Here is a 72,089-nt window from a genome sequence, read left to right as displayed (position 1 = left end):
GGGAGATGAAGGTGCCGTCCTTGAGTTGCTTCACTTGGAACCCAAGGAAGTAGTTCAACTCGCCCATCATCGACATCTCGAATTTCTGCGTCATCACCCTGCTAAACTCTTCACAAGACTTTTGGTTAGTAGAACCAAATATTATGTCATCAACATAAATTTGGCACACAAACAAATCACCATCACATGTCTTAGTGAAAAGAGTTGGATCGGCCTTCCCAACCTTGAAAGCATTAGCAAGTAAAAAGTCTCTAAGGCATTCATACCATGCTCTTGGGGCTTGCTTAAGTCCATAGAGCGCCTTAGAGAGCTTACACACATGGTCGGGGTACCGTTCATCCTCGAAGCCAGGGGGTTGCTCCACGTACACCTCCTCCTTGATTGGCCCGTTGAGGAAAGCGCTCTTCACATCCATTTGGAACAACCTGAAAGAATGGTGAGCGGCATATGCTAGCAAGATTCGAATTGACTCTAGCCTAGCCACAGGAGCAAAAGTCTCCTCAAAATCCAAACCTGCGACTTGGGCATAACCTTTTGCCACAAGTCGAGCCTTGTTTCTCGTCACAACCCCGTGCTCGTCCTGTTTGTTGCGGAACACCCACTTGGTTCCCACAACATTTTGCTTCGGACGAGGCACCAGTGTCCAAACTTCATTGCGCTTGAAATTGTTTAACTCCTCTTGCATGGCCAACACCCAGTCCGGATCTAGCAAGGCCTCTTCTACCCTGAAAGGCTCAATAGAAGAGACAAAGGAGTAATGCTCACAAAAATTAACTAATCGAGATCGAGTAGTTACTCCCTTGCTAATGTCACCCAGAATTTGGTCGACGGGATGATCCCTTTGAATCATCGCTCGAACTTGGGTTGGAGGTGCCGGTTGCACTTCTTCCTCCATCACTTGATTATCTTGTGCTCCCCCTTGATCAAGCGCCTCCACTTGAGGTACCTGTTCGTCATCTTTGGTTGGGGGATGCACCATAGTTGAGGAAGAAGGTTGATCTCGTTCATCTTGTTCCTGTGGCCGTACTTCTCCAATCGCCATGGTCCGTATAGCGGCCGTCGGAACATCTTCTTCATCTACATCATCACAATCAACAACTTGCTCTCTTGGAGAGCCATTAGTCTCATCAAATACAACGTCGCTAGAGACTTCAACCAAACCCGATGATTTGTTGAAGACTCTATACGCCTTTGTATTTGAGTCATAACCTAACAAAAACCCTTCTACAGCTTTGGGAGCAAACTTAGAATTTCTACCTTTCTTCACTAGAATGTAGCACTTGCTCCCAAATACACGAAAGTAAGATACATTGGGTTTGTTACCGGTTAGAAGCTCATACGACGTCTTCTTGAGGAGGCGATGAAGGTAGACCCTGTTGATGGCATGGCAAGCAGTGTTCACGGCTTCCGTCCAAAAGCACTCGGGGGTCTTGAACTCTCCTAGCATCGTCCTCGCCATGTCAATGAGAGTCCTGTTCTTCCTCTCTACCACACCATTTTGCTGTGGTGTGTAGGGAGCGGAGAACTCGTGCTTGATCCCTTCTTCTTCAAGGAACTCCTCCACTTGAAGGTTCTTGAATTCGGACCCGTTGTCGCTCCTTATCTTCTTCACTTTGAGCTCAAACTCATTTTGAGCCCTCCTGAGGAAGCGCTTGAGGGTCCCTTGGGTTTCAGACTTATCCTGCAAAAAGAACACCCAAGTGAAGCGGGAAAAGTCATCAACAATAACTAGACCATACTTACTTCCCCCTATGCTTAGATAGGCGACGGGTCCGAAGAGGTCCATATGCAGCAGCTCCAGGGGTCTTGAAGTGGTCATCACATTCTTGCTGTGATGCGCTCCTCCCACCTGTTTCCCTGCTTGACAAGCTGCACAAGGTCTATCTTTTTCGAATTGAACATTGGTTAGACCTATCACGTGTTCTCCCTTTAGAAGCTTGTGAAGGTTCTTCATCCCCACATGTGCTAAGCGGCGATGCCACAGCCAGCCCATGCAAGTCTTAGCCATTAAGCATGCATCTAGACCGGCCTCTTCTTTTGCAAAATCAACTAAATAAAGTTTGCCGTCTAATACACCCTTAAAAGCTAGTGAACCATCACTTCTTCTAAAGACAGACACATCTATATTTGTAAACAGACAGTTATATCCCATATTGCACAATTGACTAACAGATAGTAAATTATATCCTAGTGACTCTACTAAAAACACATTAGAGATAGAGTGCTCATTAGAAATTGCAATTTTACCTAACCCTTTTACCTTGCCTTGATTCCCATCACCGAATATGATTGAATCTTGGGAATCCTTATTCTTGACGTAGGAGGTGAACATCTTCTTCTCCCCCGTCATATGGTTTGTGCATCCGCTATCAATAATCCAGCTTGAACCCCCGGATGCATAAACCTGCAAGGCAAATTTAGGCTTGGGTCTTAGGTACCCAACTCATGTTGGGTCCTACAAGGTTAGTGCAAATATCCTTAGGGACCCAAATGCAAGTTTTGTCTCCCTTGCATTTTGCCCCTAACTTCCTAGCAACAATTTTCTTATCCTTTCTACAAATAGCAAAGGAAGCATTTAAAGCATAATAAATTGTGGAAGGTTCATTCACTACTTTCCTAGGAGCATGAATAGCATTCTTTCTAGACACATGATGAATAGTATTTCTCTTAGGAACAACATTTCTCCTAGTAACATTTCTATCATACACATAAGAGGAACTAGGAGCAAACATGGCATGAGAGTCAAAATCATCAAAAGCATTATAACTCCTATAAGCATTTCTAGTTTGTCTCCTATCATAATACATAAAAGCATGGTTCTTTTGCACATTACTAGCCATAGGGGCCTTCCCTTTCTCCTTGGCGGGAATGGGAGCCTTATGGCTTGTTAAGTCCTTAGCTTCTCTCTTGAAGCCAAGTCCATCCTTAATTGAGGGGTGTCTACCAATTGTATAGGCATCCCTTGCAAATTTTAGCTTATCGAAATCATTCTTGCTAGTCTTAAGTTGAGCATTAAGACTAGCCAGTTCATCATTAAGCTTGGAAATTGAAACTAGGTGTTCACTACAAGCATTAATGTCAAAATCTTTACACCTAGTACAAATTTCAACATGTTCTACACAAGAATTGGATTTATTTGCTACTTCTAATTTAGCATTTAAATCATTGTTGACACCTTTCAAAGTAGAAATGGTTTCATGACAAGTAGATAGTTCAAAAGAAAGCATTTCATTTCTTTTAACTTCTAAAGCATAGGATTTTTGTGCCTCAACAAATTTATCATGCTCTTCATACAACAAATCCTCTTGCTTTTCTAAAAGTATATTCTTTTCATTCAAGGCATCAATTAACTCATTAATTTTGTCTATCTTAGATCTATCTAAGCCCTTGAACAAACATGAATAATCTACTTCATCCTCATCACTAGATTCTTCCTCACTTGAAGAAGCATAGGTAGAGTTGCGAGTACATACCTTCTTCTCCCTTGCCATAAGGCATGTGTGACGCTCGTTGGGGAAGAGGGTTGATTTGTTGAAGGCGGTGGCGGCGAGTCCCTCATTGTCGGAGTCGGACGAGGAGCAATCCGAGTCCCACTCTTTGCCTAGATGCGCCTCGCCCTTTGCCTTCTTATAATGCTTCTTCTTTTCCCTCTTGTTTCCCTTTTCCTGGTCACTTTCATTATCAGGACAGTTAGCAATAAAATGACCAAGCTTACCGCATTTGAAGCATGATCGCTTCCCCTTGGTCTTAGTCTTGCTTGGCTGTCCATTGCGACCCTTTAGCACCGTCTTGAAGCGCTTAATGATGAGAGCCATTTCTTCATCATTAAGCCCGGCCGCCTCAATTTGCACCACCTTGCTTGGTAGTGCCTCCTTGCTCCTCGATGCCTTGAGAGCAATGGGTTGAGGCTCGTGGATTGGACCGTTCAACGCGTCATCGACGTACCTTGCCTCCTTGATCATCATCCGCCCGCTTACAAATTTTCCAAGAATTTCTTCGGGCGACATTTTGGTGTACCTGGGATTCTCACGAATATTATTCACCAAATGAGGATCAAGAACAGTAAAGGACCTTAGCATTAGGCGGACGACGTCGTGGTCCGTCCATCGCGTGCTTCCATAGCTCCTTATCTTGTTGACAAGGGTCTTGAGCCGGTTGTATGTTTGAGTTGGCTCCTCGCCCCTTATCATCGCGAACCGTCCAAGCTCGCCCTCCACCAACTCCATTTTGGTGAGCAAGGTAGCGTCATTTCCCTCATGAGAGATCTTGAGGGTATCCCAGATTTGCTTGGCGTTATCCAAGCCACTCACTTTATTATATTCATCCCTGCACAATGAGGCTAGAAGAACAGTAGTAGCTTGTGCATTCTTATGGATTTGCTCATTAATGAATATAGGACTATCCGAACTATTAAAGTGCATTCCACTATCTACAATCTCCCATATGCTAGGATGGAGAGAGAATAGGTGACTACGCATTTTGTGGCTCCAAAATCCGTAGTCCTCCCCATCAAAGTGTGGGGGCTTGCCGAGTGGAATAGAAAGCAAATGTGAATTTGAACTTTGCGGAATACGAGAGTAGTCAAAAGAAAAGTTAGAATTAACCGGTTTCCTTTGTCTGTCGTGGTCGTCGTCCTTTTGGGAAGAAGAGGACTCATCGCTGTCATAGTAGACGATCTCCTTGATGCGTCTTGTCTTCTTCTTCCCATCTCTTCGCTTGTGGCCCGAGCCCGAGTCATTGGACTTGTCATCCCTTGGCTCGTTGACGAAGGACTCCTTCTCCTTGTCGTTGATCACAATTCCCTTCCCCTTAGGATCCATCTCTTCGGGCGGTTAGTCCCTTTCTTGAAGAGAACGACTCTGATACCAATTGAGAGCACCTAGAGGGGGGGGGGTGAATAGGTGATCCTGTAAAAGTTCAAAACTTAGGCCACAAAAACTTGTTAAGGGTTAGCACAAGTATGACCAAGTGGCTAGAGAGAACTCAAAACAAGATAACCACAAGAAAGCAATTACAGAGTTGACACGGTGGTTATCCCGTGGTTCGGCCAAGTACAAAACTTGCCTACTCCACGTTGTGGCGTCCCAACGGACGAGAGTTGCACTCAACTCCTCTCAAGTGATCCAATGATCAACTTGAATACCACGGTGTTTTTCTTTCCTTTGATCTTTTCCCGTTTGCGAGGAATCTCCACAACTTGGAGTCTCTCGCCCTTACAATTGAGTTCACAAAGAAATACGGAGTAAGGTGGGAATGAGCAACGCACACAAGACTCGAAAATCAGAGCAACAACACGCACACAAGTCGCAACAAGAGCTCGCAACGCAACACAAAGAGTTCACAACTCCACAAGAGCTCTATATGCTATCACAATGAAACGAATGCGTGAGATTGATGTCTTGGTGCTTAGAAGAGTTGTAGGAATGCTTGGTATATTCCTCCATGCGCCAAGGGGTCCCTTTTATAGCCCCAAGGCAGCTAGGAGCCGTTGGGAACAAATCTGGAAGGCCATCTTTGCCTTCTGTCTCGTGGCGCACCGGACAGTCCGGTGCACACCGGACACTGTCCGGTGCCCGATTTCTTTCCTTAACAGGCGCAGCCGACCGTTGCCGACCACTGCAGATCTGGCGCACCGGACAGTCCGGTGCACACCGGACAGTCCGGTGCACACCGGACAGTCCGGTGCTTTCTTCCGACCGTTGGCTCAGCCACGTGTCGCGCGGCGATCGCGCGGCCGACCGTTGGCCCGGCCGACCGTTGGCTCACCGGACAGTCCGGTGCACACCGGACAGTCCGGTGAATTTTAGCCGAAGTTGCCAGAGAAAAACCCGAGAGCGGCCTCTTCGGTCGAGGCAGCCTGGCGCACCGGACACTGTCCGGTGCACCACCGGACACTGTCCGGTGCACCACCGGACACTGTCCGGTGCACCACCGGACAGTCCGGTGCCCCAGACCGAAACAGCCCCTTGGCTGCACACAACCAAGTCTTCTCTTCTCTTCTTCTTTCTGTTTCTAACACTTAGACAAATATATTAGTACACAAAACTAATGTACTAAGGCTTAGAAACATACCTTTACTTGTGATTTACACTTTGTTCATCCATGAGCATATTTTCACATTTAGGCCCTTGTGTTTGCACTCAATCACCAAAATACTTAGAAATGGCCCAAGGGCACATTTCCCTTTCAACAGTGTGGGCGCCCGGAGATGAGGAAGAACCTTGGCACGGTGAATACGTGTCCAGTGGCATGGCAGTAACTCCGGTGGTCGACAGGAAGTTAGAGGGAGTCACGGCGATGCGATGGAAAGTGAGAGCCACGCGGCGGACAACGGCGACGGCACGACGGCGGTGAAAACCTTATCCCCGGGCGGTGAGCAAGGGGAGGAGTACCGCGACTGACCGGGGTGGCTTCCAGCTCGACGGCGACGAAGATCTTTCTACCCCGAAGCGTTATCCGATTACCAGCGAGCGTGAATCCTAACGGCGGCAGCGCGAATCTTCGCGCAGGGAGGTCACCGGCGGTGAGGTCTTCACGCTGGCGATCTGATCTATAACATATCACTGTACCATCAGAGGCTTATTCAGTGTGTCTGACAGAGCATTTTCAAAGCAACTTTCCTCTCAAATCTTCATGGCAACAGGTCCAAATCTCTGCAGCAATATTGTAGTGCTATAAACCAGCTACAACTTTGCTATATGGTGTTGTCACAAAAAGGTAGCAGATCATGCATGAACTTGGTCTTGAAGTTGCTGTCAGTCCACTATCAGTCTGATTTTCAGACTTAATCAGCCTGACAGCCAGAGTTTGAGCATGATTATCTCCAAATTTCTCACAAGAACATGGCTTGCACTCTTAAGCAAACTTGTAATCCATTAATAGGTCTATAAGTTTGATGTGGTGCCCCAGGGCAAAAACCCTATATTTTAAAAGTTGCAAGGCTCCAAAGTTGAGCTCATCAATCTGAAATTCAGACTTAGCATGAAATCACAACTAGGGGCCTTTTTGCAAATGAATCCAAATCTTAGGGTTTGGCTTCCAAATTCATACCTAAGTGAACCAAGTGACTTAAGATACTTTATTAATTTTGTTTTTGCACTTTAGTCCAAATGTGCATCAATTTTGCACATAAGCCCCTAGGTTTTAGTTTTAGGGTTTTCCAGGGTTCCAATTAGGGTTTTTGGTACCTTAGGGGTATAAAGGTGATTCAAGTTTATTCTTGGGGTCATTATATGACTATTTCCCTAAAGCCTTTAGGTTTTCTCAACTTGGGTTATGTTTTACCCCTTTAATCCCTATTTAGGGTTAAGTTCCCTATCCAGGGTTCTATTTGCAAAACACTAAAACAATACAACTTGTTTGAAATTTTTACCTAGTGAATGCACTCTAAGTGTGTCAGACATATGCAATGCCAATGCTTATGATGCCATGCTCAAGTTTTAGTAGCAGTAACACCAGGGGTGTTATATCCTTCCCCCCATAAAAGAATCTCGTCCCGAGATTAAAAGTCCTAGGGTAAGTAATGGAAAAGGAAACGCGACATACTTTTATTTCCTTACTTCTGGTACAAGGCAGGGGTGGTTTGGGAATCACTCCTTTATTACAACAGCTATACAGGCTTTACAATTAACAAGAGGCTAAAAATCCTGGGAAATTCTTATCTAAAAAGTCTTGAGTTTCCCATGTAGCCTCATCTTCGGAATGCTGGTTCCACTGTATCTTATAAAACTTGAGAGTTTTTCTCCGGGTAACCCTGTCCTTTTGATCCAAGACTCGAATAGGATGCTCAGAATATGTCAAGTCCGGTTCAAGGACAACATTTGTTACTTCAACAGTTCGATCAGGAATCCGAAGACACTTTTTCAATTGTGACACGTGGAACACATTATGCACAATAGACAATGTCTCGGGTAGTTGGAGTCGATATGCCACTGGTCCACATTGCTCAAGTATAGAGAATGGACCAATGTACCTGGGTGCAAGCTTCCCTTTAATCCCGAAACGCGATACACCCTTCATTGGTGAAACTTTCAAGTAGACATAATCTCCTACGAGAAAGCATAAGGGTTGTCGTCGCCGGTCTGCATAACTCTTCTGACGAGCTTGGGCTTTCTTCATATTATGAATTATTTTCTGAACTTTGTCTTCAGTTTCTTTCACCAGGTTAGGCCTAAAGAAGTACCTTTCACCTGGTTCAGACCAATTTAGCGGAGTACGACATCGTCGTCCATATAAAGCTTTGAAGGATGCCATCTTGATACTTTCTTGATAGCTATTATTATATGAAAACTCCGCTAAGGGCAAACATTCATCCCATTTTTGTGAGAAGTCCAGAACACATGCCCGCAGCATATCTTCAAGTATTTGATTTACCCTCTCAGTCTGTCCACTTGTTTGTGGATGATAAGCCGAACTGTGGAGCAATTTGGTACCCAAAGATTTATGAAGTTCTTCCCAGAATTTGGATACGAATTGGGGTCCACGATCCGACACTATAGTCTTCGGAATACCATGCAAACTGAGAATACGGGCAATGTATAATGCTGCATAGGTGGCCACTGTATACTTTACCATGACAGGTAAGAAGTGGGCATTCTTTGTGAGTCGATCAATGATAACCCAGAATCATACCCCTTGGCAGTCCTGGGCAGTCCCACAATAAAGTCCATACTTATGTCTTCCCATTTCCATGTCGGTATTGGTAGTGACTGTAATGGACCAGCAGCTTTCAAATGTATGGCTTTGACACGTCTGCAGGTGTCACATCTCACCACATAGCGTGCAATTTCGATCTTCATCTTTGTCCACCAGTAATGTTGCTTCAAGTCTTGGTACATCTTAGTGCTTCCGGGATGAATAGAATAGCGGCTAAGATGTGCTTCATCAAGAATTTGCTGGCGGATCTCTTCATTCTTCAGCACCACTATGCGGTTATTAAACCATACAATGCCTTGATCATCTTCTTTGAAACATTTGGCTTTTCCAGCCCTTAACTTCTCACGAATGTGTTTCATACCCTCATTATCCTTTTGGGCATCAATTATCTTTTGTAAGAGAACTGACTCAAGTTTTAACTGATTCAGAGTTCCTTGTTGGACCATTCCCAGGTTTAGCTTCTCCATCTCTTGACATAAAGTGTTGTCAAAGGTCTTCACCGTAAGACAGTGACAGGAAACCTTACGGCTTAGTGCATCTGCTACAACATTGACTTTGCCTGGGTGATAATGAATTTCTAGTTCATAGTCCTTAATAAGCTCAAGCCATCGCCTCTGCCTCATATTCAATTCTGACTGGGTGAAGATATACTTCAAGCTTTTATGATCTATATAAATGTGACAGATATTTCCCAGCAGATAGTGACGCCAAATTTTCAGGGCATGAACCACAGCAGCTAGCTCCAGATCATGAGTTGGGTAATGCTCCTCATGTCGGCGCAACTGCCTTGAAGCATATGCAATTACTCGGCCCTCTTGCATTAGCACACAGCCGAGTCCACTGCCTGATGCATCACAATATACATCAAAGGGCTTGGTTATGTCCGGTTGAGCCAATACCGGAGCAGTGGTTAATAATGTCTTCAATTGTTCAAAAGCTTCATCACACTTTGAAGACCAATTGAACTTAATATCATTCTTCAATAAACTTGTGATTGGCTTCACAAGCTTCAAAAAATCTGGTATGAATCTGCGGTAATATCCAGCCAGTCCAAGGAAACTTCGGACTTGATGAACAGTGGTTGGGGGTTTCCACTCCAAAATGTCCTTGACTTTGCTGGGGTCTATCGCAATCCCTCTGGCAGATAGAACATGTCCCAGAAACTGAATTTCCTCCAGCCAAAACGCGCATTTGCTGAACTTGGCATAAAACTGATGTTCCCTCAGGCGCGTTAACACGATCCGTAAATGTTGGGCGTGCTCCTCTTCATTCTTGGAATATATCAAAATATCGTCTATGAAGACCACTACGAACTTATCCAACTCGGGCATGAATACCGCGTTCATCAAATATGTGAAGTGGGCCGGAGCATTTGTTAACCCAAAAGACATTACCAGATATTCAAACAACCCATACCGCGTAGTGAAGGCGGTCTTTGGTATATCTTCGGGCCGAATACGGATCTGGTGATAGCCCGATCTGAGATCAATCTTTGAAAATACCCTTGCTCCAGTCAGTTGATCAAATAGAATATCAATCCTTGGAAGAGGGTACTTGTTTTTGATGCTGACCTCATTCAGGGGTTGATAATCCACACACATTCGTAAAGTTTGATCCTTCTTCTTGACGAATATGGCTGGACAACCCCACTGTGATGAGCTTGGCCGGATGAATCCTTTTTCTAGGAGGTCTTGTAATTGAATCTTCAATTCTGCCAACTCATTTGGAGGCATACGGTACGATCTTCGAGAAATGGGAGCCGTACCGGGCTTTAACTCAATTACAAACTCTACATCCCTTTCAGGTGGCAATCCCGACAAATCCTCGGGAAAGACATCAGGAAACTCGCATACTACCGGAATATCCTTGATTTCCGGTACCATAACTTCATAAACTCTGCCATTAATTTTGTTTGGAATAGGGATGGGCAAAAGAATTTCTTCTTGATTATGACTCAACCTGATGGTTCTTTGATCAGTATTGAGTGTTGCTTTATGCTTGGCCAACCAATTCATACCCAAAACAACATCTATGTCTTGGCCTTTCAGGACGATCATATTGGTAGAAAAGTCCCGTCCGGCCAATGATACAGGCACTTGATAGGCCACTTCTCTAGTAAATATTTGTCCCCCAGGTGAGTGTATTTTAAATCCCTCTTTTGATTCATGGCATGCAATGTGATGTTGCTCCACAAATTTCTTGCTAATGAACGTATGCGAAGCACCAGAATCAAAAAGAATGACTGCAGGGTGATTGGCCACGAGGAACATACCCATCATTACTGGCTCTCCGTCCGGTGTAGTGGCCACTTGTGTATAGTATACGCGTCCCGTCTTCTTGAAATTTTTGCCCTTAACATTTCCCTTGCTTTGAGATGAATTCCCCGATCCTTGCTGATTATTCGACTGATTCTGCTTGGGATAGGGGCAATCTTTGATGAATTGCCCAGACTTGCCACAATTGAAACATCCGGTTGAAGAGCTGGGCAAAGCAGGGAATCGAGTGCCTGGGGCACCCGGCTGACTTGGGGCAGTGGGGGCATTATTGGGACAAATAATTATTGGCTGCTTGAAAGGGAAGGATGGTGCATGTGAACGATTTGGGTTAGAAGGCCGGAGAATAAACCGTTGCCTCTTTACCGGGCCCTGACTAGGCCTGTTTTCTCCACTCCCCTTGATCTTTCCAGAACTTGCATATTTCGCTTCTACTGCCAGTGCTGTACTGACAGCTCTTCCATAAGTCAAGTCAATGCAAGTAGCCATTTTTCTCTGCATTCGATCATTTAATCCTCTCATAAAGCAATTCTTCTTCTTCAGATCAGTGTTTACTTGATCGATTGCATATTGTGACAAATGATTGAACTTATTGAGATACTGGTTAACAGTATCCCCTCCTTGTTTCAGCTTCATAAACTCTTCTTGCTTCATATGAAGAACACCTTCTGGTATATAATGCTCGCGGAAGGCCACTTTGAATTCTTCCCAGGTTATTTGATGATTGGCCGGTTGAACGGCCACAAAATTACCCCACCAAGTGCTGGCAGGTCCGCGCAGTTGCTGGGTTGCGAATAAAGGCTTCTGAGTTTCTGAACATCGCAGCATTCCAAATTTTTGTTCAATCACTCGAAGCCATTCATCGGCTTCCAGCGGATCTTCAGCTTTAACAAACAAGGGCGGACGTGTCTCCGAGAAGTCCAGATAAGAAGTTTCGCGGGGGCCCTGTTGATAGCCCCGCCCACCTTGCTGCTGGAACTGTTGGCCCGCCATTTCTCTCAGAAAGCGGGTGTTGTCCGCGGTTGCATTTACTAAGGCGGCAATCGCCTCAGCCAGTGTGGGAGGAACAAGAGGTGGATTTGGTGTAGATTCCGTCCCCCGGGAGGTACCAGCTCCGTCCTGAGCTCGAGTCTTGGAAGGCATCTGTGGCAACAACATTTGAAAACAATATGATATGCCAAAGAAAAAGCCATCCATTTTACATTACCAAAAGTAATGTTACAGACTCAGACTCTTGCAATAGGATACATTACCTATTATACAATAGCACTACCTATTATACATTAGTACAACCTACAATACACTACTTCTACTTCTACAATACCATTAGTCCTGCTTCCCGTTGCTTTTGGCGGCCTCATCGTCGGGTGTGGGAGACCATTCGTCGACCAGCCTCATGGAAGGAGGGGGCTGAAAAAGGTCTAACTCACCACCAAGCGCGTATCCCGCAACATGCGAGGGTCCGGCTTCCGATTCAACAGGGTGCGTAGGTGCACTAGGGTGCAATTGCGAATACAGTACATGGACTTCCTCATGTAAAGTATTGCAATAGACCTGCAGGTTGTCGATAGCTGAGCTAAGTTCCTTGACTCGGGCTTGAGCCCTTGCCTCCTTAGCACAAGCCAACAAATGGGACTGAACTGCCCAGTCGAGCGCCAAGTCCCGATCAGCAAGCTGATCCCGCAGGTGGCGGATGTCGCTTCTTAATTCATTTATTCTATCTCCATCCGCAACCCATATGTTGGTCCTGTGTTGCAATTCCGCTTGAAGTTGATTTACTCGTGCTTCAAGATCCCCTATTGGATCATTGCTCCCGCTGCTACTATCCTCATGTCGAGGGGCAAGTTGATGCCGGGGCACACCGATTGGGCCAGTTGACTTGCGCGCCGTTTTCCTTGTGCGCGGCGGCATCTTTCTAAGGGGAACAATTTTATTAGTATAATTCTTAGCATGATGCATGTGTAAGTACAGAATCAACCTTAGTTGATTCAACCTTCTATACATTGCACTCTTCCTATCTGGTCTTTAAGATAAAATCTTCAGAATACTTAGGTAAGAAAGGAAGAGAGTTTCTAGATAAGACTTTTAGAAAATCCTTTTGAAGATGCCTCATAATATCTGCAAAGAAGGGCTACGCTCCGATACCAGCTGTGACGGAACCTCCCAAGTAATTAGGCCCACCTACAGTTGTCCTTGTCTAACAGACATCAGACACCCTGTAGATGTTCCTGAACCACTTGACAAGTTCGGTATCTTCTTTCTTACCTTTCCAGGAACGTTTCACCCGTCTTGCAGACATTACAGAACATCGGAGATATAGAAATGCGGAAGTGATTACATAAACTTACATTTATTAAAAAGTAAGCTCAAGTGGTTTATTACAGACCAGAAATATAAACGAGTGCAGAGTAGTATTATTACATAATTGAGGGAGGCAAAAACTCCTTCCGATAAGTTTTTCATAAAAGTTTTCTTATGGAGGACCATGTCCTCCCGCATCTTCACTCTTGCTTTTCCTCATGGGGAACCACCTTGGTACAGAAGCAACAGAAATCTGCTACTTCCTCACCTAAAAACAACGAAGGGATAAACCCTGAGTATGGGATTACTCAGCAAGTCTTACCCGACTAAGGAAAAGACTCTCAAGGGTATGCTGGATAAATAGGAATCAAGGAGAGGCTTTAGCAAAAATCAACTTATATACTTTTGCAGAAATAGCTTACTAAAGTGAGTCCTTACTTTCAACATTTTAACGCCAGATTAAATATTAATAGACTCTGTTTGCCTCTAGTCTAATTTCACCATCTCATAAATACCACATCATTTTTATCCATAGTGTTTACATCCTGACTTAGGTTGTAGGGAAGTGACCAAGTCTTCATAACCGCGAAGGTACGGCGATCCGAATCGATTATACTCAGCTGAGGATCTCCAATCACACGACATATGTAGCACTTAACCCTTGCATATGTCAACCCGCCACCGGGGTTCTTAAGACCAGATCAGGTTCACGCAAACCGAGAGCACAGATACACCACTGTCCAGCCTCTTGCCATGGAGGGTACACACTACTCTCTCCACCGCTCCACGCCCATTTCGTGTTATCTTATTCTGGCCTTAGTATGCCCGAGGCAAGGCTTACCCATGACGAGGCATGTGACCAGTTAAAGGGTCCTCGATCAGCACGCCTACATACGCATTCAATCCTTAATCAACCTGGGTAGAACATCACCTGTTCCTAACCCAAGTCTCAATTTAAGTATTTCCATCCTTAGGATTGTTTCTGTTCCTTAGGATGAAAAGAGCATCACAGGGAACTTTGCAGTAAGATCCCACCATTGCTCCAAATGAAAATATTCTTGAAGGTAGAAGCCATCCTTTCTCGAGCTAGGCTAAGGACAACCTCTATCCACAAGATCTAAGCAACGCTAAGCATTTTTGTAAATCATATTTTGATACTTCATAGAAGTATCTATAAAGGTATGGATATCAAGGAAAGCAATGCATCAAAGGGTTCCAAGCAATTCCTATAAACCTAATGCACATTTCACTAGACTTAAAGTGTGCGAAAATTATTTAAAAACACAAGGAAAGGGTTGCATGCATCGGGGCTTGCCTTCGTTCATAGGTGAGTCTGGCTCGGATCCACAAATATCAAAGTAGAAGCAGTTTCCTGCCTGAGAATCCGAGGGTGGTGATGTCTTCTCTTCAGTGACTTCCACTTCTTCTTCGCGTTCTAATATAACCATATATATATATGTATAAGAATGAATGCCATGTAATGCTCATGAGAGTGCGAAGATAATAAAGATTTATTATCTAAGTCTTGAATACAACTTTCCTTCACGGAACTCCGAGAACTTAGGGTTTCCGGAGTTAGTAAAGGAGTTCAAAGGGCAGGGGTGGGGGTTTTGGGGTTTAGTGATCAAAGAGGGTCCAAATCAATTCATACTCTACCCAAGGCTTCTAAATAATGTGGGGAGTTCATATAAAAATTTTGAACATTTTTGGCATTACTATTAATTCTCTAAAATTCTAGAACTATTTCTTTAAGCTATTTTAAATGCCTTAAAATTCCCTGTTTAAACTAAAAATCATGAAACTATTTTTATTAAATTCTAGGGAAAATAATAAGCCTAGGAAAATTGGTTTCACAATTTTACGAATTTTCTGTAATTTTCTACGTATTTCTAAAGTTTCTCTAAAAAAGAAAATGAAAAAGCTTGAATAGTACTGGGCCAGAAGCAGCCCATATGGCCCAGCCACTCAGAGAAACGGGGCGCGCCCGCACCCGCGTTGGCAATCTTGCAGAAGGGCCCTCGGGGTTTTGGCTAATCTTAACTGGATTCTATTACTATTCACTATGTCGCTGACGGATTACAGAAACACCCTCAGGTTTCTAATCCTTCACAGGGGAAGGTCCTCGACGGCGTCGCGCGGAGGATGAACTCCGGCGAGCACGCAGATCGGCTGAATTGCTCCAAGACTGGCACCTATACTAAGACTAAACCAAATCCATGACCAGGGGAGTATTTCCCCCAACATAATTGCACTAATGATCAAGGGGTGTGCTCTGGCCACGATGGCCGTGAACATCACGGCAATACCATTGTGTTCCTAGCGATTGGTGGGCTCCTAGTTCAATTCAGTGGCTCGGCAAGCATCGTAGACTTAAGGGAAAGCTTGAACGAGGGAGAGAAGGAGATGAACTGACCGGAATAAGGCTGGTTGCGGTGAGGTTGGGTTTCGGGTGGCGGAGAATGGATTTGGGGCGAATTCAAAATTCGCGAGCTCGGGCGAACAATTGCTAGCAATACGTGGTGGCTGGGTGGGTGATGATGTTGTGAATACGTGTCCAGTGGCGTGGCAGTAACTCCGGTGGCGCTTAGGGTTTATAGATCCCCGGGGCGGTGGCGCTTAATTTGAGCGGACAGTGTGGGCGGCCGGAGATGAGGAAGAACCTTGGCGCAGTGAATACGTGTCCAGTGGCGTGGCAGTAACTCCGGTGGTCGACGGGAAGTTAGAGGGAGTCACGGCGATGCGGTGGAAAGTGAGAGCCACGCGGCGGACAACGGCGACGGCACGACGGCGGTGAAAACCTTATCCCCGGGCGGTGAGCAAGGGGAGGAGTATCGTGGCTGACCGGGGTGGCTTCCAGCTCGACGGCGACGAAGATCTTTCTACCCCGAAGCGTTATCCGGTTACCAGCGAGCGTGAATCCTAACGGCGGCGGCGCGAATCTTCGCGCAGGGAGGTCACCGGCGGTGAGGTCGTCGCGCTGGCGATCTGATCTATAACAGATCACTGTACCATCGGAGGCTTATTCAGTGTGTCTGACAGAGCATTTTCAAAGCAACTTTTCTCTCAAATCTTCATGGCAACAAGTCCAAATCTCTGCAGCAATATTGTAGTGCTATAAACCAGCTACAACTTTGCTATATGGTGTTGTCACAAAAAGGTAGCAGATCATGCATGAACTTGGTCTTGAAGTTGCTGTCAGTCCACTGTCAGTCTGATTTTCAGACTTAATCAGCCTGACAGCCAGAGTTTGAGCATGATTATCTCCAAATTTCTCACAAGAACATGGCTTGCACTCTTAAGCAAACTTGTAATCCATTAATAGGTCTATAAATTTGATGTGGTGCCCCAGGGCAAAAACCCTATATTTTAAAAGTTGCAAGGCTCCAAAGTTGAGCTCATCAATTTGAAATTCAGACTTAGCATGAAATCACAACTAGGGGCCTTTTTGCAAATGAATCCAAATCTTAGGGTTTGGCTTCCAAATTCACACCTAAGTGAACCAAGTGACTTAAGGTACTTTATTAACTTGGTTTTTGCACTTTAGTCCAAATGTGCATCAATTTTGCACATAAGCCCCTAGGTTTTAGTTTTAGGGTTTTCCAGGGTTCCAATTAGGGTTTTTGGTACCTTAGGGGTATAAAGGTGATTCAAGTTTATTCTTGGGGTCATTATATGACTATTTCCCTAAAGCCTTTAGGTTTTCTCAACTTGGGTTATGTTTTACCCCTTTAATCCCTATTTAGGGTTAAGTTCCCTATCCAGGGTTCTATTTGCAAAACACTAAAACAATACAACTTGTTTGAAATTTTTACCTAGTGAATGCACTCTAAGTGTGTCAGACATATGCAATGCCAATGCTTATGATGCCATGCTCAAGTTTTAGTAGCAGTAACACCAGGGGTGTTACATCTAGGGTCTCCATGGATTAGTTGCACTTGAGTGGGATTACGAAAAACAAGTGATCTAAGAATAATCTTGACCATTTCATGGTCATCCCACTTGGTGCTTGAAAGTCGCCTAGAAGGGGGTTGGATAGGCGAAACCTAAAAATTATGACTTTACACCCCAACTAGATCCCTTGATTAGTGGTTAGAACAAGATACACAATTATCGGAGTATAAAAACTAAGTCCTTTGCTTGTAAAGAGTATTGCCTTCAAATAATGCGGAATTGATAAATCAATACAACTAATAGGTCAATGGAGAATAAAGCAAGAGGGCTTAGATAAGAAGAGCAATAACACAAGTTCTTTCTTGCAAGGCGTTGCTTCACTAGATGAGAATTTAACTTGAAGCAATACCAAATAATATTAGCAAAAAATAGTGCAAGAGAACTTAGAATGAGGGAACAAACAAATCACAAGCAATAAACACAAGAGACACGTGTGATTTGTTTTACCGAGGTTCGGTCCTCGAAGGCCTAGTCCCCGTTGAGGAGTCCACTAAGGATGGGTCTCTTTCAACCCTTTCCCTCTCTCTACCGATCCCCAAGACCGGAGAGCTCTTCCTCTTCTCAAGGATCACTTAAGACCCCGCAAGGATCACCACACACTTAGGTGTCTCTTGCTAGCTTTACAAGCCTCCAAAACTTTGGAGGAAGTTCAATGGGAGTCAAAACTCCATGCACAAATGAATGCAAGATGTAGCACACACTCTCTCTCAATGAATCTCACAAGGCACTAGTGCTAAACTCACACGAGAAGCTTTCTTTTGCTTGCTCTCTCTTTTGTGGCACTTGTGTGGGTTGTAGTGGTCTAAATCTTGTGTATAGGATGGATCAATGAATAGAGGTGGTTGAGAGGGCTTGGATATGTCAACTATATGACTTGGAATGTTGCTTGGGCTCCCACACCTTGAAGTGGTCGGTTGGGGTGGTATTTATAACCACCAACCAAATTGTAGCCGTTGGAGAAGGCTGCTGGCGATGGGAGCACCTGACAGTCCGGTGCGCCACCGGACAGTGTTCGGTGCGCCGCCACATCACCCTGTCGTTAGGGCTTGGAGCTAGTCGACCATTGGAGGCTTTGTCCTCATGCGGCACCGGACAGTCTGGTGCAACACCGAACAGTACGGTGCCCCTCTGACCTTCTGCTCTGACTTCTGCCGTGTTACTGTGCTGAACTGTTCACCCATCAGAGTTGACCGTTACCCGCAGATATCCGTTGCTCCGCTGGTGCACCGGACAGTCCGGTGGCACACCGGACAATCCAGTGAATTATAGCGGAGCTGCTCCTGGGAAACCCGAAGCTGAGGAGTTTGAGTTGATTCACCCTGGTGCACCAGACACTGTCCGGTGCGCCAGACCAGGACACACTTCGGTTTCCTTTTTGCTCCTTTCTTTTGAAGCCTAACTTGTTCTTTTTGCTGGTTTGTGTTGAACCTTTGGCACCTGTAGAATGCATAATCTAGAGCAAACTAGTTAGTCCAATTGTTTGTGTTGGGCAATTCATCCACCAAAATCATTTAGGAAAAGGTGTGACCCTATTTCCCTTTCAATCTCCCCCTTTTTGGTGATTGATGCCAACACAAACCAAAGCAAATATATAAGTGCATAATTGAACTAGTTTGCATAAGGTAAGTATAAAGGTTGCTTGGAGTTAAACCAATTTACATTTACATAAGATATGCATGGATTGCTTTCTTTCTTTTACCATTTTGGACCACACTTACACCACTTGTTTTGTTTTTGCAAAGTCTTTTGGAAATTCTTTTCAAAGTCTTTTTGCAAATAGTCAAAGATAAATGAATAAGATTTCGAGAGGCATTTTTAAGATTTGAAATTTTCTCCCCCTGTTTCAAATGCTTTTCCTTTGACTAAACAAAAACTCCCCCTTAATGAAATTCTCCTCTTAGTGTTCAAGAGGGTTTTAGATATTAACTAGGTATATGCCCGTGCCGCCGTGCGTTGCAACGGGTAATACTTATGCAGGCATATGTCATTGTTTAGTGAGGTAATCAACCAGCAGGGTGACACTTTTGTATGTATAGATCACTGTTTAGTGATGTTATTAACCAAACTTCACGCATCGGGTCGATATGCGAGAGAGGTGACATTGGGAGGCAGGCTCGGGGGGCGGGGCGTCGGGTGTGTGGGACCGTGAATTGCATCGGGAGGTAGATTGGAGGGCGTTAGGTGGATGGAGGCCGCGACATGTGGAACGTGGCGCGGTTAGAGTAAGAGGCGGGAAGAGGTGGAGGAGGTCGGATGCGGACAGTTCTGCCAAAGTGGCCTTAGGCGAGTCATGACTGCGCCTGCTACCCGGGCTTGGCCTCGGATGAGTCGTGACTGCGTCTTTGCCCGGGCTTGGCCTTGGATGAGTTGTGACTGCCTGTCCCGCCCGGGCTTAGCCTCAGACGAGTCGTTATTATGTCTCCCGCTCGAGGGTGTCCTCGGGCGAGTCGTGACTACGTCTCTCGTCGGGCTTGGCCTTGGGTGATTCTTGACAGCCTCTCTCGCCCGAGAGTGGTCTCGAGCGAGTCATGACTGTGTATCTCACCGTACAGGAGGATGGCCTCGGGTGAGTCGTGACTGCATGTCTTGCCGGAGGTTGGCCTCGGGCCAGTCTTGACTGTCTATCCCGCCCGCGGATGGCCCCGGGCGAGTCATTACTGCCTGTCCCGCCCGCGGATGGCCTCAGGCGAGTTGTGACTGCCTGCCCCACCTGAGGATGGCCACGGGCGAGTCGTGACTATGTCTCCCGCCCGGGGTTGCCCTCGGGCGAGTCATGACTGCCTGTCCCACCTGAGGGTGGCCTTAGGCGAGTCGTGACTGACTGTCTAGCTAGGGCTTGGCCTCGGTTCAGTCGTGACTGCGTCTCCCACTGGGGGTTGGCCTCGGGCGAGTCGTGACTGACTGTCTCGCCCGAGAATGGCCTCAGATGATTCATGATTGTGTCTCCCGCCTGAGGGTGGCCTCGGGCGAGTCATGACTGCCTCTCCCACCCAAGGATGGCCTTGGGCGAGTCGTGACTGCCTCTCCCCCGAGGATGGCCTCGAGCGAATCGTGACTGCCTCTCCCACCCAGGGTTGCCCTCGGGCGAATCATTGCTGCATTTCTCGCTTGGGGTTGCCTCGGGCGAGTCGTTACTGCTAGTACCACCCGAGGTTGTCCTCGGGTGAGTCGTGTCTGCTTGTCCTGCCTGAGGGTGGCCACGGGAGAGTCGTGGCTGCTTGTCCCACCTAGGCATGGCCTCAGGTGAGTCGTTCCTGTGTCTCCTGCCTAAGAGTGTCCTAGGACAAGTCGTGACTGTTTGTCCCGTGTAGGCTTGGCCTCAAGCGAGTCGTCACTGCCTCTCCCACCCGAGAGTGGCCTCGAGCAAGTCATGATTGTGTCTCTCGCCTAGGCTTGGCCTCGGGCGACTCGTGATTGCCTGTCCCATCTGGGCATTGCCTCGAGCGAATCAGGACTGCGTCTCACGCCCAAAGGTGGCCTCGGGCGAGTCATGACTGCGTCTCCTGCCTGGGCTTGGCCTCGGACGAGTCATGATTGTGTCTCCCGCCTGAGGTTGGCCTCGGGCGAGTTGTGACTGTATCTCCTGCCCGGGCTTGGCCTTGGGCGATTCTTGACAGCCTCTCCCACCCGAGAATAGCCTCGAGCGAGTCGTGACTATGTATCCCACTGGGGGTTGGCCTCGGGCGAGTGGTGACTACCTATCCTGCTTGAGTATGGACACGGGCGAGTCGTGACTACTCCCACCTGGAGTTGTCCTCAGGCGAGTCGTGACTGCCTATCCCACCCGAGGATGGCCTCAAGCGAGTCGTGACTGACTGTCCAGCCAGGGCTTGGTCTCGGGTGAGTCGTGACTGTGTCTCCCATTGGGGGTTGGCTTCTAGCGAGTCGTGACTGCTTGTCTCGCTAGAGGATGGCCTCGGGCTAGTCGTGGCTGTCTGTCCTGCCTGGGCTTGGCCTAGGGCGAGTCATGACTGCCTCTCCGACCCAAGGGTTGCCTCGGGCAGACTGCCTATTCTGTCTTGGCTTGGCCTCGGGCGAGTTGTAACTTTGTATCCCACTAATGTTGGCCTTGGGCGAGTCATAACTGTGTATCCCACCTGGTGGGTTGGCCTCGGGCGAGTAGTGACTGTCTGTCCCGCCCGCGGATGACATCAAGCGAGTCGTTACTGCCTGTCCCACCTGGGCTTGGCCTCGGACGAGTCATGACTGTGTCTCCCGCCCGAGAGTGGCCTAGGAAGAGTTGTGGCTGCCTGTCCCATTTTGGCTTTGCCTTGGGTGTGGCGGAACCGCCCGAATTATTCCAGCTTAAGTGCCCAAGTTGCACCCTTAAGGGCAGCAACACACTTAAACAGGAATAACCAGTCAGTCCCTCGGATCTAGTCCGATAAAGCCACTTACCAGGATCGAATACCACTAGCTCACTCGAAGGTGAGGCACAGAGAAATACAATAAAACATAATACCACAAATTTATTAAGTATCAATAGTGATTACATTATAGGAGTTTCAGAAATAATAACCATAAATTTTAATACAGCGGAAATAACTAACGGAGAAGAACGAGTAACATGGCGAAGCCTGGCCACACTACTCCTCCTGGTCCTCCCCTACGGAAGCAGTAACCCACTCGACCATCTGTCCCGGTGGCAGGGACGAAGGCCAAGTCACACCATCAACCAAATCAAGGAGGTACCTGCAAAAATTATGCCACAAGCAAGGCTGAGTATACTAATACTCAGCTAGACTTACCTATGCCACAAGCAAGGCTGAGTATACTAATACTCAGCTAGACTTACCCGGTGTGAGGAGTCTACTCCTCTACCTCTAGACATGCAGCTGTTTAGCTGAGGGGTTTGGTTTGCCAAAAGCACTAGCTGAGTCTAAAATCATGTTTTAGCTTTTCAAGTTTTAGTATGATCCTTTTTAACTAGATGTGTACCTAGCTAATCATACATGGTATCAAACATTTTTATCAACCAACATCTTTTGCCAGTCACCACATTTCCACTTATTACTCAATGTAGCAGCATGGATCAAGCAGTCTCATTAGCTACGAGAAGCAGACGATTCGAATCGAGTTTTTAAACCTTGCAATGTAAACCTAAACACACGACGTGGCGAGGCACTCCGTCCCCACACACATCAACCGTCCCCGTCGATTCCCTGCCAACAGATCAGGGCTCACCGCCTTGGCGTACAATGCCTCACTGACCCCGACTGCCGTCGTGCAGTGACCGCACTTGTACCCACCATAACCGGATTGGGAGACCACGTCTTAGGTCGCGTGAGGGGATATGTCTGCGGGCAGGTTCACTCAGGTACTAGGCTTACCGATTTACCATATTTTTCGGCATGTGTTTAGTACGTTCAAACGCTTGACACACGGTACCACACCTTAATCCTTATTCCAATTTCCGTCTCGTAGACAACGCATCCCCATGGACCGTTGTCCACAGACCACCATCATTATGATATCAAAATAGATACAACCAATTCCTGACCTCACGCGAGTGCTAGAAAAATCACTCGACTTCTACAGAGATCCCTAATTAATAAAGCGGCTACTCGACCTAGCATACTAGTATCCATCACAAAAGGATTCCTGAGATCATGCAACTAGGGTTTCAAACAACTACTACACTTAAGTGCACATTCAATCCTACAATCATTAAGTGTAGTAAAATAGCATAATAAATAGGTTATGCATAAAACCGGGGCTTGCCTTTAATTTAACACTTAGATAGTGTTTGCTGGGGGGTACTCGCTTGGCAAGCATCCACTGGTTAAGTCCATTCTTCAGGTCGTCCACCAACTGCATTTGGTGGTTGGCACCACATAACTTGCTCGATCATCATCTCTCGGTCCTAAATGAGATGCAAGATGCATATGTATGAATATAATGAAAGTAACACAAGATATACAACGACACAGTGGCAAACTAAACGTTAAATGAGAAGACACCGTAAACAACCATACGCTAGCATTAGTTATCTACACGTTACCGACGTCCAACATTAACACCTTTAAAAAGACCACAACATTTTATTTATTTACGCAACACAACTATGACATTATAAGTACGCGCACTTTATTTGTTTGGATACGACTTTTCATTAGTTCTCCTATTGATCGCGCACAAGCATCACCGACAACACAAATTCACTAGAGGATATAAGCGTCAATATCTATGGAACTCCTATATCGCAATCACTAGAGAAAGGAACATATAAAACAAGACACACATGTCATCTCTAGCTTAACCATGGCAAGTCTACATTACTTAAGAGCAAACCAAACATTTTTAGCGAGAAGGGCGAACTAAACAATCAAAAGCGCGCTAGCAGAATTTTTGGACAGTAATACAGCAGTCACTTGTTTCAGTCATAACTCACAAGATATTTTACCAAAAATAGTAAACTAGGACTTTCTAGAAAGCTTGAAAAGTGCTTTACAACTTTGGTATTGTCATCACAGCATGATTAAACACTTAGCAAGGTCAAAAGGTGTTAACACAACAGCGCTGTCCAGATTTGACAGATTCATACTTGTGACTTTAAAAATTCATAACTGAGATTCAGACATCCAAACAAATTGATCCTAGACTTTCGGGAAGGCTAATTAAATGTTCTACAATTTATTTATAAACATCCCAAGGTGATTCAATATTTAACTAAGGATAAAATACACTAGAAGACTTTGTTGTCCAGAACTGGACAGATTCTGTCTTCTCACTTTAAACATTCATAACTTAATCTTCAGATCACCAAAAAGAGTGATCCAAGACTTTTTGGAAAGCTCACCAAAAGCACTACATAACTTTTATAATCACCAAGAATTGATTCTAAGTTGAACTGAATCAAACAATTCAGTTTTCGAAATCTGTTCTGTCAGTGGACAGAACACAGCAACCAAGTTGTAAAATTCATAACTCTTAAACCGTCAGGTCTTTGGTTATGAAATTTTAACACAAGCAAGATAATAAAATCACCTACAACTTTATTATAATGACCATGCACTTATTGTAACATTAAATTAGATAAACAATGCATTTTCTGAAATCTGTATAGAAAGTGGACAGATTCAGTTACTGAATTTGTAAAAAGCATAACTCCTAAACTGTCAGACCTATGACTGTCAAATTTTAACACAAGTAAGATAATAGAGTTATCTACAACTTTCTTGTGACCACCAATAACTTATTTCATCATTAACTTAAGCAACCACTTGAAGTACTGGAAACACCTACATATAACAATTACTTAACGCAATTGAATTCCTCTATTTAACAAGAGTTGGTTAACACAGCATGAAAAATAGTAATTCATACACAAGTTCATATTTTTCTCAATCATAACACCATGAGACCAACAAAACTAGTTTCACCATTTTAGACATTTTAACTTAAGATATAGCTAAAAGTAATTCGATTAGTTTTCTTAACTACTTTTCTATATTAGGTCACTTAGCTCCCAATTAATCAACACACCATATTTCCTTTGACGCAATAGGTAGAGCACGACTACTTGTTTCTAACAATCTTTGGGTATCAACAATTAATTGCCTATGGTATTTATCTGACTCGAGAACATAGAGAAGGCGACGACTACTACGGCATGTCGTCACCTCATCTTAATCGCATAATCAACTTTAGCGTTACTGATCGAGTCTGCCGACTAACCGTTTAAAATAGTAAAACTTATCCTTCGCATCAAACAACACATCGCACATCTTCCTATCGAAACGTAAAAATATCCGAGTTCTTTTCTACTTCTTTTTCTTTCGCCACAAACTTCAATCCATACCAATACAACTTTTAAACACGCACCACATCGACCAATTTATACGAATCGACAACCACAATTCTCTAACTCGAAATCATGAGCACGACCATATTACGACCTACCGCCAAAACATTTCAACCACATCTATATAATTTATTAATCAAGTCAATCGAGAGCGACATGCATCGACTCACCATAAACAAACCCAATCGGTGTTTGTAAGAACGTTGGCGATTCGATTTGTGCATAGCTCCGCACGTCGACGAGCGTTGAGCGGCTTGCCTTCTCCTCGCAAAACACGGGGTGCCTCTCCTCCACAAAACAAAAACAAAACAACACACATACACAATTAATCATATGAAAATAACGCCGATGCAGAATCGAACAAGGAGCGTCGCGGTCTCACCGGGGTGAACGACGTCGATGTTTGGGGCTGCGCAAAAACAACGAACACACGGCGGCCATCATGGCGTGCTGCAACAACACATCTCCCTCGACATTTTGCCGAACACTTGGCATGCCCGTAGCGGTGGCAGCGAGACAAAACAAGATCGGCATAGGGTCTGTTGTTTTGTGGGGAAAAGAGGCGGAGGTTGGGGCTGTCCGTGGGAGAGGGGCTCGGCCTACAGCCACCATGGCTGGGCGCTGCGGCGTCGAGCAGATCCTGCGTGCTCGCGCCCTTGGAGCAGGGAGGGCGCTGCTTGGGGGCTCGGATGGGGGAGAGAAGAGCTCCTGTTCCTGCCCTGCGGCAAGGAACACAGGGAGGAAGAAGGCCGACGTCGAGCACCTCGCTGGTTTGCTGCGTCGAGGGGGCGAGTGGGGAGAGACGCTGGAGAAAAGATAGCTGGTTGGGGGAGCTCGGCTGGAAGAGAGGGCGTCGTGGAGGGAGAGCAGAGGCAACGTGCCATGGACGTCGGCGAGCTCACTGCTCGAGCTCGGACCAGAGGAGGTGTCACGCCCTGACTGGAGCAGAGGGGCTCGCGTCTGGTCCTGGCAGGTCGAGCTCGGCCAGGGGGGAAGAAGACTGGGAGGGCGCCATTGGAGAAGGGGGCGCTGGCCTTGGTGCTCCCTGCGCAGGGGGACAGCAGGGGAGAGAAGAAGCTCGACCATGGCTGCTGGAGGTGCTCGGCTAGAGAAGGAGCATGGAGAGGGAGCCGACTTCCATGGGGAAGAAGGGGAGGATGCCATGTGTCGGCGTTTCGAGACCGGGGGGTCCCTAAGCCGACGAGTGAGTGTGCCGCGTGCCCCAGCCCAGATGGGTCGAGCGTGTGGGCGAGCGCGAAGGGGGGAATGGTGAGGTGGCCGGAGACGGGCGTGAGAGAGGTGGAGATCCCGCGGCCTTCGTGTTCGTCCCGCGCCCAGGTCGGGTGCGCTTGCAGTAGGGGGGTTACAAGCGTCCACGCGGGTGAGGGAAGCGAGCGGCCCCAAGAGAGCGCCTGTCCCGTCCTCGGTCCCGCGCGGCCAACCTTCTCTAAGAAGGCCCTGGTCCTTCCTTTTATAGTCGTAAGGAGAGGATCCAGGTGTACAATGGGGGGTGTAGCAGAGTGCTACGTGTCTAGCGGAGGGAGAGCTAGCGCCCTAAGTACATGCCAATGTGGCAGCCGGAGAGATCTTGGCACCCTGCTGGTGTGATGTCGTGGCTATCGGAGGAGCAACGGAGCCCGGCGGAGGGATAGCTGTAGGAGCGGTCGAGTCTTTGCTGACGTCCCCCTGCTTCCGTAAGGGAGCTGAGAGCCGCCGTCGTCACAGGGCACGCGGGGCGCCATCATTGCCTATCTGGCGGAGCTGGCCAGATGGGACACCGGTCTTGTTCTCTGCGGCCCGAGTCGGCTCGGGGTAGGGTGATGATGGCGCTCCCTGTTGACGTGGCGGGCCTGCGCCCGAGGCCGGGCGACGTGGGGGCTCCTCCGAAGCTGGGGTCGAATCTGTCTTCCGTCGCCGAGGCCGAGCCCGAGCCCCCGGGGTCGGGCGAGGCGGAGGTCGTTCGGCAGAGGCCAGGGCGGAGTCCGAGCCCTGGGGTCGGGCGAAGCGGAGTTCGTCGTCTTCAGGGTCTTAGCCCGAGTCAGAGCCCTGGGGTCGGGCGGAGCGGAGTTCGCCGTCTTCCGGGTCTTAGCCCGAGTCCGAGCCCTGGGGTCGGGCGGAGCGGAGTTCGCCGTCTTCCGGGTCTTAGCCCGAGTCCGAGCCCTGGGGTCGGGCGGAGCGGAGTTCGCCGTCTTCCGGGTCTTAGCCCGAGTCCGAGCCCTGGGGTCGGGCGGAGCGGAGTTCACCGTCTTCCGGGTCTTAGCCCGAGTCCGAGCCCTAGGGTCGGGCAGAGCGGAGTTCGGCGTCTTCCGGGTCTTAGCCCGAGTCCGAGCCCTGGGGTCGGGCGGAGCGGAGTTCGCCGTCTTCCGGGTCTTAGCCCGAGTCCGAGCCCTGGGGTCGGGCGGAGCGGAGCTTCCTATGGCGCCCTTGGCAAGACCTGACTGCCTGTCAGACTCACTCTGTCGAGTGGCACTGCAGTCGGAGTGGCGCAGGCGGCGCTGTCCTTCTGTCAGACCGGTCAGTGGAGCGGCGGAGTGACGGCGGTCACTTCGGCTCTGCCGGGGGGCGCGCGTCAGGATAGGGGTGTCAGGCCACCTTTGCGTTAAATGCTCCTGCAACTCGGTCAGTCGGTGCGGCGATTTAGTTAGGGTTTCTTCTTAGCGAAGCCAAGGCCTCGGGCGAGCCGGAGATGTGTCCGCCGTTAAAAAGGGGGGCCTCGGGCGAGACGGAAGTCCCTCGAGGTCGGCTGCCCTTGTCTGAGGCTAGGCTCGGGCGAAGCGTGATCGAGTCACTCGTATGGACTGATCCCTGACTTAATCGCAACCATCAGGCCTCTGCAGCTTTATGCTGATGGGGGTTACCAGCTGAGAATTAGGCGTCTTGAGGGTACCCCTAATTATGGTCCCCGACACCATGGCTGCTGGCCGAGCTCCCTGCTGGCCACCGTGAGGAAGAAGACAGGGAGTCGGCTGGAGCAGACCTGCGCGAGGGAGAAGGAGGAAGAAAGTGGCGGCTGAAAAATTTAGAGGGGTGGGAGTGCAAAATTGCCCAAGTGCAAGGGGAGAGGGTCCGTATTTATAGAGAAGCCCTAGGGTTAGGGTTTCCTAGTGGGATGGGCTGGACTGGAATGGGCTTGGCCCAAAATCCCAATTTGGGTCGCGCTAAATTTATTTTCCAGAATAAAAATGTTCCTGCGGGATTCGTTTGTACGCAAAACAGCGTGAACTAGAGTTCGGACGAATGGACGATTAATTCGGCCGAGAGTTGGATTTGATTTCGCTCAGAAATAATTCCTCGCACACTATTTTAGAAATAAATGTTTCTCTCAGACTTCTGATCGGCTTCGGATTTTTAGTCGGAGAAATCGGATTGTGACATTTTAAAATCGTTGTCGATACGGGGTTTTGAGTTCAGTCCAGACATGAGATATTTGGCCGAGTGGAGTAAGAATTAATTAGAGGACGACATATTGAGCATTCCGTTTGAGAGTACGGACTTGGATAAAATAGTCAGACATCGATCGAAGTTCGAGGAATTGGACTCGGGCTCAGATCAAATAAAGGTCGTCGAGAGTTTGATTTAAAGAGCTTTAGATGAGATTTATAATTCGAGGTTGACTATCGAGTTTGCATTCGTTCCAAGAATAAAAGTTTTAACAGGCTCCGAATTCGGTCTTCTGTGAGACTGAATAACTCCGAATTCGGTGAACTTCCATGAGAAAGCCTGATAGACAGAGATAGACACGATCGAGAAATAGAAATTTTCACTGAGCATCCGAGATTAGGATAAATCTCTTGACATAACGCGAAATTGACACCTGGGGTGTCACATCGGGCGAGTCATAACTGCCCCTCCCACTGGGGTTGGCCTCGGGCGAGTCGTTACTGCCTCTCCCACCCGATGGTGGTGGTGCACGCGGGGGCGGCGGAGGTAGGCCGATCGTGGGGGCGGCGCGCTCATCTCCTCGAGGAAGCTATCACCGCAGGAGGAGAGGGAGACAATGAGGCACTACATATTTGTGACATGTCTTTAATTGGATATAGCTCATCTGTTTTAGTTTCAACATCACCGTCTCGCTTTAGAAAGTTGAACTGAAAAGCATTTTCTGTGTGGACACGACCTCCAGATTAGCACTTTAGATGATCTTGAGATTTTATTAAATTTATGCAATAGTCTATCACCTGCAAGTGTGTAAGTTGTTGTTAAAAATTACAGGGTGGGTAAAAAAATATACATACCAGGGTTACCAAATGAAAAACTAAGCATGAATTACCTCATTACCTAGATACCATAGTTGGAGTTGAATGTAATCCAACATGAGTCAAGTTGGCTAGTGGGTGGGAGGCTAAGCGTTCTACTCAAGACATCCAAGGTTTGATCCCTGAGATGGTAGCATTTTCTTTTGATGCGGGCAGAATAATAATGGACGGGGGATGGCAGAACGGATGGAGGGCAGAACTGGGTGGCAGCCTACCCCCTTACAGTCTTCATAGTAGTAGAGATTTTGAAAGAGGTCATACAAATTTGAAATTTATATCAAAAATAGGATACCAATTGAAAAACTTCTTAAATACAAATTGAACATTTTTGAAATTGGTGGTGGTGCGGTCCTTTTGCTTTGGGCTAATACTTTCTCCCCCTTTGGCATGAATCGCCAAAAACGGATACTTGTGAGTGAAATATGAGCCCTTTTTAAGTTCTCTCCCCCTTTGGCAAACAATATATGAGTGAAGGATTATACCAAAGTTGAGAGATGGCGGAATACTGACAAGGATAGATAATACCGATGGTGTAGAGTGGAAGCGATGTCTTTGCCGAACACTTCATTTCCCTTTCAATCTAAGACTTAATACACAAGATACTCATGGAAAAATATTAGTCTTAGCCTTGGCACAAGAGAGATAGGAAATATGAAAATGTACCAAAGGAAAGAGACATGGTTAAAAGGATATGTCAATTAAGCGTAAACAGTTCTATATAATATAGATTGCTCCCCCCTAAATATGTGCCTTGAAAGGAATACAAATTTTGGCCTTAAATGCCAAGTGCACATAATTAGGTTAATGAGAACATGTCTATATCATAAACAAAGTGAAGTGCATTTGTCATAATAAAAGTGGAATGCTCACGACAGACTATGCACTTATGAAAGCATGTTGGAAACATTTTAAGCAATTACCCTTAAGGATTTCAAAGAGACTTAAGGAACCTCCACCTTTGGAACAAAGGTAGCTTATCCTCGTTACAAGGTTAAGCTTTAAGCTCTTTGATAATAAGATTACTTCACCTAGTTTTAACAAAAATGCATAAATGCACGAATGAAATTTTTGAGAGGTTAAACTAGGTATGCAGCAGGGATATGCATAAACATGCTTTCTCTTCCTTTTATACAAGATATGCAAGGAATGTATAGAAGAGGAAGATTTAGGTACATGTGTAAGAGATAGGAAGTAGTTTTACCCTTTTGTACCTTCACATAGAGATGCTCTCTTCATTGTGCTTTGTCCTTAGTCTTAGTTACTTAAGACCTATATTCAAGACAGTATATGGAAATATTTTGCACAAGAGAGAGTTCTACAACTAGTGATCCTTTTCTAAGGCATTGTTATTATATATCAAGTAGATCACAAATTGCATAAATGTATCATGAAATCTCCTTTTAACTTAGTGCATATCAAGAGAGATATCGATTGAAATTATATGAGGCACTAAGAAACATAAGTGTTAATTGAAGTTATTCAATGATCAGACAAATAACAGATGCAATCAAAAGAACAACATATGCATTAGATTATCACACAATCTTGAACTAGGAGAATCCAGTAAATATGCTACTTTAATAGTGAAAGTTACAATCCTTGATAAAGGTGACATTATTTTACCAAGTTGGATTGATAGGTAGTAGCATACTTCATGAGAAACTTATTCTCATACTTGAGACTATATGAGATTACTAAGATAAAGTGTTAGTCTCAATATGATCAAGATATAGAAATAGGCTCCCCCTAAAGATATGCATCAAGTATTGAATGAATTGATTAGATGCACTCACTTTTAAAGACAAATAGGGAGAATAATTATTCATCTTTGATCAAGGCTTATAAGATTTGCAATAAATAACTTATGCCTAGTATTCTCACAATGAAAAAGATTTAGAATGCTTACAACCACACCATTGATTGTTTTGAAGACCTTATTGTCCAAATAGGTGTTGTTGTTCTTGATGTCTTCCTCTTTCATTTGAGTGTCCTCCCTTTGTAGTTGTCTTTTTTTCCTTTCAAACTTAATGAAAATACTCAAGAGAGATGTTAATAGCACAAGAGATTATATGATGAAGGATGATTTCCTTAGATAAGAAATATAAACAATTCATCATCCATACGTCACACAGACATGAAGTAAAATCCTTATCATTAGTGCACATCATTAGAAAAGAGGAATATGCACCTTTTAAACATTTTGATCAATCATAGGAAATTTACTTCTTCATATTGATTTTATTATCATAACTTAAAAACATATCAATATGAGAACAGATATAGCAAAGGCATGAATTAGATTGTAATGGACAAGTGCATTTATGAGAATGATATTGAGATTGAATGCACAGCTAGCTGACTTAAGTCCAATAAAGAATCTATTCTTCATAGGTAGAATATGATAATTTAGAGCAAATGACCATTGATGGGAACTATATTTGATTAAGAAGATGAGTTCCCATACCTTTGCTTTTACCTTTCTTCCTTTGGGTGAAGAGTAACCCTTGAGGCTTGTGGCTTGCACTTACTTTTTCGTAGATTTTCATAAGTAAGCTCAAGAGATATGTCATTAGTAACACAAGCACTAGTTTCCTTTTTAGTAATCAATTTTAACAAGGAATGAAAAGTGGATTACCAAAGCACAGAAACTTTATAATATGAACTAGATTATTCCATGATGTATGCTCAGTTTTAACTTATAAAACAAGCATAGTTAATTCCTTAAGATTATGGGAACAAATCTAATTCATAACATGGAGAGCGATGAATGAAGAAGAATCATATCCAATTTAACCAAGAGGCACAACAACATAGATCATTGGATTGACTTTTCTTTTCATGTTAAATTACACATCTCCATAGAGAAACTTATTCTCTACATGTGAGACTACTTAGGTTATTTACACAATAACATTAGTCTAATGATTCTAGATAAAAAGAGAGATTTCCTTTATAAGTGTCCTAAGGATTTGGATTCCTTACATGACACCTTATTCTTTTAAGAACTTGGAATATCTCTCTATATCTAGAACATGGCAATAATAGGATAATTAGTGTAAAGCATGCCATAAGGTTTTTACAATAATTTCAAGCATGTAGATTGCCATAGTATAGAAATGATAAATATGCAATCTACCAAATGAGAGGAATTTCAAAGAATGGTGACATAATTTACAAACATTTTAAGTGCTTTCTATGTGACTACACAAGACACATAACAAATGGTAATTTAAGATACTTGCACTTAAAAGCATAAATGTTACCATCCTTTGGCTTTCCTCCATGTTGTAGGCCTTGATTTTTTTTGCACGGGATAATTCTTTATTTCCTACAACATCAATAGCTTCCTCGAGATGATATGAGTATTAGACATAATAATTCAAAGCAACTTTGGGTCAATCTTGGATATATAGATCATTGAAGATTGATAGCTTGAGTTAATAAGAATGAATTGACTCTCTCGAGCACCCCAAAGCTTCATATCATCTCCTTCTCCTGCAAAGCTTGTCAAGCATGTTTTGGTGCCCATCGCTTGATGGGTCCATCAAGGTTAGTGTCACACCCGTTTCCAAGGGGCAGAGCCGGGTGCATAGCATATGTGTGCCAGGATCTATTTCCACATATATGTTGACGTCACAAGTGTAATATATCAAAAAAACAATGCATAAAAGCGTAAATAACGATTATATTAACATATTACACTTTGAACAGACATAATGTCTTAACCTTTATTCATCAAAGTACAGCGAAACAAGGACATCCATCCAAAGGAAGATGACCGGGGGTATCACTAGACTAGCATCCATGGAGTTCAGCATCATATCTTCATCTGCAAACTTCTGATCAAAATTAAGCAAGGGTGAGCTCACTTATGGTCGGGGCTCAACAAGTGGGGGAAAAACTAATGCAAGGTAACAAGGTGAGGCTAAGGTTGAGCAGTAAGCATTTTAGTTGGTCAACATTTTATTAACAACACCTGTCTTACTAATAAGTGTGAATCCCAAGTATTCCCATTAAACAAAGGTATAAGAATATATCAACAACATTTAAGTGAAACCACTTAAGCAAACCATTGGTAGATCATCGGATCTCGATTTATTTCCATCTTCAAGTTCAATTATCATGTGAGGAGTCCAGGCTGCTCATAACCGTGAGCACGGCTGATATATCAGTTTTACACTCTGCAGAGGTGGCACATCTTTACCCATGAGTCGCGATTCCCTTTTAGCCCAGGTTAGCTAGACCCGTATTCACTTCCGAGGTGAATGGCCAGGGTCTCACTACGAGGCTTCCCCCTAGAGTCCTCATTACGCAAATGCTGGAAATGGTCTACTGCATAAGGTACACCTACCGTAACCAACTTATAGTCCGGACCACAGGGTAAAGCTTTAAGAACTATGCCCGTATCCAATCTGCCTGAGCCGGAACTATAAGAGCTTGCCAGATGCCCCTGTTCCTGTCGACCACGACCAGCACCCAACATAAGACTTCCCTAGTTATTTAGCCAAGACCAGAGCCATGATAGTTCTCATGGTAGCACTGTTTTCCCGGGTGGTCACTCCATGTTCCAATTAATATGCAATAATCTTGTTTAACCATCGGGTTAACAACAATAAAGTAATCTTACCATTTGGAACATTAATATCATAAACAGGAGTGACTGCATAAATTTAAAGTTGTAGCAATAGCATAGCTACTTGATTAGATCATAATCCCAGGTTAAACAAGGAGTAAGGTTGGAAAGGTTATCTAAATAGGTAACCCATCAAGTTATGCATATATATCCAAAAGAGTAAACTTTATTAAATGTATTGTTTGGGATCAAACAGAGTATGCAGAGGGAGAAGTCCACTTGCCTTGCTTATTGAAAATTTGAGGTTCTTCCACGTAATAACACTTGATTCTCAACTATTAGATCAATCACTGAATATCACACAAACAAACAAGAAGAAACAAACACCACTCAATAACATACAACATTCACCATACGTAAAGCTAAAAGGAAGTTTAACGAAAAGAGCGTTTGTTTTTTCAAAAACGTCGTAAGTAATGGTTATAATTAAGAAGGTATTCTTTTCAAAAATGTGTGATCTATAATTTATAAAACAAGACATAAGCTTAAAAATATCTTAATTAAAATATACAAATATTAGGTTCACTAATTTAATCTTTTATAAAATGTCATACACGATACGTCTAGATTAAGGGTTTACAACACGATAAACACGTTATAACGATATTAAACCTTTTTAACCTTTTTAGAAAAGATATAAGTTATATATCTAGGATTAAAGCGTTATGAAATACATTGTTAATTTATGAAGCATTATGGAACATATAATTCATTGTTAAACCTATCACTTATGATAAATTAAGATATAAGTCTAAATAGGTTTTATGTGAAAAGGTCATTATTATTATTAAACACCTATTTATGGAAGGTTATGGTATATGCCTTAAATGAACTTTTATGAAAAAGACAATGAACAAACAACTATCTTTTATATCCATTTGAAAACACATAGCCTATATTATTATATTCGAAGTCAATATATAAAGTACCATTTTAAGTTATAATAGAACTTAAACTCTTATTACATTATTTTATCCTTTAGGATAAGGTAAGTGATTTGTATATAATGTGGATTAATTTCTATAAAATCATTAAACATGCCATAAATTTAGTTAAGAACAAATTGACTATCTGTTTGATTAATAAATTATGATAAAGGATAATTAATCTATTAATTATCTTTAATTCCATTGTAGGAACAAATGATCTAATTCATTAGAAGGAAGTTATGTATAAACTATCATTTTAGTTTATAAAAGTAATGACCCTTGTTATCTTTTAATTCAAAAATTGTAAATAATCTATTAATTGGACATATGTTTATTTTCTATTCTTATTAAGAAACATATGTTTACATATTCTTTTAAATTTCTATTTAATACATCTATACTTAAACATCTATAACAAACCTTGTTAAATATGATATTTATTAAAAAGGTCATTTTAAAGTTAGAAACAAATTATCTAATTCTTTTGTAAGAAACCTATGTTTACCAATATAACTATTATTTTCTTTATTAAGAAAGCACGAGTGCCTAATTAAGTTATTTTAATATTATTATAAATTCTACTCTTTCTGTTTTCTCCTTTCTTTTCTAAATAGAATTTATACGTATAACTAAAAATTGTTTATTTAATTCCTCTAACATTAATATACTAAAAATTAATTGTAGATTAATAAATAGAACTTTTAATAACATAATCATGGTTATTATGACATAAATGAGCATTTTACTATTCTAAGTAATTAAGTGCTATACTTATGAATATATTTATTATGAATAGTAAAAATCTATATTTTCATTCGACCGAAAATACGTGGCTTAATTCCTATTTCAATTTCTTATATCACTAAAGCTATACTTATATCAATACTAACCAATTATCGCTCCACACACTAAAGCGAAATCAATTATAAACATTTATAGTATGAAAACCACTGAAGTAGTGAATAGTGACCATGTTTATTTTTAGAATTATAAAATCATACACATTTTCAAAGTATTGTTGTTCGATTCGATTTTGGTTACACATATATATCGAATCTCTAAAGTCATACACGTGAATCGCCAAATCGCATTATCTCAATATTACAACAATAATTCATAAGAAATTCAAAACATGATTTAGAAAATAAATATTTCGGATTGGGATTGTCTTCAACCTTGGGTGAACGGACGACGGCGAACAGCGTGGGTACGGTCACCAGGGTGCTGCGTGGGCGAGCTTCACGGACTCCGGGACGAACGGCGAACGTGCACGGGCGGAGTTACAAACGGGCACGAGCGGTCTGACGACGAACTTCACAGTGGCGAGCTCGGCATGGCTTGGAGAGCGAGCTTGCGGATGGAGAGGGAGAAGAGATCGGGCAGGGAGAGGGAGAGGGTTCGACGTCCATTTTATAGGCGAGGGCGAGGGGAGATGAGAGGGCGCGGTGTCTTCAAGCACCATGAATGACGTCCATCAATGGGAAGAGGGAGTAATGGGGGAGGGAGAGAAAACGGACGGCAGTAAACTCTATTACTCGCGAAGAAGAAACGGACGGGCTCGACATGGCTGCTCGGTCGGGGTCTTGGTCCTGCGCACGGCGTGGCGCGCGAAGCTTGTGCGGCTGGGCGGGTCGTCGGGCCGGTGCGGGTTGCGCGCGACGCGCTCGGCTGGGAAGGGAGGCAGGGGGCGCGCGGCACGGGGCTGGCTCGACGGATGCTGCTGTCGGGTGCGCGGCGTGCCCATGGCGCGAGGCGGGTGCTCCTGGCGGCGGCTGGGAGAAGAAAGAAAGGGAGAAGAGAGAGAGAGGGCCTGGGTGGGGCCCGCTCGTCAGTGAGAGGAAGGGGAGGGAATAGGTGGCGGCGGCGCTGTTGGACCAAATGGGCCGAATTCGGCCGCGACGGCTAGGGTTTTGCTTTTTTTTTCTTTTCTTTTCTATATAAAATATAAATAACTATACTTTTAAATAATTCCAAAAAATCATAATAATTCAGACAAAATTATTTATAACTAAAATATTTATTTTTGGACCAATAATTATATTATTATTTTACTAGGATTTTCATTTAACAAGAAATGCTATTAAATATCCAAAATCAATCATGCGCAATCAAAAATTATTCCAAAGGTAAATAAATAACGAACACTTAAGAGAAAATTAATTACCATAAATATCATTATTAACTAAATGTATTATTTTTATTTGATGACTTTCATAGTGTCACAAATCTACCCCTCTTAAAAAGAATCTCGTCCTCGAGATTAAGAAAGGCTAGCACGAAAGCAAGGGAGATACATGGTTTATTTGTAGGTTCTTAGTTCTCATTGAACTCCTCCAAACTTAAGGAACTTCCTTACTTCTCTGCTCCGAAATGTATACTAATCAAGCGTCCTTCATCATCATACTTATAAAATGGTGGGTCTTCTGAACTATTGCTTAGGTCATGCTTGGCAGCTTTCTTCTTTACTCGGTCTAGACGCTTCTTGGGGCATTCATGAATAAGATGTCCTTCGTTTTGCAGTAGTAGCAAGCACCTCTTGCTTTGAGTTCTTTGCGAGTCAACTTTGCTTGACCAACAGGGGGTGAGGGTTGATTGGGTGTCTGTATCTCATGTAGCTGAGCCTGACTTGATTCTTCTATTTGGGTATCCATGTGTTTCGTGGCTTTTGCTTGTGGTTGAGGTGGACTAATCATGTATCCAAACATTTTTCTATTCCTTTTGTTGTTCTTCATTCCATTCATTGAATATCTCCGTGACTCATTTTTCTCGTTCATAGTTGTTAAAGTAGGAATATTGTCGTTGGCATCATCTACTTCATTTCCATTGGGGTTCATCATCTAGTCAAAGGGTAAAAGAGATAGTGAGACAAGATTACATAAGAGGCTTGTACGATATGAAGATAAAGGGCGAACACAACTTTTTAATTTCCAAGATTAGTCAAGGAACAAGGGTGGTTTCATATTTCTCCTAGCTTCATCATACTACAAGAGCGTACAAGTGTTATAATCCTTAACATAGATCCTTTTGAACCTTATAAATTACAGAGCATGATATCCAAATCATCTTTCTGATCCAACAATATTTCTTTGAGCACAAATTGAGAGAAAGACTTGAGCGGGACTTTAGGGCAACTAGAGTAGAGCATCACATTGTTTGCATATAGCAGATGACACCATATTTTATTTTCTTTATAAAGAGGCAAAACACAATAGGTGCGAAAGATTCTCCAAAGTTATTCATATATCACTTAGCACAATTACAATTTCTCAAAGGGGCAACAACTTGACACTTTTTTCGTGAGACATACTCCTTCTAGCTAAATGATATATTATTCTTCCTTGTCAGATGTACCAATCTTCAGGACTGGAGGTCGATTGTCTTCAACTACTATTCTTTCTCCGGATGGGGTTTTTAAACACATGGTTCTCTCAGTATGTTGGATTACTGCCTTAGTTCCTTGTAACCAATTCTTTCCAAGAATCACATCCTTTCCCATTGATTCTATCACTAGGAGATCAGCTGGAAAATCTACCCTGTTGATTTTAACACTTACTTTTGGACATATGTAGTTCACTAACATTTTTCTTTCGGGTGTACTGATGGCCTTTCTTGATCTTAAGGGACACTTAAAGATACCATACTTTGTTGCAAACTGAGCACTGATAAAAGAATGTGTTGTATGAGGATCATACAACACGGTGGCGACGGTTGAGTGAATGACTAGTGTTCCAAAAATTACTGCATCATCATATGGAATGGTTCCTGGCACTGCATAACTTATCTTTCTTGTGGTCTCTTTCCGTTGTTTATTCTTTGTTGATGCATGGGTTTGAGGGTGTTGTCTATTCTTTTGGACCTTATTGATCTCCACATCCTTCTTAGGACAACCATTAACAAGATGGCCAGTATTACCACAACCAAAGCAAGCACGACTTGATAAGTAACATGGTGGAGTTGTCTTTACGTTGTTGGTAGAAGTTTCTGTGCATTTTTGTTCATATTCCATGTCTGAAGACTGAGATAGCTTTATCTCGGGGGTGATCTGTAGTGAACTCTTCTCAGGACAGTTACTGAAGTAATGACCTTCACGTCCACATTGATAGCAAGCTTTTCTTGAAGTTATTTCTTGACTTTTTCCATGTTTCCCTTTTTGTTTCTTGGACTTGATGCGATGACGAGGCTGAAACTGTGTGCAAGTAATAGTCCATCCATCAATGTAACACTCATGTGTTTCTTCTTGGGGCTGGGCATCCTTGTGATGTTTCCTTTTTGGAATACTTTGCAATTCATCAACTGACAGTGCATTAGGTATGGGAGAATCTGCTATTAGTTGTTCTTGGGGAGACATTTGTCTGTTTATGCCAGAAAATAAAATCCGGTTCTTCTATTTTGTAGTTTCACTTTCGTTTGTATTGATCTGGCGACAAGGAATTCAATAGTACTCACAACAACAGCACGTTCTAAGTTCACTTGTCTGTTGGTTTGGTTGTGTATCCTTTTGTGTCTTGAATGTCTGGGCCTCAGCTGTTTTATTTATAGTGTTGTTTTGACTTGCCAACACACCGCATTCTTTGCACTTAGTGACATCACTTGCAGTTGACATTCCAAGGTCTGACATCTGTATGGGTACGGAAGAATGGGAGGGACGAAAGGGTTGAGTAAAGACAGATTATAGAGAGCATAGAAAACCCATTTATCTAAGGTTTTTCCTAGCTAATTGATCCATTGTGGACAAAAGTCACACAATACACCAACAATCATTTCAAAGAAGCAAATCAAACATGAACACAAAGGACAATGAACTCAAACATACCAGCACAACACAATCCAATTCTACTCATTCAACCAAAACAAACAGTGAGATAAGGTTTGGAATAAGAAAGATATTATAAAGTCAAGGAGTTGGGTAAGAATTATCAAGGAGTTAGGCAAGACATATTTGTTGGTGGCCAAGAGTGAAATAAGATAACCATGAACTATTAAAATGAGGATAAATGATACAACCAAGGATATGAAGTGAGTTAGGGAGAAAGCATTATCAAGGGGAAAAGTAGAGAGGCAAAGGTTTAATATATATCAAGGTAGATATTGCACAAAGGGGGCAATACAATGGCACGAAAGCAAAAGTGTATGGATTTAAATAGGGAGAAATCATTATCAAGGAGAAAAGTAGAGAGGCAAAAATATATCAAGGTAGATATTGCGCAAGGATGGCAATACAATGGCAAGAAAACAAAAGTATAAGAAGTCAAGGGTTATATAGCAATATTAGGGATTAGAAAACCACTTATAATATAATATCGCTATTACTGATCTAGTCGAAAATCTTAATACTAAAGAACTATCCTATCAACCTAACCAAGAAGTCTAGTAATAGATCCAAGAGATCTATAACGAAAACTTCTTGCGGGGCGGGGATAAGACAGAGAATGGGGCATCTTCAATAGCTTCTAAAGGATTTCTTCAGGTAGACTTCACTTCAAGTTCCACAATCCTAACTTGATCATCTTGTAGTACTTCTGAGTAGAGTCTTCTGATAGACCAAAATCAGACTAGAAGAGTTGAAAATAAAAGAGACGAGTTTTGATATAAAGTAAATTTTTATGGAGGACAATATATCAAGCTTTTGAAAGACTGACTGGGCTTTCCATTTCTAACTAATCTAGCGACCTACGGTCACATTGCTTTGATACCACTTCTGTCACACCCGTTTCCAAGGGGCAGAGCCGGGTGCATAGCATATGTGTGCCAGGATCTATTTCCACACATATGTTGACATCACATGTGTAATATATCAAAAGAACAATGCATAAAAGCGTAAATAACGATTATATTAACATATTACACTTCGAACAGACATAATGTCTTAACCTTTATTTATCAAAGTACAGCGAAACAAGGACATCCATCCACAGGAAGATGACCGGGGGTATCACTAGACTAGCATCCATGGAGTTCAGCATCATATCTTCATCTGCAAACTTCTAATCAAAATTAAACAAGGGTGAGCTCACTTATGGTCGGGGCTCAGCAAGTGGGGGAAAAACTAATGCAAGGTAACAAGGTGAGGCTAAGGTTGAGCAGTAAGCATTTTAGTTGGTCAACATTTTATTAACAAAACCTGTCTTACTAATAATTGTGAATCCCAAGTATTCCCATTAAACAAAGGTATAAGAATATATCAACAACACTTAAGTGAAACCACTTAAGTAAACCATTGGTAGATCATCGGATCTCGATTTATTTCCATCTTCAAGTTCAATTATCATGTGAGGAGTCCAGGCTGCTCATAACCGTGAGCACGGCTGATATATCAGTTTTACACTCTGCAGAGGTGGCGCATCTTTACCCATGAGTCGTGATTCCCTTTTAGCCCGGGTTAGCTAGACCCGTATTCACTTCTGAGGTGAATGGCCAGGGTCTCACTACGAGGCTTCTCCCTAGAGTCCTCATTACACAAATGCTGGAAATGGTCAACTGCATAAGGTACACCTACCGTAACCAACTTATAGTCCGGACCACAGGGTAAAGCTTTAGGAACTATGCCCGTATCCAATCTGCCTGAGCCGGAACTATAAGAGCTTGCCAGATGCCCCCGTTCCTGTCGACCACGACTAGCACCCAACATAAGACTTCCCTAGTTATTTAGCCAAGACCAGAGCCATGATAGTTCTCGTGGTAGCACTGTTTTCCCGGGTGGTCACTCCATGTTCCAATTAATATGCAATAATCTTGTTTAACCATCGGGTTAACAACAATAAAGTAATCTTACCATTTGGAACATTAATATCATAAACAGGAGTGACTGCATAAATTTAAAGTTATAGCATAGCTACTTGATTAGATCATAATCCTAGGTTAAACAAGGAGTAAGGTTGGAAAGGTTATCTAAATAGGTAACCCGTCAAGTTATGCATATATATCCAAAAGAGTAAACTTTATTAAATGCATTGTTTGGGATCAAACAGAGTATGCAGAGGGAGAAGTCCACTTGCCTTGCTTATTGAAAATTTGAGGTTCTTCCACGTAATAGCACTTGATTCTCAACTATTAGATCAATCACTGAATATCACACAAACAAACAAGAAGAAACAAACACCACTCAATAACATACAACATTCACCATACGTAAAGCTAAAAGGAAGTTTAACGAAAAGAGCGTTTGTTTTTTAAAAAACGTCATAAGTAATGGTTATAATTAAGAAGGTATTCTTTTCAAAAATGTGTGATCTATAATTTATAAAACAAGACATAAGCTTAAAAATATCTTAATTAAAATATACAAATATTAGGTTCACTAATTTAATCTTTTATAAAACGTCATACACGATACGTCTAGATTAAGGGTTTACAACATGATAAACACGTTATAACGATATTAAACCTTTTTAACCTTTTTAGAAAAGATATAAGTTATATATCTAGGATTAAAGCGTTATGAAATACATTGTTAATTTATGAAGCATTATGGAACATATAATTCATTGTTAAACCTATCACTTATGATAAATTAAGATATAAGTCTAAATAGGTTTTATGTGAAAAGGTCATTATTATTATTAAACACCTATTTATGGAAAGTTATGGTATATGCCTTAAATGAACTTTTATGAAAAAGAAAATGAACAAACAACTATCTTTTAATTCCATTTGAAAACACATAGACTATATTATTATATTCGAAGTCAATATATAAAGTAACATTTTAAGTTATAATAGAACTTAAACTCTTATTACATTATTTTATCCTTTAGGATAAGGTAAGTGATTTGTATATAATGTGGATTAATTTCTATGAAATCATTAAACATGCCATAAATTTAGTTAAGAACAAATTGACTATCAGTTTGATTAATAAATTATGATAAAGGATAATTAATCTATTAACTAGGTGGGTGCCCGTGCGTTGCAACGGAGACATATAATACCATGATAACTTATATATAAATAGGTATGTGCCCGTGCGTTGCCACGAGGTGGGGAGCATGGAGAGCGACGTCTAGGCTACAAATATTGTATGTACCATGTTGTTAGGTTTGTTCTTCAGTCCTCTCTTAGGATTCCAGTAAATGGGACATTAGCAGGCAACAACCAGTCAGAAGTCAAATCCACTAATCTTAAATTCTCAATCACATATAGGGTGGTAACGAGCTATAAAATTTACACTATAAAATTAAGGATCAGATCGGATCAGAATCATGTTTTATTTTTATTCACTTTTGAACTAAAATTAATTAAAGGGTTCAAACAAATTGTGAAAAGACATAATCCATCACCACTCCTAATCACATCTCACGAACCATCACCGTTCAAGTGCAGAACGCCAAGATGGCACTTGAGGAGTGATGAGATCACAACACGTGACTCCCCGGGCCCAAAAGCATAATAAAACCTTCTCATCACAACAAATCTCCAAATTGTCTCTAGGAATTCACCAGCAAGGGAGATTACAAACCAACACTTGGCCACATGCATGAATGAATGCCCTCAAGGCTCTGTCTGATGTAGAGGCCAAGCAAAGCAGATAAAAGTATAAGGCCATGCATTCTAGCTATAGCTAGGAAGCAAGGCACTGACCTGTTAGAATTAGAAAAATATTTAACAACAATAAGCACAACAAATGCAGGCATCATTTTGCTTTTTAGGTACTACACCACACGGACAGAGGAAAAATAAAAAAAGGTTATTATACACATGATTACACCTGCAAACCTCAAATCAATCTATCACTGTTCCCTTAGCACCACAAATCATGATCAAGGATAAGTTCGATCCAAGCATCATTCTAGCTTTTTACGGATCTGCAATAATTTTACACCTCATGCTCATGCTCATGCTCATGCTGATACACCCAAAAATATAATTCTAAGATATTTCTAAGAAAAAATATGTATGTTTAGGAGAACCAAATGGGGGACTAAGGTTTTCCTGAGCTGTGTGGCTAATGACATGTATAGATGCGGGACCGATCCTTGTTTCAACACGGTTGTCCAAAGGAAAATGATTAGTTGCGAAACTGCTTAGCTACCCTGCAAAAACAGATCAACCAGTATAGAAACACGTTGTTTTAGGCCAACTAACGAGTTCCTAGAGTTTTGCAACAAATCACCCGCTAACAAAGTGGTTACCTTTATGTCAGTTTTTGCGCATTGCGCTTCTCAACCATCTGCTGTGAATCCAAACACCCCCGGTTGGCTATTTTTTTCTCATCTAGCATGCATGCAGACAATCTATGACCCCAGGTATTGTTTGTTCATCAAGGACCATACAACTTGTGTCATTAACGCCAGCTGTGTAAAAAAAGCAAGTAGTATTATCGAGAACGAACCACGACTGCTACCTAAGTTCAAGTAGAAAACAAGCACCAGTCATATGCCTATGTATGTAAGCGAAATTAGTAGAACTTCATTTCTACGGATATGTCAAAATCTCTTCCACCTTGACTCTAGAGCTTGAATAGCCCATGCTTCATCTTCTGTGGCGGGCACTGAAATTAGCTGGAGGCTGGAGCATGAGCAAATAGTAGGCAACAATAAGCCAGAAGTTCATTCTTTTCATAAGATCTTTGCTAAAAAATCACTGAATATTTAATCTAAAGGATCCATTTTCATGTTCTTGTAATATGTTGCTCCTAATAGAACATCTGTATATATATCTTTTGAACATTCGCTGCATCTAAGGGCATAGGGTTTACAAATTAAAGGTCTAGATTCCAGAATTCAGTCGAGTCATGAAAACGGTGGCATGGCACCGATTGGTCAAAATGAAGAATTCTGAACGGACAACTATAGACCAGCAAGTGAAAAAATGCCTCACAGGCTCACCTGGCACGTCTCTGACAACACCCATGTCAAGCTCGGAATTATCCCCGAGCATGGAGCACAGGAACTGCTCTGCCTCTTCAACACTGTCCTTGCGGCCACCAGACCCATCGCCATCGCTCTCCCCGTCCCGACCCTTCCAAGCATTTGGCATGCTTACTACAGAATTAGCCGTGGATCATGTGTACTCCTTGCCAATCACGTCCGCGACCATGCCCGTAGCGGCCACCGCAACCCACTTGGGCCTCCGACCAGCCTTTCTTCCACCAGATCCACTGTGCGGCGAGAGATCCAGTGGCGGCAGGGGGCTGCGGCGGGTGCATGTCCTGCGTGGAAGACAGGATACTGGCGGCCACAAATGGGTCCCCTCTGGCCTCGCGGTAGGCGGAGTCGATCTGGTCGAAGGTGGCGCTGGCGAATGTGTCGAGCAGCCAGGCGAGCGCTGATGGCGGACCCTAAGCATGGAGCGTGGATGGCGGGCGAGCGCTGAGAGCGGGATCTGCGCGGGCGAGCGCTGATGGGAGTGGAGGGGATTATCCTGCTCGGTGTGGGTGGCCTGTGAGGTTGGTGGAACCAGGACGGTAGAGATTGGGAGGCGGGGGCATGGACGGTAGTAGGGATAAGTAGTATAAATAATCAATTTGTGATTCTAACCATGCATAAATTTTGTTATTTATAATCTATCTGTTTCACCACTACATTGCAACCATCAGTATCATGCAGACTTCGATATATGTCACGATTTGCATGGTCTCATTATTGGAAAGCACGTTTCACACATACCGGAAGAAATTCTCTCGTACATCGTTAGTCATCGGACACGTACCACCATACGCTTTTGCTTAAACAAAAAGGTAAGTGTGTGTGTTTGCAAGACTAATGGTCAAACATCGTATAACCATAAATTTAGAATACTATATTAATATATTAAATAAATTAATCCAATAAACATAGATTAACCCAATTAACATAGGATAAATAAATATATAATTATAAAAGTATGAAACATGGTATAATCAATGTTGTTACTGTGTAGTAAATATTCATACGAGACTAACACAACTGGAACGGTTCAATTTGGAATTAAAATGGGGAAGTTACGAATTTCCAAAGTTTCTATGTATTTGATATAGGATTAATTAGGAAATCAATTTTATTGTTGTTTTCATGACAAAACAGAGGTATTATGTGATAAAAAATAATATTATAGAATTATAGAAATTGGAATGAACTCATTTGGATTTAATATGAATTTTCCATGAATTAAATGGGTTTCTGCAATTATTTTTAAACTAAAAATCAATTTCTAAACTCATTTTCCATATTTTCTTTATTTCCTGGACTGTGTCCCAAATTCCAGAAAGATCAGGGGCCAAGCTATAAACGTTTTTCTAGACTCAGTGAGCATATAGAGTGGACGGCGGGTTAAACACAAAAAAACGTCTTAGTTGAAGTTGTACACAATTTGACATGAGTCACGTTGGCTAGAGGGTGGAAGGCTAGGCAATCTACTCAATAGATCCAAGGTTCGATCCTTTAGCAGCCATGGTTTGATTTTTTTTTCTGCGCGCGGAACGGGGAGGGCAGAACGGCAGAACGGCCGACTACTCTTACCTTCTTAATAAGTAGTATAGATTATCTTTAATTCCATTGTAGGAACAAATGATCTAATTCATTAGAAGGAAGTTATGTATAAACTATCATTTTAGTTTATAAAAGTAATGACCCTTGTTATCTTTTAATTCAAAAATTGTAAATAATCTATTAATTGGACATATGTTTATTTTCTATTCTTATTAAGAAACATATGTCTACATATTCTTTTAAGTTTCTATTTAATACAGCTATACTTAAACATCTATAACGAACCTTGTTAAATATGATATTTATTAAAAAGGTCATTTTAAAGTTAAAAACAAATTATCTAATTCTTTTGTAAGAAACCTATGTTTACCAATATAACTATTATTTTCTTTTTTAAGAAAGCATGAGTGCCTAATTAAGTGATTTTAATATTATTATAAATTCTACTCTTTCTGTTTTCTCCTTTCTTTTCTAAATAGAATTTATACGTATAACTAAAAATTGTTTATTTAATTCCTCTAATATTAATATACTAAAAATTAATTGTAGATTAATAAATAGAATTTTTAATAACATAATCATGGTTATTATGACATAAATGAGCATTTTACTATTCTAAGTAATTAAGTGCTATACTTATGAATATATTTATTATGAATAGTAAAAATCTATATTTTCATTCGACCGAAAATACGTGGCTTAATTCCTATTTCAATTTCTTATATCACTAAAGCTATACTTATATCAATACTAACCAATTATCGCTCCACACACTAAAGCGAAATCAATTATAAACATTTATAGTATGAAAACCACTGAAGTAGTGAATAGTGACCATGCTTATTTTTAGAATTATAAAATCATACGCATTTTCAAAGTATTGTTGTTCGGTTCGATTTTGGTTACACATATATATCGAATATCTAAAGTCATACACGTGAATCGCCAAATCGCATTATCTCAATATTACAACAATAATTCACAAGAAATTCAAAACATGATTTAGAAAATAAATATTTTGGATTGGGATTGTCTTCAACCTTGGGTGAACGGATGACAGCGAACAGCGTGGGTACGGTCACCGGGGTGCTGCGTGGGCGAGCTTCACGGACTCCGGGACGAACGGCGAACGTGGACGGGCAGAGTTACAAACGAGCACGAGCGGTCTGACGACGAACTTCACGGCGGCGAGCTCAGCATGGCTTGGAGAGCGAGCTTGGGGATGGAGAGGGAGAAGAGCTCGGGCAGGGAGAGGGAGAGGACTCGACGTCCATTTTATAGGCGAGGCCGAGGGGAGATGAGAGGGCGTGGCGTCTTCAAGCACCATGAATGACGTCCATCAATGGGGAGAGGGAGTAATGGGGGAGGGAGAGAAAACGGACGACAGTAAACTCTATTACTCGCGAAGAAGAAACGGATGGGGCTCGACACGGCTGCTCGGTCGGGTCTTGGTCCTGCGCACGGCGTGGAGCACGAGGCTTGCGCGGCTGGGCGGGGCGTCGGGCCGGTGCGGGTTGCGCGCGGCGCACTCGGCTGGGAAGGGAGGCAGGGGGCGCGCGGCACGGGGCTGGCTCGACGGCTGCTACTGTCGGGTGCGTGGCGTGCCCATGGCGCGAGGCGGGTGCTCCTAGCGGTGGCTGGGAGAAGAAAGAAAGGGAGAAGAGAGAGGGGGTCCGGGTGGGGCCCGCCCGTCAGTGAGAGGAAGGGGAGGGAATAGGTGGCGACGGCGCTGTTGGGCCAAATGGGCCGAATTCGGCCGCGACGGCTAGGGTTTCGCTTTTTTTCTTTTCTTTTCTTTTCTTTTCTATTTAAAATATAAATAACTATACTTTTAAATAATTCCAAAAAAATCATAATAATTCAGACAAAATTATTTATAACTAAAATATTTATTTTTGGACCAATAATTATATTATTATTTTACTAGGATTTTCATTTAACAAGAAATGCTATTAAATATCCGAAAATCAATCATGCGCAATCAAAAATTATTCCAAAGGTAAATAAATAACGAACACTTAAGAGAAAATTAATTACCATAAATATCATTATTAACTAAATGTATTATTTTTATTTGATGACTTTCATAGTGTCACAGTTAGTCAACAAAGATCTAGGAACCCAAATGTCCTTTGTGTTAGCACTAGGTAAACTCATTACCTTTCTAGCACAAGTTGCAATTTTGGGTTGCCTAGTTACATGAGAATTAATTGACAAGCTAGGAGTGGGATAGTTACCAATGGGACAATCCTTGCATTGATGTCCCTTCTTTCGGCATATGTAGCATAGGCGATCTTCAAGTCTTGAAGATTTCTTCTTTCCTTGTTTCTTGCTTGCTACATGGTTAGTGAATATTTTCTTTTCTAACACTATGCCTTTTTGTTTTAAATGGGGACAAGACTTAATTAAGTGTCCCTTCTTTGAGCATTTAAAACAAAGTTTATCATCCTTGTTAATAATCAAGCCATTTTTAATATAGGAACATGACCTAATCGAGTGTCCCTTTTCAAAGCATTCACTACACTTCTTACTTCTCTTAGTGTGAAGTGTGACTTGATTATTACCTTGGATGTTACCTTGCATGGAGGCATGGTTGGGGCTTTTGGCAGAGGTATTGATTTTCTTCTTTTGTTCCTTCCTCTTGACAATCCTCAAGTCCTTGACATTTTCTTTAAGGGATTTAGTGCATGCCACGGTTGTTCCTGTCTCAAGCTTCTTCACCATGTGATCACGGTTATCTTGAGAAGGTTGAGCAATGCACTTCCCTTTTAGTTGTGTCAAGCTCATCTTTAGCCTTTCATTTTCTTCTTTGAGCTTTTGATGTGTATCATCTTTTGTTCCTGCAAATTCTAGCTCAAAGGAAGATTTGCTTGTCGACGGACAACAAGCATCAGCACATGGTAAAATAGTTTCAATTTGAATACATGTGCATGAGTGAGGTTGTTGGGATTTTAAGTTTTCTATCACAACCTCATGAGCAATATTTAACATGATATGATCATCCATAAGATTTTCATGAGAACATAGAAGCATATCATGTTTTTCTTGAAAAGCTAGATTTTCATCTTTTAGCTTTTCTACTTGGTCCTTAAGCAAGGCATTCCTATTTACTAATTGAGCGATACAATGTAAAGAGTTATCTTGCTCAATTGAAATAGTTTCATACCTTTGGACCAAATCAACATGAGAGCACTTTAGCTCCTCATGTTCTTTAGTCAACTCGTCAAATCTTAGCATTTTTATGGAAAGAATATCTTCTAGCATTTGACGAGCTTCACTTTGCTCTCTCGCTCTTTTTAGAAGTTTGAGCATGACCGCCTTATCTTCTAGGCATAGATGAGCGTAGAGTTGCATGAAGCTTCTTTCATCCTCCTCATCCTCATTTGTGCTACCACCATCATTTTCATTAGCCACACAACATATGTGGGAATCGAAATTGGAAGACAAACCTTTTGGAGAGGTGGATTCATCGTTTGGTCTCCATCGTTCATTTTCTTCTTCTTCCTTCAAAGGGTTAGTTTCACAAGGTCCAAAAAAAGTAGAAGCACAAAATGAACCATCATGTTTGGACTCATCAAATTTAGTTTTAATTCTAGTCCAAATATCATGCGCATCAGGAATATGTTCATAATAATTCATTATGAAGGCATGATAATCTTCCTTGCTAAGAGAATTAACTAGGATGTCAAAAGCTAGATAGTTTAAGCGTATACATCCTTGATCTTCTTCGGAAGTATTTTTCTTGTCATAACTAGGAGGTATAATACTCTTGTATAAGATTTGTTCTAATCGTGGATCTACGGTTCTAAAAGCATTTAGCACCCTAGTAGACCATGAATCATAATTAGAACAATCGGAAAGTAATATCTCAAGAGTTACCTCCTTGTTCTCCTTGGTCTTCTTGTTCTTCTGGGATCTTCTTCGAGCCATCACTTCGAGTTGTTAGACTCAATATGAAGTGCCTAGCTCTGATACCAATTGAAAGTCGCCTAGAGGGGGGTGGATAGGCGAAACCTAAAAATTATAACTTTACACCCCAACTAGATCCCTTGATTAGTGGTTAGAACAAGATACACAATTATCGAAGTATAAAAACTAAGTCCTTTGCTTGTAAAGAGTATTGCCTTCAAATAATGCGGAATTGATAAATCAATACAACTAATAGGTCAATGGAGAATAAAGCAAGAGGGCTTAGATAAGAAGAGCAATAACACAAGTTCTTTCTTGCAATGCGTTGCTTCACTAGATGAGAATTTAACTTGAAGCAATACCAAATAATATTAGCAAAGAATAGTGCAAGAGAACTTAGAATGAGGGAAAACAAACAAATCACAAGCAATAAACACAAGAGACACGGGTGATTTGTTTTACCGAGGTTCGGCCCTCGAAGGCCTAGTCCCCTTTGAGGAGTCCACTAAGGACGGGTCTCTTTCAACCCTTTCCCTCTTTCTACCGATCCCCAAGACCGGAGAGCTCTTCCTCTTCTCAAGGATCACTTAAGACCCCGCAAGGATCACCACACACTTAGGTGTCTCTTGCTAGCTTTACAAGCCTCCAAAACTAGGAGGAAGTTCAATGGGGGTCAAAACTCCATGCACAAATGAATGCAAGATGTAGCACACACTCTCTCTCAATGAATCTCACAAGGAACTAGTGCTAAACTCACACGAGAAGCTTTCTTTTGCTTGCTCTCTCTTTTGTGGCACTTGTGTGGGTTGTAGTGGTCTAAATCTTGTGTATAGGATGGATCAATGAATAGAGGTGGTTGGGAGGGCTTGAATATGTCAACTATATGACTTGGAATGTTGCTTGGGATCCCACACCTTGAAGTGGCCGGTTGGGGTGGTATTTATAGCCAACAACCAAATTGTAGCCGTTGGAGAAGGTTGCTGGCGATGGGAGCACCGGACAATCCGGTGCGCCACCGGACAGTGTCCGGTGCGCCGCCACGTCACCCTGTCGTTAGGGCTTGGAGCTGGTCGACCGTTGGAGGCTTTGTCCTCATGCGGCACCGGACAATCCGGTGCCCCTCTGACCTTCTGCTCTGACTTCTGTCGTGTTACTATGCTGAACTGTTCACCCGTCAGAGTCGACCGTTGCGCGCAGATGGTCGTTGCTCCGCTGGTGCACCGGACAGTCCGGTGGCACACTGGACAGTCCAGTGAATTATAGCGGAGCTGCGCCTGGGAAACCCGAAGCTAAGGAGTTTGAGTTGATTCACCCTGGTGCACCGTACACTATCCGGTGGCACACCGGACAGTCCGGTGCGCCAGACCAGGGCACACTTCGGTTTCCTTTTTGCTCATTTCTTTTGAAGCCTAACTTGTTCTTTTTGCTGGTTTGTGTTGAACCTTTGGCACCTGTAGAATGCATAATCTAGAGCAAACTAGTTAGTCCAATTGTTTGTGTTGGGCAATTCATCCACCAAAATCATTTAGGAAAATGTGTGACCCTATTTCCCTTTCAGTGCTCCCGAGGTTGCACACTTGGTTCACCAAGGTCTTGAGCTGGTTGTACATTGCTTGTGGCTCCTCTCCCTTGTTGAGGATGAATTGACTGAGTTCTCCCTCGATCGTTTCGCGCTTGGTGATCTTGGTCACCTCGTCCCCTTCGTGCGCCGTTTTTAGGACGTCCCAAATTTCTTTGGCGCTCTTTAACCCTTGCACCTTGTTATACTCCTCTCGACACAAGGAGGCGAGGAGTATAGTTGTGGCTTGGGAGTTAAAGTGCCTAATTTGGGCGACCTCGTCCGAATCGTAGCCTTCGTCCCCCCACCTTAGGTACATGCGCTCCAAATTCAACAATGTCCCAGATCCTTGCGTGGAGTGAGGTTAGGTGATGCCTCATTTTATCACTCCACATACAATAATCTTCACCATCAAAATATGGTGGTTTGCCTAAGGGAACGGAAAGTAAAGGAGCGCACTTAGAAATACGGGGATAGCATAAAGGAACGGAAAGTAAAGGAGCGCGCTTAGAAGTGACGGACGAGTCGGAGCTTGACGACGTGGAGGGTGACAAAGAGTCGGTCTCGTAGTATACCACCTTTTTCATCTTCGTCTTCTTGTCACCCTTCCGATGCGTCTTGTTGGAGGAAGAGGATTCCTCCTTATGCTTGTGGCCGGACTCCCTTGAGAGGGTTCTCCCCGAGCTTGCGGGCTTGTCGCCGGTTATGATCTCCCTCTTGGCATGATCTCCCGACATCACTTCGAGTTGTTAGACTCTAATGAAGCATCGAGCTCTAATACCAATTGACAGTCGCCTAGAGGGGGGTGAATAGGCGTAATCTGAAATTTACAACTTAAAAGACAACTACAAGCCAGGGTTAGCGTTAGAACTTAAATCAAGTCCGGGAGAGGGGGAAAACAAATCAAGAGCGAATCAAGCGGATGAACATGGTGATTTGTTTTACCGAGGTTCAGTTCTAAAGAACCTAGTCCCTGTTGAGGTGGTCACAAAGACTGGGTCTATTTCAACCCTTTCCCTCTCTCAAACGGTCACTTAGACCGAGTGAGCCTTCTTCCTTAATCTCACGGGTCACTTAGACCCCACAAGGATCACCACACAATTGGTGTCTCTTGCCTTGCTTACAAAGCACTTGAGAGTAAGAATTGAAAAGAAAAAGAAGGCCAAGCCAAGCAAACAAGAGCAACAAAGGAACACAAGAGATCCTCTCACAAGTCCTAATGCAGTAGAGTTGATTTGGGGACTTTGAATGGATTGATCGCTTTGATTGTGTCTTGGAGTGAAGTCTATTGCTCTTGTATTGAATGCAATGTTTAGAATTCTTGGGTGCTTGGTGTGGTGGTGGTTGGGGGTATTTATAGCTCTCAACCACCAAGTGGCCGTTGGGGAAGGCTGCTGTCGATGGGCGCACCGGACAATCCGCTGCGCCACCGGACAGACACTGTAGGCTGTCCGGTGCGCCGCCACGTCACCCAACCGTTAGGTTCGGGAGCAGTCGACTGTTGGCGCCGTTGTCTTCTTGTGGCACTGGACAGTTCGATGTCACACTGGACACTGTCCGGTGCACCTCTGGCTTCTGCTCTGACTTCTGCGTGCACTGTACATGTGTCAGGGTCGACAGTTGCGCGAGTTAGTCGTTGCTCCGCTGGTGCACCGGACAGTCCGGTGGCACACCGGACAGTCCGATCAATTATAGCGGAGTGCGCCTGCTGAAACCCGAGAGTGGCTAGTTTAGCCCTCTACGGACTTGGTGCACCGGACACTGTCCGGTGGCACATCGGACAGTCTGGTGCGCCAGAGCACAGCACACTTGGTTTCTTTGCTCCTTTGAATTTGGATTCCTAACTTGAATATTTATTGGTTTGTGTTGAACCTTTGTGCACCTGTAGAACATGTATTCTAATGCAAACTAGTTAGTACATATATTTGTGTTGGGCATTCAACCACCAAAATTAATTGTAGGAAAAGGTTAACCCTATTTCCCTTTCAGCCTTACTGGCGAGGAAACAACTCCCCAACTGAAGGATGACCAGGTTGTTTGTCTTTAATAGCTTCTTCCAAGCCAGGCTTCGGCTACCAATATACAGGAAGATTGCCAAGGTTTTGAAAAGTAAGAAGTGTATATGGACCAACTAACTCCCAATATTATACTTAGGCTTAGTGTTTTTTATATGGGATGTGTGAAGTCAAGGTGTTAGCACGGATGTCGAAGCTTTCTGCAGAGTGCACAAGTTGCACTACTAGACGAAGGCTAGACCTTTAGACAAACAACACGACAATTTTGGCTGCTACAACTTCGCTTATCGGAAGGATTCAAGATTTCTCGTGCCGGCCTACTAGATAAAGTGGCCTAACAATTGGACGAAGGAATGGTTCTGTGTCCGGGTAGACTCAGAGGAGCGAGAGGAATTCATCAAAAATATTGTGATGAACCCGTCGAAGGTGAGCGTTGGCTTGAAAAAGCTATTGTGCAGAATGAGTGGAGCTAATAAGGAAGCTTTTGGTGTGTATAATGTTGTGTTTGATAGAATTAGGGCTAGGTACTTGGTCTAGTTATTCCTCGCGTATGAAGCGTTTCCCACACAGATCGGTTGGAAGGTGCCGAAGATACCAAAGCCGAAGAAGGATGACAAAGAAGAGAAGAACAACAAACTTATAACACTTTCTGTTAAGCTCAAAGAGCAAGCTTCGTTTTAGAGGCCTTGCGCTGGATGGCTGGAGGTCATTGAATTATCGTGCAATGATATTGTTGGAAATTACCTCATTAAGGAAGATCAAGCCATGACAACAACCTATGAGACTCGTGAAAAACGAAGGTTGAATAGAGTTATGGATGCTCTGGGTTTCAAGTACCCATACTACCCAAAGCTAGCCGGGGATGTCGAAGCTGGGGTTAAACAAAAAGGGATTAAGAAGTTGTTGAAGGAGTTAAGAGCAAAAAACGAAAAGGAAATATTGTTAAAGGATCGAAGGTGGGGAAGAGAGACACTGAAGAAGATTCTCATTCTAACAAATCAACTCCATTAAAAAGGAAAAAAGGTAGAAGTTGTTGAAGTAAGAGTTGAAAAGGTTGCAAGGAAGGAGCAGGGAAAGGAAAGTGTCTCTACTTCGTCTCTTGGGTGCATGCAGTTAATAGAGGTAATGACTCAATCCCTGCCTTTTGCTACTTTGAGCCCGGTAGGGTCAGACCTGACTAGCATGCTGCTAACTATGAAGGGCAAGAACGATGATGGTAGTATATATGATTGAAGTTTTGGCTCCTGTGGTGGAGGAAGACACAACCTCATCGAGAAAGGTCCTCGAATTGAATCGCTAATGGATGTGGTTTTTGGCCTTCATCATCAGAGGAAGAGAAAGATGTCGAAGGTGTTGTTGAAGTGGATAAGGCTTCAGAGCTTGAAAAAGTTGTTGAAGAAGCACTGAAGGATTTGGAGCCAAAGGTGGCCGAAGCAACTCGTTCCTTTGGAGAGGAGTAAGAAGAAGAAGTTGAATTCTTTGTCAGACATATTGCCGGTGACAAGCTAAACAATGAAGCTGCGATGGAGCTGGAGAATCAAGAAGTCCCTCGGGTACCCTACCGGGGCTACTATTTTTGGAGGTGGCAACGATGCCTTGGTGTGTATTCCCAATGCAAGTGAAACCACTATAGTAAAGAATGTGGTTCGTAACATTGGTTTTCTGAAGATCGAACATGAGCTATGCAAATTGAAGAAGCATAAAATCGCCCAATGTTTAGCTCACATGAACATCAAGGTGAATATTTTTTTGCTTTTTGAATGCTTTCACGAAGATGTGACAAGCTAAACCTTCTTATTACTTAAACTGTAAGGCTTAATGTTGAGCAAGGCTCTGAGATTGCAGCAAAATTCTGAGGATGTAGAGAATGAAGTTGTCATGACTGAACTACAATTTAAAGCTAAAAGGCTTTGGGATTCTTGCGTAGAGAAGGATGAGCAGACTGCGTCCTTGAAAAGGGCCCTAGCCAAAGCTAAAAAATAAAATGGGGACATGGAAAAGAAACATAATCAAAATGCGCAGCAAGCCAAGGAGCAATACAAAATGATCTCTGAGCTTCGCCTCCAGCTTGATATTGCTAAAAAGATGCTGATGAAAAGGAGCAATAGAACAACAAATTATCTGATTAGATAAATGAGCTTCAAGAGCACTGCTTTGGCATTTCTATCCGATGTTGCTGACGCTTGAATGAGATTTTCTCCTATGTTGGTGTGATTCCGAGTGAAACTACTTATGTTAGCGGAGACATTGACGTGGATCTTCAGTAGACCGGGGAAGAGGTGGATGCTTTTGAAGAGGTGATGAGTGCTTGAGGAGACTATTGTGCAATTATTGGGTTCTGGGGAATAACTTCAGTCTTGGATAAGGGTGGATGCAATCATATCAAGGCAGCATGCAAACCTGACTTCTGCATGAATGTTGAGGATATAAAGAAGCCTTCGAGTGATGTCTTCAACGCTGTGAGGCGCTTCTTCACTCTTTTCTGGGATAAGGGTAGAAGACAAGTTGCAACATCTAAAGCTGAAGCCTACACTAAAAGGTTAAACTCTAGCTTTGAGTCACTTTTTTTGAGTCACTTCTTTTGCTTTTACATTCTGACATAATTTTGTCTTTCTCCTTTTGTACAGTAAGGAGGCTCAGGCTCTATTTGTTTCAGCTTTTTTCAGCTTCGGGCCACCAAAAGTTGTTGTAGACTGTCAAACACGCAACTTTTCAGTCGGCTTCTATGAGAATCACCTTAGTCAAAACCTTCCAAAATCAATGTTAACACGGAATGGGATGAGTCATTGCGATAGTAGGAATCCATCACTTTCTATATCATAAACCATATGGACTCTTTTATCTTTCTCCGCACATAGTCTCCACGATACTCATATTATCTTTACAACTAGATTCTCCCCACACCCAGATTCTCAGAAAAGCCCATCAGAAAAAGCTGAACCAAATAGGCCCTAAGAAGAATGCCGAAGGTTGAAGAGAAGCCGAAGCTGAGGGATTTGCAACTATTAGTTGTAGAGCTTGCAATTTTTGTAACGCTACATTTGGAGTTGACTATGTCAAAGAAGCTTGGAATGTATAAAGTTTTATTTTCTAGTGGCTCTTCTTTACATGTTGCTTTGTTATGCGTGAAACCAATGATTGTAGTTTTTTAGTTGAAGGCAAAAAACACCTTTCCTTCTTTTCGCACAAAACAAAGCGATTGCAGTTACATCATTTTTGTTTTGCTGAAGCTAAAAAATACACCTTCTCTTGTGATGAAGCATTGTAACAAGAAAATATGTGATAACAAAGGCATACAATTTCAAGAAATAATTGATCCTAACTTCTTTCAAAGGTCTTTGGGATATGACTCTAGATTCACTTAGGAACGACTTCAGAGTCTCTTTTTCACCTTTAATACGTGCTTTTCTTTCTGACCCTGCATTCCCTTAGGAACGACTTCGGAGTCTTTTCACCTTTACTAAGTGCTTGATCCTACCTTCATACGAAGGACTTCAGGATCTCTTTTCCTCTTTTCTTTGTCGTTACACTCGAAGGTGTACTTCAGCTGACTTTAGTACCTCAAAGAACGGTAAGCTTTATTCTGTAGATCTCAAGATGAATCTATTCAAGGATGTAAGCATGCGTGCCAGCCATTGAGCTCCTTTTCTTGACTTCGGTGGCTCTATTCGAAGGATAACTTCTATTTTCTGTGGGTTTGCTTCGATTCCCTTGGTTGACACAAGGCATCCAACAAATTTCCCCTTCTTTACTCCGAATACACATTTCTAAAGGTTCAATTTGAGATCAACTCTTTAAAAGTTGATGAAGGTTTCCTGCAAGTCTAAAATGTGATCCTCTTGCCTTGTGCTTCTGACAATAATATCATCCACATATGTTAACACATTTCCACCAATTTGTGAGCTCGACACTTTGCCTATCATTCTGTTGAAGCTCCCACCAACAATTTTCAGCCCCTCAAGCATCTAAAGGTAGCAATAAGTACCACTAGGAGTTATGAAGCTGGTCTTTGGTTCACCCTCTTTCTTTATCCAAATTTGATGGTACTCTGAATAACAATATAACAAGCTCATGAGCTTCGAACTAGCTATTGTGTCAACAAGAGAGTCGATTCATGGCAAGGGGAATTCGTCCTTTGGGCATGCCTTGTTGAGATCAGTGAAATTGATGCACATTCTCCACTTGACATTTGATTTCTTGACCATGACTGTATTGGCAAACCATTCTGGGTATGCAATTTCTCTTATTACTCCTACACTAAAATCCTTTTGACTTCAACCTTTGCACCTTCGACCTTATCATTAGACATCTTCCGAAGCTTTTGATTTCTTGGTTTACTACTTGGATCAACGTTGAGTGCATGTTCTATGATGCTTCTGTCAACCTATGGGGGACGGATATCCCCTGGGTCCACCAGAAGGATAAGAGACCTCACGAGAGGCCCGTGGGCCCAATAATTCGCAAGGTCATCCCTTCGTGGGCCTGGGGAGGAACGTCAAGTGAAGCGGATTGACACAAGACCGGATCGACGCAAGCCCAGACGGCCCGATGAATTCGAGAAGTGGTCACAACAGTGACCCGACCTTCCCGCGCAGGGGCCTCATACATCGGAACCGAGCGAGGATGGGTCGGCTGAATTATAGGAAGATAGACTCAGTCATTTCACTATTACTTAGGCACACGTCGTTACATATCCGCATGTAACACCCCATGGTCGAGTATATAAGGCCTAGGGGGCACCCCTTCAAGAAGAGAGACCTCACTACTTAGCTACCCACTTGGTTCTCTACGCTTCCAACACTAGAGAGCCTCCTTGTAACCCACCACATAAAGTACTCACGCCAGGATGTAGGGTGTTACGCATCTCAAAGCGGCCCGAACCTGTAAACAACTATCCACTGTCTCTCGTGCATCTAGCACGAACCATCGAGCTACAGTCGGTAACACCATCCTACTCCAAAAAGCACCTTGAGGGGCAACCCCGGGTGCGCGGTCGGACCCAAAACACCGACAGCTAGCGCGCCAGGTAGGGGGTGTGTCACCGATCCAAGCTAGCTCAATGGCCGTCACCTTCCAGCACAAGATCATCCTCCGTCCCGGGTCTGTGTTCTACTTTGGAACTATTTCATCTGTAGCAGATGAAGAGGGAACTCTGCATCGCATAACGGATCCACCAGAAAGAAAGTCTTCCTCAAAGATCTCCGAGAAAATCGGAGCGAAGCAGGAAGAAGCGCAACCTCCAGCGCTCCGAGAAAAGACCACCTTCAGCAAGCTAGGAGCAAGGGGTCCGTCTACCCGGAGAACTCTGCTATCCACCTCTCCGACGGAAAAATGGACACGGATCACAAGGAAAAAGGAAGCGAATGAGGCAAAGGACCGTCAAGCTGCTCTTTCTGTGCCTCCTTCCTCAAAGGAGGGCAGAAAGAGAATCGTCCCGACAATTATTCCATTCTACCCCAACATCCTCTTCATCGGGGAAGAGTGGAATCAAATCCTATCTCCGACGATGAACCGACTGCACCAGGAGAAGAACCTCTTCAGCGGGAATCTCGCCGGCGGAGGAACCGACGCCGAAATATTCGGCGACATCATGAAGCCGGAGAACAGGATCCGACGCAGCCCGTATCACGAGACGAGGTCTCAGAAGTGGGAGATACTCCAGAAGAACGGGTCCTCAGAGAAAGAAAGAACTCTCGACGACGTGACCGTCGACAGGCACAAGAGCAGGCTGAGCAAGAAACAAGGCAACGTCGAGAGAATCCACTCTTCGGACGCAACCTGAACCCCAACTTTGCCCGAGCCATGAACACGCCGAGTGAAGTTGGTGGAGTATTGGCTCGGATAGCCGATGGCCTCCCCCGGACTCCAGACGTCGAGGGCTATCAACGACTGTTCACTCGAGCAGCCAACCACCTTCTACCACTCGCTCATCCGCCGAGCGATCTACGACACGCCATCAACAGTCGTCGGGACGCACAGAGCTCCATCAACGCTTCGTTCGAACGACGACACGAGAACGAGATTCGCCGCCGAGAGGAATATGACCGGGATCACGACATCCCAGCACGGAGTCAAGCCACCAGAACTGAGTCGGCAACAACTTCGACTGGTGGCACCACCTGGGGACGGTCGAGGCACCATGACAACCACTCCCCTCCCCGGGACAGACATCATCATCGATGACAAGAGGACACGTGTGGAGTATCGACGCTTACTCCACGCCTCCGGGCCATTCAGTGGCCCCCTAACTTCAAGGTCTCCAACGTTGACAAATATGAGCCCAAGCAGGATCCGAGAGGCTGGCTGGCCGTCTACTCCACTGCCGCCCGATCCACTGGGGCGACCGAAGATGTGATGACTGTGTACTTTCCTATCGTCCTTGGGTAAGACGCGCTGCAATGGCTGCGACACCTACCCCGACACTGCATCGACGACTGGAGCGACTTCAGTCGGTGCTTCACCGCCAACTTCCAATCTCTCTCCGACAAACCGGCGCAACCATGGGACCTCAAATCCATCAAACGCCGAGGGGACGAAACTCTCCGGTCATACCTCAAAAGGTTTCAGACCATGAGAAATTGTATCCTGAGGTCGCGGAAGCAGCAGTGATCGAGGACTTCTACCGGGGATCCAATGACTCGGCCTTCGTCCGAGCCATACTACAGAAGGCACTGACCACTTCTGAGCAGCTATTCCGGGAAGCCGACCTCTACATCACCACCGATGAACGAGCTCAAGACCTCATCGGAGGAGCAAAGCCTGCACCGGCAGCACCGCGACGCGACACGAACCAGCAACCCGACAAACGCTGGGAGAAGAGGCCTCATGAAGAGGTCCACGCCGCCGGACCGCCCGCCTCTCGCACCCGAGGAGGACCTCACGGAGGCGAGTGCACGCTGGACGACATCCTCGACGCCCAGTGCCCGTACCACAAGGACATGCGCCACACCCTCCGGAACTGCAGAGACTTCAAGCATTCCGTGGGGAACGGCCGACCCTTCCAACCTCTACCTCCTCCACCACTGTGAGGAGGACCAGGAGAACCTCGACAACCCTAGCAGCAGGAGGAGGGAGGAGGTGGAGCCTTCCCGCGCGTTGACAGAGAAGTCAACGTCATCTTCGGCGGACACGAGTCGCAAGAAAGCTAGAGACAACAAAATCTCAACGATCGTCAGATATTGGTGGTGGACACCGGTCCTCCCGCCCCGTACCGATGGTCTGAGCACCCGATCACCTTCACTCGGGCAGATCAGTGGCTCAACTTCGACCACCCAGGCAAGTACTCGCTCCTCGTCGATCCGGTGATCCTAGAGAGCAGGGTAAAGAAGGTATTAGTGGACGAGGGAAGCAGCATCGACGTCACCTTCCCCCGGACGCTCCAAGGCTTGGGAGTCCCCCTCAAAGAGCTCCACGAGTCGGACACACCCTTCTTCGGCATCGTGCCGACTGAAGGAGAATATCTGCTAGGCCGCATCTACATGCCGGTCACCTTCGGAACTCCGGAAAACTACAGAACCGAGTTCCTGAGGTTCGAGGTGGCAAACTTCGACTGTGGATACAATGCCATCATATGGAGGCCTGGATTGGCGAAGTTCATGGCCATTCCACATTATACATACATGATATTGAAGATGCCAGGACCACAAGGAATCATAACTGTGCGCGCTGACTTCCAAGGCGTCGCAGAATGTTTCCGAGTGGCCATTCAGGCGGCCCTCACCACCAAACCATCGACGACTTCTTCTATGCAGGCGAACTCAAAGCCTGAGGAAGACCTCGCGGTACCCGCGAATGAAGCTCAAGCTATGACCTCTATATGGCCGACTGAAGAAACCAAGAGAATCAATCTTGGGTTCGCCGACGAACGCAAAACAGCTATCATCAGTTCCAACCTGGATGACAAATAGGAAGGCGCGCTCGTCCAGTTTTTGCAAGATAACCGAGACGTATTCGCATGGCAACCTGCGGATATGCCGGGAGTCCCGAGAGAACTGGCCGAGCACAAATTGAAGGTCTACCCCCAGGCGAGGCCGATCCGACAAAAATTACGTCGCTTCACGCCCGACAAGAGAGAAGCCATCCGTGCTGAGCTGGCTCGCTTGGTCGCGGCCGGATTCATTAGAGAGGTGTTACATCCTGAGTGGTTAGCTAACCCTGTTCTTGTACTCAAAAAGAATAAAGTGGATTGGCGCATGTGCGTCGACTCTACAGATCTCAACAAACACTGTCCGAAGGATCCCTTCGGACTTCCTAGAATAGACCAGGTGGTGGACTCGACCGTCGGATGTTCTATGTTGTCTTTCTTGGATTGCTACTCCGGGTATCATCAAATTAGCTTGGCAAAAGAAGACGAGGAAAAAACAGCATTCATCACCCCGTTTGGAGCTTTCTGCTATACCTCCATGTCGTTCGGCCTCAAAAACGCTGGAGCGACTTACCAGAGGGCTATTCAGACATGCTTAGCCGATCACTGGGGCAAGCGTGTGGAAGCTTACGTGGATGATGTGGTAATTAAGACAGAGAACTCAGAAAATTTCATTGAAGATTTATAGCTGGTCTTCAACAGTCTACGACGATATCGATGGAAGCTTAATCCCGAAAAATGTGTCTTCGGAGTACCAGCAAGAAAGTTGCTCGGGTTTATTGTCAGCCACCGGGGAATTGAGGCCAATCCAGAAAAGATCGAGGCTATCATGAGAATGGAAGCACCACGATCACAGAAGAAAGTACAAAGACTTACCGGATGCATGGCAGCTCTAAGCAGATTCATATCAAGGCTGGGAGAAAAAGACTTACCGTTCTAAAAGTTGCTCAAGAAGGTAGACAAATTCCAGTGGACTTCAGAAGCACAGGAAGCTCTAGATGCGCTAAAGAAATTCTTGACAACACCGCCAGTGCTAAAACCACCGCACCGAGCCACGCCGATTCAACCGGCTGAAGATCTGCTATTATACATCTCTTGCACGACTCACGTGGTGAGCACCGCGTTGGTAGTCGAGCGAGCAAAAGAGGGACATGCATACCCAGTACAACATCCTGTCTATTTCATCAGTGAAGTCCTGGGTCCCTCGAAGAAGAAATACCCTCAAGTTCAGAAATTATTATATGCAGTACTTTTAACTGCACGCAAGCTCTGTCACTACTTTGACGACCACAAAGTCATAGTAGTCACTGGATTTCCGATAGGGGATATTCTCCACAATAAAGAAGCCATCGGAAGAATAGCCAAGTGGGCCTGTGAACTGGGATCTCATGACATTGAATTTCGACCTCGCACCGTAATCAAAACTCAAGCACTGGTTGACTTCGTATCGGAGTGGACCGAACAACAAGTGCCAGATAACCCGGAAACAGCAGAAGTATGGCGAATGTATTTTGATGGCTCGTTAAAACTGCAGGGGGTAGGTGTAGGGATCCTCTTCATTACACCCGGAGGTGAACAACTCAAATATGCTCTTCAATTGTTATTCCCAGCATCCAACTATGCAGCAGAATACGAAGCTTTGATTCATGGACTGAACATTGCCATATCACTGGGCATCAAGAGACTGATGGTATATGGAGATTCTCTGGTGGTCATAAGTCAGATAAATAAAGAATGGGATTGCTCGAATGATTCCATGGGAAAATACTGCATTGCTGTCCGAAAACTAGAAGACAAATTTGAGGGTCTGGAATTTCATCATGTGAAGAGAGACCGCAACACGGCAGCTGATGCATTGTCCAAGCTAGGATCAAGTCGGACTCAGGTCCCACCTGGAGTTTTTGTCCAAGAAGTACTGCACCCGAGCATTTCACTAGATCGGGTAAAGGAATGCAATACTCTGAGCCAACCAGAGTCAGATTCTAATGATTGGAGGGAGCCGATCATCAGGTACATAAAGAATGAGGAGGAACCAGATGACAAAAATGCAGCCGAACGCATTGCGAGGCAGTCAGCTCATTATACTCTCATTGGGGAAACGCTATACAGAAGGGACGCATCAGGAGTCCTCATGAAATGCATTCTCTCGACCACTGGGAAACAACTTCTGGATGAGGTCCATGCTGGGCAATGTGGGATACACGCAGCATCCAAGACCCTGGTTGGGAAGGTCTTCAGGTCAGGTTTCTATTGGCCAACAACAAAGAGTGATGCAGTCGAGTTAGTCCAGAGGTGTAAAGCCTGCCAGTACTTGTCAAAACAGAGCATCTACCAGCGCAGCATCTACAAACCATACCTGTAACCTGGTCGTTCGCATGCTAGGGACTGGATATGATTGGACCCTTCAAGAAAGCTCAAGGAAGATACACTCATGTACTGGTTGCTATCAACAAATTCACTAAATGGATAGAGTTCAAACCCATTGCTTCTCTAACTTCAGCTAAGGCAGTGGAATTCATACAAGACATAATACTCAGGTTCGGAACACCGAATAGCATTATAACCGACCTGGGATCCAATTTCACAAGCTCAGAGTTCTTTGATTTCTGCGAACAAAAAAGCATTCAGATCAAATATGCCTTGGTGGCGCACCCAAGAGCCAACGGGCAGGTAGAAAGAGCTAACGAGATGATATTGGAGGCGCTTAGAAAGAAAGTCTTCGACAAGAATGAAAAGTTCGCAGGAAAGTGGATCAGAGAGCTGCCCTATGTTGTTTGGAGCTTGAGAACTCAACCTAGCCGGGCTTTGCATGGAAACACTCCTTTCTTTATGGTCTATGGTTCAAAAGCAGTGCTACCCGCTGATCTCAAGTTTGGGGCACCAAGATTAATCTTTGAAAACATAGCAGAAGCTGAGGCTACTAGACTGGAGGATGTTGATGTACTAGAAGAGGAACGATTGAATACAGTGATTCAGTCAGCCCGGTATCAGCAAACTCTGAGACGCTATCATGACAAGGCCATACGACATCAATCCTTCGTAGTGGGAGACCTCGTCCTCCGCCGAATTCTAACGGGGGAGGGACAACACAAATTATCACCACTATGGGAATGACCATTCGTAGTAGCAGAAGTAACTCGGCCTGGATCATATCGTCTCACTCAAATGGATGACACGGAAATTGGGAACTCATGGAACATAGAACATCTCAGGAAGTTTTACCCCTAGCTATATTTCAAAAGCTATTGGGATGGCATTGTATTCTGTAAACTAAGAAATATATCATCAATAAAAAGACTTCAAAGGCACTCAAATTGTTTACTATCAACCCACATGCTTACTTAACTCAGGGTGACCACTATGCCCTACTAACGGAGCAATCAACTTAGGTCGGCAATGACTTAAGGCGGTGTGACATGCTCATGCTTACTTAACTCAGGGTGACCACTATACCCTACTAACGGAGCAATCGACTTAAGTCGACAACGACTTAAGGCGGTATGACATGCTCATGCTTATTTATCTCAGGGTGACCACTATACCCTACTAACGGAGCAATTGACTTAAGTCGGCAACGACTTAAGACGGTGTGACATGTTCACGCTTACTTAACTCAGGGTGACCACTATACCCTACTAACGGAGCAATCGTCTTAAGTTGGCAACGACTTAAGGCGGTGTGACATGCTCACGCTTACTTAACTCAGGGTGACCACTATACCCTACTAACGGAGCAATCGATTTAAGTCAGCAACGACATAAGGGGGTGTGACATGTTCACGCTTACTTAATGCGGAGGAGAAGATCGATGGGAGGAAAGAGTCTTCCGCTTTGGTGTTTTGGGTCCGACCACGCACCCGGGGTTGCCCCTCAAGGTGCTTTTTGGAGTAGGACGGTGTTACCGACTGTAGCTCGATGGTTCGTGCTAGATGCACGAGAGATAGTGGACAGTTGTGTACAGGTTCGGACCGCTTTGAGATGCGTAACACCCTACGTCCTGGTGTGAGTACTTTATGTGGTGGGTTACAAGGAGGCTCTTTAGTGTTGGAAACGTAGAGAACCGGGTGGGTGGCTAAGTAGTGAGGTCTCTCTTCTTGAAGGGGTGCCGCTATATACTCGACTGTGGGGAGTTACATGCGGATATGATAACGACGTGTGCCTAAGTAATAGTGAACTGACTGAGTCTATCTTCCTATAATTCAGCCGACCCATCCTCGCTCGGTTCCGATGTATGAGGCCCCTGCGCGGGAAGGTCGGGTCATTGTTGTGACCACTGCTCGAATTCATCGGGCCGTCTGGGCTTGCGTCGATCCGGTCTTGTGTCAATCCGCTTCACTAGACGTTCCTCCCCAGGCCCACGAAGGGATGACCTTGCGAATTATTGGGCCCACGGGCCTCTCGTGAGGTCTCTTATCCTTCTGGTAGACCCGAGGGATATCCGTCCCCCACAAGCCCCCGATCTTTGGGTTGATTTTGAAATAAACGGCCCAATGATCCTAGGTCCAGCTTGTAGTTTTTGGTTTTAACGTGGAATGCCTTGAAAAGAAGTCTGCCGGGCCACTACTTTTGAACTCTGAGTGATCTGGTAAAAACAACATTTTACTGTCTTCTTCTGCTATTATTCCTCGAGATTCAGTGTTCTGTCTCAGGTTTATGCTTTAGAGGTCAGCATTTTGCTTTGTAGAACTTTTAAAATTCATTGGGTGCACCGAAGGTGCACCCAATGGGTGTAGCCCCCGAGCTTCGAGTGGATTTTTGTAGATAATCCACTCGAAGGTCTTCATTTCAAGTCTTCTCAGAAATCACTTTTATCTTCCACTTGTGCTTTTTCAGAAGTCAGCCTGGTCTTAGTTTCGCCTTATGCTTTAGAGGTCAGCATTTTGCCTCTCGGGGATGATGATTCATTGAGTGCACCACAGGTGCACCCAATGGGTGTAGCCCCCGAGATTTGAGTGGATTTTTGAAAATAATCCACTCGAAGGTCTTCGTTTCATGCCGTTTTTCAGGAATCATCCTTTCCTTTTGTCGAATGCCTTAGAGATCAACATTATATCATTAACATTATGCTTTAGAGGTCAGCATACATTTTTGTCTTTGAGGCCGAGTACGCGATCTGCCCATATCTTGTTAGGTCTTGCAATTTATTTGATTTGCGACTGATTGGAGGTTCGGTAGATGGCCTTTGGCTAGTCTTCATGTCACTTCGTGCTTCAATGCTTCTGTTGATTAGACTTGTACCTCATCAGCTATATTTGGCTTTCCTCTGATATCTGTTGATATCTTCCTTCTGTCTTGAGGTATTCATTGCGTATACTGTATGGATGTGACTGCTTGGGAAAATCTATTGAAAATTCCTGGACGTCCCCCCAATGAGTGTAGGCAAGGGACGGCTTGGTGCGCTGAGCGTTTAGCAAACTGCTTTTGAGTAGTAACTTGACGTGACCGCGGGTGTAATCATATCGCCCAAGCAGTTAACTGGAGTCCCAATGGGTGTCATGTTACGTGGAACGGCGCCAGCCGCCTAACGTGTCTCCAGACGGTTTGAATTGCATATTGAATTTTTGCGACTGTTCGGTGGTCGTGGTAGGAGGTGAGCGGTTGCCTTCTTCACGATGTCGGCGCTTTAGTGGTAGCGGTCGAGTCCTTTGGAGCCACGTTGCCGCTTTAGGAATAACAGCCGAGTGATTACCGGCGACGTTGGCGTTTTTGGAAGTAACAGCCGAGTGATAACGGGCCACGTCGGTGTTTTAGAAATAACGACCGAGCGACTACTAGCGATGTCGGCGTTTTAGAAGTAACAGCCGAGTCCTTTGGAGCCACGTTGCCGCTTTAGGAATAACAGCCGAGTGACTACTGGCGATGTCAGCGTTTTAGAAGTAACAACCGAGTGACAACAGACCACGTCGACCGCTTTGGAAACAGTGGCCGAGTGAAGTCTGGTAACGTTAGTGTTTTTAGAAATAGCAGTTGAGTTATATTGGGCCGCGTCGGCCATTTTGGAAATAATGGCCGAGTGATGACATGGCACGCCAGCGTTTTAGAAATAATAGTTGGGTGATGACTGGGCACTTTTTAGAAATGGCGTCTGTCCCGGGAAAACCCCATATGTACTGCACTGTCGCATGCCTCTGCATTCTGAGCCCTAGTTTTGCTTTTCTGCATACATATCTTCTCTGCTCTCTTGCGATATTGCTTCCGCTCTCCAGCAAGATTGAGATGGCGCCCAAGCAGAAGACTCAGAATTCATCTGTCGCAATCATTCCTCCCATCGATCCCAACAGCCAGTTGCCTTTCGCAGGTAACCACATGTCTGCTGTTTCTGAATCTGACCTTCTCCACCTTGTATCCATCAGAGTTCTTCCTCCGAAGGAACTCTGTTCTTGGCGGATTTGCCGTGGGGTCACTGTTTCGACAGAAGACACTCACGAATCCAACATTTACATTCCTTTTCTCATCTGCGGCCTTGCTCTAACTATTTCTCCTTTCTTTCACGGTCTCCTTGATTTCTATCACTTGAATCTAACCCATCTGAATCCCAATTCCATTCTGCAAGTTTCCGTTTTTGTTCATTTGTGTGAAGCCTTCCTTGGTATTCTGCCATACTTTGGCTTATGGAAGTATTTGTATCACTGTCGGCCTGGGATGGCCGGGGGACAGCACCAGCTTGTGGGGGGTGCAAGTTTGGAGATGCGCCGTGGGAGGAAAACCGAGTACCTCGACATCCCACTCAAGGACAACATCAAAGGATGGCGCCTGGAATGGTTTATCGCGGAGAATCATGAGAATTCCCTCCCCCCGGTCAGGGAGACAACCAGATGTTCGCACTCCGAGTTGGACTGAGTCCCCCACAGACCTGGAGGTAGCTGAGGCGGGGGCTCTCCTTGCCGAGGTTGGATTGTTGAAGGAGAAGGGTCTGACTGCCAAGGTTGTGGTTGCCAATTTTGTTTTCAAGAACATTCAACCACTAAAAGACACAGCGTATCCAGCTTATCTGTATCGAGGCCTTGCTGATTCAACCCGGGTTACCAACAAAAGGATTCCTGCTGTGGATTTGGTGAGCCGGCTTGAGATGATACTCAGAGGCAAGGTGTCTAATATCGGTGCTCCTGTTGCATACTCAGCCTGGAATCTGCCTCCTTCCAAGGCCTTCATCAGTTTTGTGTCAAATCCTCCTACTGGTGATAGCGGTTTGGGCCTTAGAGTGCGACCTTCTCCCGAAGAGGTTGAGGCTTTGGTTGCTTCACTTGGCGAAATCCCCGTCGACGAGAGGCAGGTTCATTTCGAGGTGCCTTTGAATCCGAGTGACGCAGAAATAAGTGCCATGCTGGACATGTTGGCTAAAGATTCCTCTGATGCAGCCCCTACTGAAACACTGGTTGTAGCACCCATCCTCGAGTCTGGCAAAGCTTTGGATACTCAGAGGTCTGATAGTATTCGCCAGAAGCATCCTCGCCGAACCAATCATCCAACTTCTCCCACTGAGGGGAAGAAAAAGAAAAAGAGATGTCTTCGTCGAGTGTCATGCTTGAATCAGGATGTCGACCCTTCTGCTCCTGCTGCTGAGGAAGTGCCAGTGCCGGTTTTTGCTGATGTTGATCCCAATGGGTGTGACCCGACTGATGTTGAACCCAATGGGTGTAATCTGGCCAAAGTTGATCTCAATGGGTGTACCATCCGCATTATTGATGAAGATGAGGAAGAGGAGGAAATCTCTTTAATTCGGAAGAACAACCGGTGCTACATAGCCAGCGGGGAGAGTAGTGGTGTTCCTTCTCCAGCTTTGTCTGCCCTTGTTGGTCTGCAAGAATTGTCTCTGGCAAGTTTTGATCAGACTCTCGAAGATATGGTCCCAGAAGATCTATTGTCAGAGCCGGAAGATGGTGGGAAGATGGAAATTTGTGCTGATGTGCCTGATGCCGGGTTGGAGTTGTCCCGAGCGGCGTCTCGTGCCTCATCGACCTTGGAGCGCGGTCTTAAGAGTCAGGAGGCTGGTCTGGATTGCTTTGTTCCCATGGAAGTGGTTGAAGGTCCTTCAGCCTTAGAGGTGGCTGTTACAGAGGGCTCGGTCCTCAATGATGGCGCTAGAGTTTACCCAGCCCCCGAGGGTGTTGCCGGAGATGATCCGGCTCAGATGGGTAGCGCGAGCTATGACCCAGCCCCCAATGGTGTCCGAGTTGGTTCTCCCTCTCATACTTCCATGGATGTTCACGTAGGGTCTTCTCCTCCGCATTCTGGTTGCATGGCAGCAGCACGAGCTTCGGGTCAGGAAGTCGCCTTAGAGGCCGGCGCTCCTGATGACAGAGTTTTGATTTCTGCTGATGACACTGAATTGGTCCCCATTGATGCATTGCGGATTGCTCCGGTTTGTGATCCTTCATCGAGCTATCAACTGACTTCCCACGATTTGGGGGTTCCTTCGTTCTTCTCCAGCCTCCAGGTAATTTGGTTTTTCCTGATATGACTATACCCTGGGTGTGATACTGTTCTTACACTCATTTGTTTTTAACGTCAGGCATTGGTTGACGAAATGGCTGGTCAGTTGAGGTCGCAGGGTGCTTCTGTCCCAGAAAGAGCTCTGTCTTTAACGCATTGGAATCCAGTGCTGCTTCAGCGGTGGGTATCTGATTTGGAGATGGCAAATGCTGGTTAGTGCCCTTTGTTTCTTCTTTGGCTACTTGACTGATCTGCTTTTTAGCTGAACACCCTTGCTTGACTGTTTCTTGATAGATATGGCCCGGCGGTATTCTGATCTTGAAGAAAAATATTCTCAAGGTCAGACGGATTTGGCCCAGGATTCTGCTTCTCTGAATGATGCCAACATGCTGAACTCCACTCTCAATGCTCAGCTTGACTATGAAAAGGTGGCCAATGAATTAAACTTTTACTTGCCCTTATCTGCTGTGTTCTTAATGCTTGCTTGACATTGGGGAACTGATTCTTTTCTGCAGGAGTAGAAACGTGCCCTTGCAACTTCTCGTGACAACCTTGACAAGTTATACCACGACGCCAGCAACTCGTTGACCATCTTGGAGAGGAGCCATCGCTTCACCATGGAAGACTTGGATAATCATCGTTATAAGCTGCAAGAGTCCATGGATGATATGATTCGCCTTAGGCAATTGGTGTCGAGCAAGGATACTATCATCAAGGATCTGCGTGCTTCTAAGAGATCAGTCGTCCAGGAGCTAGAAGCTGCTCGGTTGGCTGTCAAGGCTGCTGAAGACACTTCCGCTACTCTGAGGGCCCAGCGCGACAGAGCTATGGACAAAGCCATTCGCGCGGGGCGAATCCTGATGAGGAGACTCAGCGTGGTTGTTCCTGACGACATAGTGGCAGACGTGAATGCCGCTCCTGATTCTTCGAGTCGCCCCTCTTTGTCGGTCGCTCCTGAGAAGAACATTACCAAATAGAAACACTGAATGCTTAGTATACGTGGTTAGTGTGCTCGGATATTTCGTTAGAAAACACTTTTCAGTACTGAATGTCGTTATTGTTTTCCCGGGAATCCAACGGTATCTACAATTGCAGAAGTAAATGTTGTGTGATGGTTTTGAAATTTCTTCGTATTTCGCGACTTATAGTGGTCACCCTGAGTTAAGTAAGCGTGACCATGTCACACCACCTTATGTCGTTGCCGACTTAAATCGATTGCTCCGTTAGTAGGGTATAGTGGTCACCCTGAGTTAAGTAAGCGTGAGCATGTCACACCGCCTTAAGTCGTTGCCGATTTAAATCGATTGCTCTATTAGTAGGGTATAGTGGTCACCCTGAGTTAAGTAAGCGTGAGCATGTCACACCGTCTTAAGTCATTGCCGACTTAAGTCGATTGCTCCGTTAGTAGGGTATAGTGGTCACCCTGAGTTAAGTAAGCGTGAGCATGTCATACCGCCTTAAGTCGTTGCCAACTTAAGTCGATTCCTCCGTTAGTAGGGTATAGTGGTCACCCTGAGTTAAGTAAGCATGAGCATGTCACACTGCCGTTGCCGACTTAAGTCGATTGCTCCGTTAGTAGGGTATAGTGGTCACCCTGAGTTAAGTAAGCATGCAGGTTGACAGTAAACAATTTGAGTGCCTTTGAAGTCTTTTTATTGATGATATATTTCCAAGTTTACAGAATCCAATACCGTCCCAACAGCTTTTGAAATATAGCTAGGGGTAAAACTTCCTGAGATGTTCTATGTTCCATGAGTTCCCAATTTCTGTGTCGTCCATTTGAGTGAGATGATATGATCCAGGCGAGTGACTTCTGCTACTATGAATGGTCCTTCCCATAGTGGTGATAATTTGTGCCATCTCTCCCCCGTTAGAATTCGGCGGAGGACGAGGTCTCCCACTGCGAAGGATCGATGTCGTATGGCCTTGTCATGATAGCACCTCAGAGTTTGCTGATACCGGGCCGACTGAATCACTGTATTCAATCGTTTCTCTTCTAGTACATCAACATCCTCCAGTCTAGTAGCCTCAGCTATGTTTTCAAAGATTAACCTTGGTGCCCCAAACTTGAGATCAGCGGGTAGCACTGCTTCCGAACCATAGA

This window comes from Zea mays, chromosome 2 (assembly GCF_902167145.1).
Source record: "Zea mays cultivar B73 chromosome 2, Zm-B73-REFERENCE-NAM-5.0, whole genome shotgun sequence".
NCBI classification, from domain to species: domain Eukaryota; kingdom Viridiplantae; phylum Streptophyta; class Magnoliopsida; order Poales; family Poaceae; genus Zea; species Zea mays.
The sequence above is the reverse complement of the archived record's forward strand: the minus strand, read 5'-3'. Positions refer to the sequence as shown.